The 72,089-nt window shown below is 44.3% G+C and overlaps 1 protein-coding gene across 1 annotated transcript; it reads left to right on the top strand.

Moving 5' to 3' along the window:
• Nucleotides 1-53,248: 53,248 nt before the first annotated feature.
• Nucleotides 53,249-69,918, top strand: ACP6 (acid phosphatase 6, lysophosphatidic). Its single transcript, XM_036273264.1, is given in 13 exon segments — nucleotides 53,249-53,285; nucleotides 53,699-53,984; nucleotides 53,986-54,039; nucleotides 57,978-57,988; nucleotides 59,874-60,005; nucleotides 63,334-63,357; nucleotides 63,360-63,417; nucleotides 63,843-63,972; nucleotides 64,983-65,035; nucleotides 67,075-67,221; nucleotides 69,028-69,131; nucleotides 69,134-69,183; nucleotides 69,775-69,918. Coding segments are annotated over 13 exon segments (1,230 nt in total).
• Nucleotides 69,919-72,089: the final 2,171 nt, after the last annotated feature.

Below are 72,089 nucleotides of genomic sequence, written 5' to 3'. Positions count from 1 at the left end.
CTCAAAGGGGTGAAAGATGGAGTAGCATCCACACACACACAAAAAGAAAAGAAAACAGGATTTAGGAAGCAAGAAACATGTAAATACAAAAAAAAGCCCACCATGTATATCTTTTTTAAAATATAGTATTAAGATAAAAAATGGTCCAAATTATAGATTGGTCAGAGCTGATGAGAGAATTGGTGAATTGGGAAATAGATAAAATCTCTTAGAATTTCAGCACAATGAATTAAAAGATAGAAAAACTGAAAGGAAATTAAAAGACACGAAGTGCTCCAATATAGTCTAATAGGAGTTAAAGAAGAGAAAAAAAGAAATAAGAAAGATACATAATTGAAGATAAAATGGTGTGGATATTTGTAGAACTGAAGAAAAAAATGAGTATTCAACTCCATAAAACTCATGTTAAATGTGATAAATTTTCAAACACAACATAATAAATAAACTGCAAAACATAAAAATAATAAAAAATTCTAAAAGTTATGAAAGAGATATATTAACGACAAAAGAACTACAGCAGACTTCTCATCAGCAATAACAGAAATCCTTTGGCATAATGTAGAAGGAAGAATGCAAAGATTTAGGAGATAGGAATGTTAGAGTATAATTTTCATGTGGAACCTCATTCATTTACCGCCTAATATTTTTCTCTAAGAGGGCTCAAAGACACTCTTTTTACCACACTATTGAGAAATGCATACCTTTTGAAGAAAAAAATGGCACAGCTCTGGAGGACTGATGTAATTTCTACAGCAAGATGGAGAAGAGTGTCTTTTTATTATGGTGTTCTTTTCTTATTGTTCCAGAAATAAAATCACTTTCATATGAACAGTTGCATACTAGGTGCCAGGGTATGTTTTGATTTACTCTGTTAAAAATACCATGTTTGACCTGGCTGGTGTGGCTCAGTGGTTAAGCATCGACTCATGCACCAAGAGGTCGACAGTTCGATTCCCAGTCAGGGCACATACCCAGGTTGTGGGCCCGTTCCCTGATAAGGGGCATGTAGGAGGCAGCGACCAATTGATGTTCTCTGTCATCGGTGTCTCTCTCTCTCTCCCTCTCCCTCTTCCTTCCTCTCTCTTTAAAATCAATCAATAAAAATACCATGTTTGAAATATAAGCTTTAAATGTAGTCTTCACCTGATTCAGTTTATGATATTCTTCTACCATGCTCCAAGACCTGTGTCTTCTAAATAAGTCAGACAAAATAAATGGGAATATAATGGGGATCGTTCTCTTGGCCTCTTCAAGGCTTTGATGGTGGTTCTAATCTCTGTGACTTCATAAATGGGACATTGCTTTGGTTCACCATTTAGTAGGGCAACTCCAAGAATCCCTCTCTCCCTACCATGATAGCCCTCACTTTACAGGTCAGAGAAACATGAAATTGCTAGTTTTTGAGTATCATTATTCCCAATATACATTCACGGTCTTGGAAAGACATCATAAGGTGTGTTTGTGGACCTACTGGGACTACTGTGATATAGACTTAGCCCCAATTCCACGTATTTCCTTCTTACTTGGTTAGGCAGGAAATCTAAGGTAAAACCACCAACCTTGATACCTTGATTTTTTTTTTTACTTTTTTTTTTTTTTTTGATTTTTTTTATCCTCACCCGAGGATATTTTTCCATTTTTTGTACAGATAGAGTGGGAGGGAGAGAGAGGAAGGGAGAGAGAGAGAGAAACATCGACGTGAAGGGCCACATCGAGTGGCTGCCACCCGCACGACCAACCAGGGCCGGGGACAAACTGCAACCGAAGTATGTGCCCTTAGCGGGAACCGAACCCGGGTCTCTCCGGACCGCAGACCGACGCTCTAACCGCTGAGCCAAACTGGCCAGGGCGATACCTTGATTTTTTTTAACAGGTCTCTGTAACATGGAAACCTCTTCAAAGGCCTCCATCTCAACTGGTGTGGCAGAGTGGTGTTCTGAGTCCTCAGGGTTTAAGCTCAGAGTCAGTGTTTAATACTGTCTGAAAAAGTGTGGGTATTTCCCTTCCTCCAGTGTGCAGTGACCTGGAAAATACCTGTAGGAAGACTCTTTGGGGGAAAGTTAGAAAGAAGACATAGTTGTGGCAATATGTCAGGTTTTTTTTGCCTCTAAGGTTTCAGCCTTTCTTTTCCTCAAAGAGCTCTAGAACTTTGAATTATTTCTGGTCTAGATTCTCTACTGTAATGTTAGGCTTATATTTGCCAGACCTAGGGTTGTTGTTGTTGTTGTTATACACGTCAAGAAGGAATTTACTGAGCTGCTTCTCTATGTTGTTCCTAAGGACCCATCATCAGCTTAACACTTACAATGATTCCTATGGGTCAAACTTGCTGATTATCACTCTGGGCCTTGATTTCCTTTATGGAAATCCTGCCTATCCTGCCTTTGATGGTTAAGTGCTGCTACTTTGCCTCTTCCACTTCTGGATCTCATCATCTCCTGTAAAATCGGGGAGCTCATTTCCATGGAAGCATCTCCCACTGCCAGTCCCAGCCTAAAAGAACCTGGCTTTCAGATGGATCTGCACAGTATGATGGCACCGACGTAAGTGGGCTGCTGTAGTGTTACAGCTCTACTTAAGGGGTGGTTCGGAAGGAATGCAGAGGAGAGATCCTCCGGTTGTACAGAGCTCTGAGGAATACTTGTCTGGGTGCGCTTTATCTAGAAGGATAAATGACCTGAGATCTGGCTCTAAACCAATTCATAGACAGTGACTAATGCTTTGGGAAACTATTCAGGAACTTGGAAGGAAGGAATAAAACTGAGGGATTTGTGACAAGATATTTGGGAGTGAGGTATATGAATGGACCAATCATAGTAGGTACAGGATGTGAAAGTAGATTTGTTCCCTGGGAATATTCTCCCAAAAGGACCTACACGGCAGGAAGCTCTCAAACAATCTATGAGGTATCAGCCTCTTTTCCAGTTACCCTGTATTTGATCAGTGAGGTTAAGAACACCACCGTGGTGGGAGAGGTTAAGAGTATAAGTGGGCTGTGACATGTACTTTCTTCACTGAGGCTGGCCTGGCTACCAGCACTGCTGAGCATCCAACTTCCCAGAAGCAGCAACTAACCTCAAACCCTCAGTATTTACTATGGCCTGGAAGTACCAGTCTACCACTTGCTTGGAAGGCTGACTCCCTTAGATCCCTTTATCATGGAGGGGGCAGCAGTTTGGTTCTCATTGGAACAGATATTACCCAGCTATGAATTTGCTGTCTCTGCTCACCATTCATGCTTCTGCCAGGAACATCACTTATGGGCTTAATGAATGTCTGATTCACTGTCATGAATCTTGCATGAAGTTTCTAGCATTATGGTTATGCAGTCTCTGTAACAAAAATGGTGATGGTTTAACACAATAGATATTCATTTCTTGATTATGTAATTTTCCAATGTGCATGTTTTCTATTGGTGAATGCAGCATTTTTTTAATGTAGTGTTTAGGGGCCATCTTCTGGCCTTGGAAGATTCATCCATGCCAATTTTCCTCCACAGTCTCATCTGAAGTGAGCATTGCTGAGTTGGACATCCTTGGAATGACACAGCGTTCAGTCTGCATCCAGCTAGGGTGCATTTGGGAGCCTGAGAGCTATTCTATATCATAAAGTGAATTTTTTGCTTTTGATATTTTTAGTTTTGTTTTTAGGTCAGGATCATGATCTCGCTGACAGCACAGTTCTCTCAAAAAATAATAGACTTTTAAAATCTATTTGCTTCCAGTCAATTCCATGTGGCAGTAGCCATACCCAAGTCTTTCTAAGACTTAAGTCTCAATACTACCTTATTTCTTTGCTTCTTATCCTCATGCCTTTCTCAGCTTATTGGAGGCTATCAGGGGCCATCTGCAGTGATGGACTTGAGTGTGGAAATAGTAACTTGAAGTTCATCGTGTCACAGACTGAGTCCATCTATGTAACTATGAACCTGTGTTGCACAAATGCATTTTGCATCTTAACTCCCATTATTTGAGGCCCAAATTATTTGACTTTTCCAATTCTGCAAGGTCCCATATCTCTTTACCATCCTTATCACCTTAATTTCCACTTCATTAACAGATCACTAAACCCAAATCATCTCAGCGTCTGCTTGTGAGGAACTGAATCTAAGATCCTTGTTCATGTTTGTCTCCCTTTTAAGATGTAAATTCCACCACAGTGAAGACTTTGTCATGCATCCCAGTGCCTAAACCAGTGTCTGGCACATACTTTGAGGTGCTAAATAATGTCCATTGAGCGAAAGAATGGAATCGGCACAACTAAATATTTAGTGAAAATAAATTTAGCGCTCACCTTTAGAGATGTAAACACATTTCCTTTTGTTTGGCTATATTCAGTGATGTTTTACCATCCAGTCATGTTGTAGCACCTTTTTAGACTGGCAGCTTGGAAACCAGCCTGGTTAGCCTGTGCCCAGCTGTCACTGAATGAATGAACATGGTACGTGCTGCGGACTTGGGAGAGCAGAGAACACACAATGAGGGGAAATGAGGTAGAGCAGAGCTTGCCCAGTAGGTACAGTCGAGCTGGGCAGCTCCACTACTGGCACTAGCATGCAAGCTGCCACCACCCTCGATGCAAGCGGCCCCGCTTCCTCTGGCCAAGCGAGGAAAAGGCAGTCTTTCCTCAGACAGATGTGGGAAAGGAGGGAATATGGCGGTTCTAGGTGTTTCCCTCTGATAAGCTAAACTCTGGGGCTGATGCCCAGTCCCATTTAATCCACTGCTTTTTAAGCACTTTGTAGAGGGTAGAACCGGGGTGGGTGGCAGCGAATATTGGCTAAAAATAAACCCTGGAACAAACATTGTCCGTAGGGAGCAGGGTGCTTTGGGGAAGTGGAGTTTGACTTCTGAAAGCGAGTATCTCGTCGGGCCTTTGCAAGGGGAGACTGGGCACTCGGTGACAGCAATGAAATCGACTTTCCTGTCGCAGGTCCCACAAAGAAGGCTTTATGTCTTCCATCCCATCCCCCACCCCAATATCACCCCATACCATGCCCTATCATGACTCTCCCTTGTTGCTTCACCACCTCCTGCCCAATATAGACTCACAAAGGCACCACCTTCTGACTCAAGGATTATAGAGCTTCTCAAAATAAATTGGACTGAACAACTGCTGCCCCTAGAAACAGACTGAGTGGAAATTCCAAGGCCTCGGGACAAGGGTCACACTCCCTCACGCCAGAGCCCCTGCCTCTGGTCCCTGTAGGCCCCTGGCCAGGAAACAAATAGAAAGAGCAAATCTTTCCAACCCCGCACTCCATTTTTACATCAAAAAAGTCGGTCAGGTCTAGGTCAATGTGGTTAAAGCCCTTTTGTCATATGAAACTCTTCCATTACCATCTCCTATAAGCGCGTATATAGAACAGGCCAAACAGCAGCCGGACTGAATTGTGAGGCAGGGAGAGACTAACCCTACCCACTTTGCTCCGTCTCTGCCTCCCCCTCCTGTGGGCCTGGACGAGCCGTGAGAATCTGTTCCCTCACGGCCCAGGGAAGAACCGCGTACGGCCCAGAGATCCCAGCAGGAAGGGACATGCTGAGCAGAACCAGACCTGGAACTAAACTGTACGCGGAGCAGGTCTTCCTACCTCATGTCACTATTTCACCAAGGGAGCTGGGCCATACTGAACTGTCAGCTGTGTACGTGTGTGGGGGCCGCAGCCAGGGGATGTGAAGTGGCCTCAGCTGGGGGGAGAGAGGCCTTTGGAGCCAGGAACCAAGACAGGGCCAGAGGCCATGAGCCGGTTGTCTTGGTCCAAACAGAACTATAGTGTTTACAGTGTCAGCATTTGCAGAGGACAGTGGTGAGGAAGGAAATCATGAGAGATCCAGTTAATGGACAACTTTGAAGGTTGGTATGGGAAGACTGGATTTGATCCAATAGGTAACGGGGAGCCACTATAACTTTCTGAGCAGAGGACTATCCCATGAAAGAGCCCCAGAAGAATAGTGGCTGGGATCACATAAAATCAGCTCTAGGGAGGCACATGTCTGAACTATAAAAACCTTTTCTTAAAAAATTTTTTTCTTTATTGATATTAGAGAGAGAGGAAGGAAGAGGGAGAGGGAGATAGAAACATTGATGAGCGAGAACATCGACTGGCCGCCTCCTGCATGCCCCCCACTGGGGATTTGGCCCACAACCTGGGTATGTGTCCTGACCAGGAATCAAACCAGCAACCTCTTGGTGCATGGGTTGACGCTCAACCACTGAGCCGCACTGGCTGGGCTGAACTATAAAAACCTTTAATAAGCACTTCATGGTGTTGTCTCTTAAGTCTTTCCCTTCCCTTCCATCATCTCTGCCCTGTCTAAGTACAGATGCCCAAACATTGTGCCTAGGCTTCTGCTCAAGCTTCCTACTGGTGCCCACCATCCATCACCCAGTATGAATGCATCCTCCACACTGTGCTATAGAGAGCTTCCTGAAGCACAAACCTGGAATAACATGGCACCCCCTCCTTCAGCTCCTTCCATGGATCCTCACTGAATAAAGTTCAGCTCTAAAGTTTGACGTCCAAAGTCCTCCACAGTCACATTACGGCCTCCCTTCCCAGCTGTCTCTTCACTACCACTGCCTGAACCTGCCCTTCTCTGCTTCCCCGCACCCTCCCCACCTTTCCGGCTGACTTGCCCTCCCCCTCCCCCTGCTCTCTTTCCCTCTCCAGCTCCCTCACCTGCTCTGACAGCCTTCTGCTGAAGATCTGTTATTCTCTAAGGTCCAGTTCTAATTTCATGTCCCTTGAAAACCCTTTTAGGCTTCTCTGCTCCCAAGACACTGCATTTGTATATCTAGTGTATCTAATCCAGCACTTATCTGTCTGCCTAGTATCAGAGTTATTTATAATGTCTGTTTCTCTTGTTACATTGTCTGCTCTTAGAAAGGAAAAACAGAGTTAACAACATAAATAGTTGAATTTCTTGTATTGACTAGCAGAGTTTATACAATTTGGGGGCAATAGTTCTGTAGATATTTACAAGCTAAGAACAGCCAGCCATCCTGAGCCCAGGACAAACGCTCTGAACTTTCGAGACCCACCCACTTCCTAGCCCTTGTTCTACGGTAGGCCAGGTCAGCTCTTGATAAGGAGTGCCACCAAGTAGGCCAAGAATCTCCCACACCCCTCCCACTGTTGTGTCTAACAGGAGCCAGGTAGGTGACTTGGGGAAAGTCATGGGATCAATATCGAAAAACACTAGGAGTGCTTTGGTCCCCTGCTTCCACTCTGGATCTGTCGTCTGAGTCTGACATGCTACTTAGTCTGTGAAGGACTCAGGGGAACACAGGAACTCAGCAATGAGAAGAATGGTTATTTAAAAGAAACAGCAGTCATCCAAGATCATATACTCAGCAGGTCTGCATGTTGAGCTCTGGACCAGAGACTGGAAGACACTGCCCTAAAAAGATTACGAAGGATGGGTAAGTATAAGTCAGGACAGTCTGCAGCCTAGAGATAGGTTGTATTCCTGAACCACATTCGTTGAAACTTAACATGCTTGGTTTGGAAAAACTTATGAAGGGGAGAGTGAGGCTTCCAGGCTGTTCCACCGGAGCCAGTGTTGGTAAGAATGTAACTAGCTCTAGTTAACACTATATAACTCAAGCAGTCTTTAAAATCTGATTCCACCAACAGAGTCATTCTGCCTTCTAACGTGGAATGCCACCTCTGCCAAGCACGACCCCAGCACAGGCATGGGGGTCCTCTCCTTTGCACGGGGCCCCTGCAATGACAGGAGTTTTGAGTTCTTTGTGCCCTCAGCCGGCATAAATGGCAGGAAGGGAGAGTCTCTAAAGCTTCTAGTGTTTGTAAGTGGGTGTCTAAGTGCCCCCAGCAGCAAGAAAGAGAGGGGAGTTCAAATGTTTCCTTCAGAGATGGGAGTCCTTGGCTGCAATGACCATTTGTATGAAAAAGATGTTCAATGAGTGTGATTTGTAAGCTGAGAAGAGCCTATACACTTAATTAGATGAGTTGGAGAATATGAGAGCTGAAAGATTATTTAAGGTCAACTAATCCACCCCCCCACATTTTGTAGAGGAGGAAGTCAACACGAAAGAAGTCAATGGACTTGCCTGTTACACAGAGTGAATGACACGAGCAGGCTTTGGACCTAAACGTTCCACAGAGCAAGTCATTTCACCTGAGTTCTGTTGCTTCATCTGTTTATTGGGAATGACAATTTCTCCCCCACTCCCTTGTGGGGAGGTTCACATGGGACATGCTTAAGAAATCTTTATACATGCAAAACGCCATGCAATGGGAGTTACTTTTATTTCCTATACTCCCAACTGTTTCTTATTCCTCTCTTCAAACTTAGTGGTTCAATAAAGTGACACCAGAGCCAGAATGTGTGGTGGCAGGACACCCCAGAGGCAGCCCCCAAGTCCTGCTGGCCTACCAGCCTCAGAAACTATGTGGCCGTTAATACTGGTCTCTGCTTTGCCTTCCTTTTACCCCCAAAGCTGACATTTCTTTTTGGAGGGGCAACAGAAAATGTGTTCACTCTTCTTACCCAAGCAAGAGAGGCCCACTAAGCTTCAAAGAAGACCAGTGCTTACAAGGGACAACAGCAGAAACACCCTAGGTGCCCGTAAGCGTGACGGTAGGAGCCCCTTCGCGTCTCCCAGGAGGAGGCTCAAGAAAGCGAGAGCCCCCCGCAGAAGGCTTTCGTCACTGAGCTGCTTTCCTCCAGATGCCTTTGCCCCATTGAATCCACTGGCTCAGCCGTCTGCCACGTTCCACCCGCTCCCATTTGCAAAGACTCTTGCCGTAAGTTAAATAATACTTTGTCATTGCTCTGATAGGTCACTAGTTTGTTTTGTTTTTCTTCCAATGAATCTATGCCACTTTTAGAAGTGTCTCAACTGCTACCACAATTCAGTTATGGGGTTCCGTTAGCTGTGGGAACCCACATGTCTGGGTGCAGAGGGCTTGTCAGGAAGGCCTTGCCGAGTTCCGATTGGTTGGTTTTCCCTGTGGCCCAGTGGATCCGGACATCTCCGCACAGTCTGTTCACAAGATGGCAGGTGATGGTAACCTCTCTGACGGGCAAGTCACGGAGCTGGTGTGTCATCCCTTGTAAAGCCCAGAACAGCAGCCAATGGGAGCTGGCATCTACTGCTCAGTGAATCTGTTGGGTCCTGTGATAAACATGCTACTTGAAAGATCTCTTTAATCCTCACAACAACCCTGAGGTGGGTTGACTATTTTTACTCACATTTTACAAATGAGGAAACTGAGCCTTAGATAACTTTCCCAGGGTCCCACAGCCAGTATTAGAGGAAGTGGGACCTGGTGATGTTCATCTAGGTCGATGGATTTGGTATGTGAAATTCCCAAAGTGACTGAAAATAAAGGCAAGCTTAAACTGCATAGTTTATTAAAAGTGCCCTTGAGTGCATAAAATAGAAAAATAATCACCCTTAACAAGAGCTCGCTCTTGTTTCAGGCCAGGAGAGAGTTTACTGTGGTCTGGTCTGATGAGTCTGCAGTTCACAGAGGACCCTGCGTGCTGTATATAGTCACCAGGTTCTGGTGGTCATAGAGGTACCTCTGTAGGTACCCCAGAGGGCTGAGCTGAACCACTCTCCAAGGTCGTATTACTCTGAACAGAAAATGATGGGAGCGTTCCGGGGAGCATTCCAAGGAGTGCCATCTGCCCAAGTCACGCCTGCTTTATAGTCACGGGTGCCGATGCAGTCTCTAGGCACGAGCTGTGCGTGCTTTTGTGGGTCCAGTGCCCAAGCCAGCCCTGGACGCTGCAGTCAAGGCTGTTGTTGAAAACCTCCCTCCCTCCCTCTGTCACCTTTTGCTCCTCTGGCTTCTCACATCTAGGAGGCCACCACGAGGAATCTTTTATTGGCATGCTCAGTGAGTAGGGAACAGTTAGAATAGGGAAGTGGTGGGGGCCATGGCAGTCTCCTTGTCACCACACGCACAGCTGAGACTGGGTCCCATCTAGTCACACTCTAATACCAGCTGCCACAGCAACCACACCCTCAGCTCAGTTTCCAAGAGTCAGAAGTGGCTGTTCCCAATGACCCCTGGGGTGCTGACAGAGCTGAAAACTCAGAGCGAAAAGCGACTCGGTAGAAATCAGACAGAGTCAGAGCTTTAACACGATGCTTTTCCCAGCCTGCCCCTACCCCACCCCACCAGGTCTGCTTGTTTCTGTTCCTTCGTTCTAGATATTTCAGCTGTGCAGGGATACCGCCCATCCAGCACATTCAGTGATAAGGCTGTGATGGTCTTTAGGGCTCTGGGAAGGGTCTAAGTAAGCACGTGTTGCAGACACACACGGAAGCCCAGGAGGCCACAGGCTCAAGTTACACAGATCACGGGTGATCACATGGCTTCTGCTGAGCTTTGAGACTCATTAAATATTCATCTACAAAAACTCATTTCCTCTCCTTCAGCAGGGAATAGCATGACTATCTGGGAAGATTTCTGGAAAGAAGAATGTGGCAAATTATGGAACAGAGACACCTTTAGCTTCAAGGTGAAAGTGCATGCTCCCCTCTCCGGCCCTGACCATTCTCACCCAGCTCCCTTATACAGGGCGGTGGGATCTATAGATCAGGCTGAGGGTGTCTAAAGTAACTTTATCTCGAACCTTGGCAGGGATCCTCCAGGCCAAAAAGGGACAGAGGGCTGAGCCCATAGTTCTGGCTTCCTGTAATCTAGAGAGTTCCTCACTCTTCAGGGGATACAGAGACCACTGAACTTCACAGACCAGTGTCCATGATGAGAACAAGCCAGCCACCAGGGGGCCACTCAGAGCCCACCTGCCCCTCTTCCGGTGCATGTTCGGCCTTGCTGCTCTGCTCATTTCCTGATTTGTCAGTAAACAAGAACAAAGCAACTGTAGCTCAGAGTGTGTTGCTGTCCTGGCCAGGCCCCCAACCTAGACCAGCTGTATGTAATAAATATAAAGGCAGACGGAAAGGATACACATGGACGGAAAGGATACACATTGAAAACAAAGGATCGGGGACCAGAAGGTAGGGGAGAGGGAAAGAAAGGGGATGAAAGGGGGAAAAATAGAATAATAGTTTAAAAGATTCTCAGATAGCCCTGGCTGGTTTGGCTCAGCAGTTAGAGCATCAGCCCACGGACCAGAGATATCTGGGTTTGGTTCCCACTAAGGGCATGTACCTTGGTTGCAGTTTGTCCTCAGCCCCAGTTGGGGTTGTGTGAGTGGCAACCAGTTGATGTGTCTCTCTCACATCGGTGTTTCTCTCTCTCTCTTCCTCCTTTTCTCTCCCTCCCACTCTGTCTGAAGATTGTCCTCTGGTGAGGATTAAAAAAATAAAAGGTCCTCAAATAATCCGAGTGTGATGGAGAAGCCATGAACTGAGGGGTGTGACCAATATAATTCACTACACCTGGGTCTAATAGAAAATAAATGAATAAGTAACAAAGGGGTATGGTTCAGAATTAAATTCTGAGAGAGTGCACTGGATTGAGACCAAAAGACCACTCATTCACAAAATAGATAGCCATTGGCTATTTTAGGAAAACTTACCTATATTTACAACCTGGCTCTGATCTCCTTTACTTATAAATATAAAAATCCCACCCCCCTCATGTAATTATAATAGTGTTGTATTGTACAGAAAAAGTTTAAATCATTTTGGAAAATTTTACATTTTTTCTGTCAAATGCATAAAGATAAGGTAAAAATGCCAAGATAGGAAGAAATAACCATGTATATGTCTGGTATATAGCAAGTGCTTTATAAATATTTAATACACAGTATGCAAATTTAGCAATGAATATTTTGTATATTCTATGTACTGTATATACATACTCTTATGCATGGTTTATGTACATTTACTTGCAATTATCTTTCTTAAACTGCTAAAATTTCCTTTTGTGACTTATGTAACTCATGAAATCTTCCCTCTTTGTACCTTTCTTGCTTTAATTGGCATTTGCTTTCACAAAATAACCTCAGAAAATTTATCTCCTAAGCCTCTGTTCTCCATTTATCTGCCACATTTTCTCCTGTTCTCTCTCTCTCTTGTTCACACACACACAAAGACACACACATGCACAAGTGCTCACACATCACATACCATAATTTTACCACCTAGTTCCTTTGTTTAACTTCCTACAGTCAGCTCAGCATATACCTTTTTATCAGAATTCAATAGTTATCCATAAAACATTTACACTGTTTTATTTATTCATTCACATATTTTATTATAATTCCAATTAATCTTGCTCTTTGGGTATACTTAACAAGCCCAATGATAAAAGTCTTAAGGGAGCAACATATGGTTATTAATTAACACATTAATAAATATGTTTGGGCCCTGGTGGTTTTGTCCAGTGATTAGAGCATCGGCCTGTGGACCAAAGGGTTGTGGGAAGCATTTGGGGAGATATGGAAAAGCAGCCACTGGTGACCTGAATTCAGTCATACCTCCCACAAACTGAAGTGGCCATTCTTCCTGAGAGGCGCTGCCCCCTCCTAGAAGCCACAGCTCAGGTAAAGGAAAATACTCTGCCCTAAGGGATACAGCTCCACCCACCCTCAGGAACCCTGCCTACCACACCCTGCATCTCAATCCTTACAGAGGAGACAGCAGTAGGGGGCCCTGTGCTATTGTCAAACTGGCCTTAGAGTACAGGCCCCTCCCTCACACAACCAAGTTCTATGGAGACAGACACAAACTATGGGTAGATAGCTTGAAGCTCCAAACAAGTTGCTAAGAGCCAAAGGAGGACAGTTTCTGACTGTGGCTAGCACCTAAATAGAGCAGGATCCAAAGAGAGCTCCCAGGAGGCACTAAAACTCTGAGACGAATGCTACATCACTCTTTCGTTTTTGTTTTTGAGACAAACACCACCACTCTTTTTGGTTTTTTTGCATCATCTTCTTTATCTTTCTTCTTTATTGATTTGATATTATTTTATTCTCTCTGTTTTATTTCATATCTTTAATTTTTCTCTTCCCTTTCCTTACTCTATTTCTTCTTTTTCCTGCTAATTGTCTTTCTTCCTTTTCTAATTTTTTGTCTTTCTGCTTTCTCCTCTACTTTTCTTTTCATAATTTTTTCTTTCTCTTTTCTTTTATACTATTTTCTTCCCCTATGCTCTGTTTTTATTTTATTTCTTTCAACTCTTCCCTTTCATAATACTCCCCTACCTTTTTTCCCTCATATTTTTTTCTTCTATTATCTTATTCTCTTCTCTTGTTCCTAATTCTCTCTTCTTTTTGTGGTTGTTTTTGTTGTTGTTGTTGTTGGAGTCTTTTGTATGTTTTTGTTTTGTTGTGTTTAGTTTTGTTCTGTCAACACAACATGGTCTGGAGTGAGCCTCACAGTCAGCCATCCTGAGAGGAGATCCCATCCATGAATAGGACAACATTCAAGACCCAATTACAACAGGAGAGGGCAAATAAATCACAAAAGGGTCATTACTAGAGCACCCAGCTAAGACTGCACCACTGGGTCCCACAAAACACTTACTACATAAGGCCACCCTACAAAGACTGGGGGGCATAGCAGTTTTATCTAATACAAAGAAACAAATGCAGGGGGTTAGCAAAAGTGGGGAGACAAAGAACCCCAAAATGAAAAAAAAAAAAAGAAGAAACTGGAGAAAAAGAGCTAAATGAAATGGAGGAGAGCAATTTATCAGATATAGAGTCCAAAGTAATGGTTATAAGGATGCTCAAGGAACTTAGTGAGAATTTCCTTAGTGAAACTTAGTGGAAAATACAACAGCATAAAATAAGAAATAGTGAACATAAATAAGAATCAGTCAGAAATGAAGAATAACATATGTGATATCAAGACTACACTGGAAAGAATCAAAAGTCGATTGAATGAGACAGAAGATCAAATCAGTGATTTGGAAGACAAGGTAGAAAAAAGCACCCAATTAGAGCAGCAAAAAGAAAAAAGAATTAAAAAGCAAGAAGAAAGTTTAAAGGAATTTTGGGACAATATGAAACATAATGATATCCACATCATAGGGGTACCAGAAGAAAAAGAAAGTGAGCAAGGGTTAGGGAACCTGTTTAAAAAAATAATGACAGAAAATTCCCCTAACTTGGTGAAGGAAAAGTCATACAGGTTCAGGAAGCACAAAGAGTTCTAATCAAGATAAACCCAAAGAGACCCACACCAAGACACATCATAATCAAAATGATAAACATTAAAGACAAACAAAGAATTTTTTTTTCTTTATTGATTTTAGAGAGAGGGGAAAGAATAGGGAAAGGGAGATAGAAACATTGATGAGCGAGAACATTGGCCGCCTCCTGCCCACCCCCCACTGGGGTTTGGGCCCACAACCTGGGCATGTGCCCAACCAGGAATAGAACCAGTGACTCCTTGGTGTATCAGTCAATGCTCAACCACTGAGCCACACCAGCTGGGCCAAAGAAAGAATCTTAAAGGCAGCAAGAGAGACAGAAAGTTATCTACAAGGGAGTACTCATTAGAAAGTCAGCTGATTTCTCAACAGAAACACTTCAGGCCAGAAGGGAGTGGAATAAAATATACCAAGTAATGAAAAGCAAGGATCTGAACCCGAGACTACTCTATCCAACAAGGCTATCATTTAAAATTGAAGATAAAATAAAAAGCTTCCCAGACAAAAAAAAAAAAAGCTAAAGAAATACATTACCACCAAACCAGCATTGCAGGAAATGTCAAAGGGAGTGCTTTAAAAAGAAGAAATTGAGAGAGAGGGGAACATAGTTATAAAGAATAAAAGTGACAGTAAATAAGTACCTATTAATAATAACCTTAAATGTAAATGGACTAAATATTTCAATCAAAAGACATAGGGTAGCTGAATAGATAGGAAAACATATATATGTTGTCTACAAGAGACCCACCTCAGAACAAAAGACTCACACAAACTGAAAGTGAAGGGATGGGAAAAAATATTCCATGCAAATGGAACTGAAGAAAAGGCTGGGTTAGCAATACTCATATCTGACAAAATAGACTTCAAAATAAAGGCCACAACAAGAAACAAAGAAGGTCATTACATAATACTAAAGAGTTCAATCCAACAAGAAGATATAACCTTTGTTAACATATGTGCCCAATACAGGAACACCTAAGTATGTAAAAAACTCTTGATGGACTTTAGAGGAGATATTGATAGCAATATAGTAATAGTAGGGGACTTTAACACTCCACTGACATCACTGGATAGACCTTCCAGACAAAAAACCAAAAAGGAAACAGAGGCCTTAAATGACACACTAGATCAGCTGGGTCTAATTGATATTTACAGAACATTCCATCCAAAAGCAGCGGAGTAAACATTCTTTTCAAATGCACATGGGTCATTCTCAAAGATAGGCCATATGTTAGGACACAAAATAAGCCTTAGTAAATTCAAGAAAATTGAAATCATATCAAGCATCTTCTCAGACCACAATGGTATTAACTAGAAATAAACTACAATAAAAACACTCAAAAACATTTTAACATATGGAGACTAAATAGCTTGCTATTAAACAATAAAGAGGTTACCAATGAGATTAAGGCAGAAATCAAAAACTACCTGGAAACAAACTATAATGAACACACGACAACCCAAAATCTATGGGACACATGAAAAGCAGTTTTGAGAGGGAGGTTCATAGCACTACAGGCCTGCCTCAAAAAATAAGAAAAATCTCTAATAAACTATATACCTTACAACTTAAAGAATTAAAAAGAAACAACAAGAAAATCCTAGAGTAAATAAAGGGAAGGAAATAATAAAGATCAGAATGGAAATAAAAGATCAATGAAACCAAGGGCTGGTTACTTGAAAAGATAAACAAGATTCATCAACTTTTAGCTAGACTTACCAAGAAACAAAGAGAGAGAACCCAAATTAATAAAATCAGAAATGAAAGAGGCAAAGTAACAACTGACATCATAGAAGTACAAAGGATTGTAAGAAAATATTTTGAACATCTATTTGCCAACAAACTGGACAACCTGAGTGAAATGGAAAAATTCCTAGAAAAGTACAATCCACCAAAACTAAATCAGGAAGAGTTAGAAAACTTGAACAGACAATAACAACTGATGGAATTGAAGGAGTAATAAAAAATCTTCGAGCAAACAAAAGCCCTGGATATGATGGCTTCACAGCTGAGTTTTAACAAACTTTTAAAGAAGAATGAACACCAATCCTCTCAAACTATTCAAAAAAATTCAAGAAGAAGGAAGACTTCCAGGCTCTTCTTATGAGGCCAGCATTATCCAAATTCCAAAACCAGATAAAGACACTGCAAAGAAAGAAAACCTCAGGCCAATATTGCTGATGAACATAGATGCTAAAATCCTCAACAGATTTCAGAGGGAAGGTGGGAAGGAGGACAGAAAGAAATTAATCAAAGAATTTACATGAATATATGCATAGCCCACGGACACAGACAATAGGTGAAGGCCTGGGGTGGGGTGGGAGATGGGTGGAGTAGGGCAAGGTGGGGAAATGGGGGACATCTGTAATACTGTCAACAATAAAATAAATTCTAAAAAAAAGCAATTTGGTAAATTATATTTTCTTCCCTACCTAATCCCTCCACAGTTTGAAAAGTCAAGTATTATTTTCATGGCAGTATGTTTATTTGTATGAATTCAATAAAAATCTGGTTACTTTATAATAAAACATCTAAAACCAGTTTCCAATTGTGGTTTTATATATTTATTTTAAAATATGTTTTTGTTAATTTTTTAGAGTGAGATGAAGGGGGAGAGAGAGAGAAACATCCATCACCTGACTCCTGCACGCCCCCTATTGGGGATTGAGTCTGCAATCTGGGCATGTGCCCTGACTGGGAATTGAACGGGGACCTCTCAGTCCATGGATGATGCTCAATCCACTGAGCCACACCAAAACTTTGACTGGAATGTCATGTATGAGAGACATATACCTGAACTCTGGATGTTACCAGAAAGCCTTAAGAATGAAAATTGACTTTAAAGCCAATAAGAGCCCCTTGGAGAAATGGCTTGGTCACATGATTCATGACAGTCTTTCCAGGTAAGGAACAAAGGTTGCTTTCCTTAGAGATGATAATGAAAGAACCTCAAGACACTTGGGAACCTCAAGAATTTAAAGAATTTACCTAAGTCTAGAGGTATTGCAGGCAATCTTGTTGGTAGCTTCTTTGCCCTGTGGGGCTAATTAAAGCTCAGTCGTGAGATTCCAGCAAAGCAGATTTAAACAGCCTATATAATCAATTGCTATTCTTATTGTGTTTATGCAAATAACCAAGCCAAACTGAAATGAAACTTAATGCAGTAAATAAATTGGTCTTAACTTGGTTCTTTAATAAAGATGAGGGTGATTTTAGAGGAAAGAAACTGTGTTTCAAAAGACTATAATACACAGTTGTGAGTATTAGATTCTAATTCAATTAATTGTCTTCACATGTTTATTTTTCACCTATAAACTAAACTGGATCCTGAATTTTTCTAATGTGCTTAAATATTTGTCTACAACCCTCCAAATGAATGTTTCATTTTTGTCCCATCTTTTGACTTGGAATTAGTGAGAACTAAAGTATGTTTTCCTTCCACCGGACCATTTGTCATAATTCTTGTCATTCTAGCTTTTGCCCCAATAATGCTGAAATTTGTAACACAGTTTGTCTCCACCAGACAACAAGCCCTACTGAGGAAATACCCTCCCCCCACCTTAGACACCATCACAACCTCCTTCTGTGTCCAGGCCTCATCATCCCTCTGACAGAGAGCAAGGATTTCTTGGCTCTGAAGGAAAACTTTGCCTCTCTTCAGCAGGAAGCAACTACAGAAGCGACCCTGTGCCCCTTTTCTCTGAAAGAATTCAGAACCAAGATGCTTGACGGGGGAATGTGTTAGGCAGTTACACAGACATGAACAGAGCAAGGATGATAGGCCAGGTACAGAAGGTCACCAGGGTGGAAAGCCCCAGGTACCTAGCAAAGGACAATTATAGGGTGGGGCCTTACTCCCAAGGTGACCTTTCCTTTCCTAGCATGTCGCTGGTCATGCAGTTTGGATCCCCTGACCTTTCTTCCCTAGAGATAACATTTAGACCTCAGTTGTATTTTAGCTCCAGGCCCAGAAAAGCAGCAAAACCAGAAGAGCAATGTTACTGCTGACCTCAGGACCAACTGCATTGGATAATGACCCCCTATCCTGGCACCAACCAATCCATCAGTGGAGACTTAGACCCTGAAAGGAAACACCTGGAAAGCTGCTGAATATTCTACTGAGATTTTCCCCTGGGACCTCCCTTAAACTTCCACCCTTAAAACCCTTAGGACAGAAGACCCAGTGTGCCCTTCCTCCCAGGAGCATGCCCACACCTTTCCCTTCCCTCTCTTCCTCCCCCCAGGGTCATCACCTTTACCTTCTTCACTCCCAAGCTCCACGGGCCCTTCTTTTACCTCTATAACTTGTTTCCTCAGCCAATTTTTTTTACAAATTATTTCTTTTACCTCTGTGATTTTCCAAATAAATGTTCTCTTATAGTTTTAGTATGGGCTCTGAATCCTTTTCTAGCCAGAACTCAAGTACTGAGGTTGCTGAACCCAGGTCCTATCTGACCCCACTGGTCTAACACTTGGTGCCATTCCTGCCACCCACACAGAAGGACCTTCCCCAATCATTTCACATAGGTGCCACCTAATTATTTGTCCCCTGCCTAGTAACCTAATGGTGGTTCCTAGCAATCTGGGCCAGAGGTGGGGAGCCTACAAAAGGTAAGGAAGCCGTGATAACAGCAGAAGCCAATTATCACGAGCGCCTAACCTCGTGTGTCTTTATAGTTTCAGTACAAGTAGCACCAACTTTCTACAAACTCATTTTGAGATCTTTGAATTGACTGAAGAGAAGAAGAAGACATTTGTTTGTTTCAAGTCTTGGGTTTGGGGAAACATTCCAGTTCAGTACTTTTTTCTTTTCGCTAGTTTTCTCTGTTGGATACCCGTGCATGCTGTTATTCTTCATTGCTCCATTTCCCTTTTCTTCACTTACATACTTTTCCTGACTGATCTCTTCTGTTATCATGGCTTCAGCTTCTGACTTGACCCTCAAATTCCTATCTACTGGCAGTTCTGCCCCCTCTTTGTATTAAATGCCTTTTGGACATCTTCACCTGGATAACACATGGTCAATGAGACTTCATAACTTTTAGGAAGCCTTTGTCAATACTTTCCTCCAAGGCCTACCCGATACCTACCATCCCAGATATATTCTCATAGCACTCTATGCCTATAATTTATTATTTCTGATAATAGTTGTGATGTTTCAACTTGAATGGGCCATGATATGTCCAGATAGTTGGTCAAACATTATTCTGAGTTTTTCTGTGAGGGTATTTTTGGATGCGATTAATATTTAAATTGATAGACTGAGGAAAGTAGATTGCCCTCTATCCAGTCAGTCGAAGTTCTGACTAGAACAAAAGGCTGATGCTTCCCTGAATAGAGAATTTTCCTGCCTGATGGCCTTTAAACTGGGACGGCTGCTCTGGCTGGTTCTGTGACAGCCTGCTGGCTTTGGGACTTGAACTAGGACCTCAACTCTGCAGATTTTAGACTTGCCAGCCTCCATGGTCATGTGAGCCAATTCCTTATAATAACTTTTATATAGCCTATTGATTCTGTTTCTTTGGAGAACCCTGCCCAATACAAAAGTAATAGTTATTGATTGCCTTGTGTTAATGTGTGCTATAAACACAAACACATCCAACCACACTTAACCTTCTCTACAAACATCCGTGGTGTTATCTCTATTTTATTGGATAAGAAATCAGGCTTTAAGAGGGACAGCAAGGTGTCCAAGGTCTAGCACTATGATGTTCTAATAGGACTCATCAATTTGCTGGTTACCTGTGTGTCATCTTCACTGAACTAAAGGTTTCCTTTCCTCTCTCTGCATCATTCACATTCATTATATCAAAAAAGGAATAGTTTACCTTTTCCTCTAGGTTGCTTATGATAGATATTCCAGTCGTCTAAGGAAGGGAAGCTTGGGAAAGTAGAGAGCAGGAGAGGTCCTAGATTTTGATATGCTGTGAAGTGTTACTACAGAACTCAGGAGAAGTGATGGGAACTTCCTGTCACTAACATTCGCAGTACAATGCCTAGTGCCTGCTCACCGTGTTAATGTCTTCCTCGCCAAGATTTTCAAGTCTGCCCATTAATTAACTCTTTCATTTTAACCCAGAGACGATATAACTTCAGTTTTATGATGAAAGTCAGTGGAAAATAGAGTGCACCTTATTTATTCATTCATTTATTCATTCATATCTATTTAGTAGCTACCATTTGTCAAGTATTGGGCTACACATGAGGTTGACAAATATTTTTAAGTCATAGATACAGGTAGATCTTATTGAATGAAAAGTATATGTCCCTCTCTGTTACCAGGCATACTTTATTTTCAGAAATAGAAAGGATATGAGAAGTGCTATACAAATGCAAGGTAGATTTTAGGAAATTTGAAATCGTTGAAGATTTTTGAGCAGTATTTGAAGTCTGGCAGCATTCTGCAGAATGAATAAGAGAAAAAGAGAGGCAGGGACATAAATTAAGAAGCAATTGCAATAAGTTGGATAGTCTTGTAATTAGGCACAAGTTAATAATTCTGCCCTCAGGTTCTGAAAGCAGCAATTAAAAAGGGGTGGGGTGGGTGAAAAATAGTACAAAGGAGGAATAACACATGTGGTGAGTAGCAAGTGTTAAGGGAAGAAAGAAAACGTGACTAGGGGTTTGGTATGGGTGACTAGAAGAAGGTATCTTTGGAGGAGGGAATGGTTTGGAGGGAAAAGTCCTGTATCCGATATGCTGAGAGTTTGGGAACATGGTCTCTGGAGGGGCTGACGGAGGGGAAGTGGGTAAGGTGGAACAGAGGATTATGCAAACCATTTCTTGTGCAAACACCCCCTTAGTTAATTCACAGGATACCGCATCATTTAAAGTGATGTATTTGGAAGTATATTTATTAACATGAAATGAATTTTGCATGTTATGTGGAAAAAGCCAGAGAGGAGAGAAGTCTAGAAGGACTTACTCCAAATGTTAACAAGGGCTGTCCCTGGGTAGTATGATTATGAGTGATTTTTTCCCTTCCTTATGAATGGCATTTTTAAACTTTTAGTACAAGTATGCTATTTTGCCCTCACCTGAGACGGTCCCCAGGTCAGGACTGAATGTGAGTTGCTGCTCCCTTCAGTCAGTGTGGCTCACAGTCTCCTGGGTCACTGTCCCGAAGCTTCCCAAGTCTCTTCTTGGAGAAGGACCCTCCCACCCTGCCGACGGGCAGCCAGCAAAACCAGTGGCCGTAGCCCAGCCACCCTCAGCAATTTCAGTCCCCTCCCCAGATGGCCAAGCTCCCAGTCCCTAACGTGTGGCTGGGAGGAGAGCAGGGACATCTAGAGGGCTGTCAGGGGATACGATCTAACCTCAGCCCTACTCTAAGAGGCTTTCTTCTCTGTGAAGAAGTCAGGCTAAGACGCCCTGTGGGGAGAATTGGTGAGGGGAGGGGAGACCCTGCCGGAACACAGGGAACTCAGAACCTGCTTCGTCTGAATGAGCCGTGAGACCTCTGAGTGGCCTCAGGAGGCTCTGCCCTATCTGTCTTATCTCCATTTCCCAACAGTTTGAGTGTGGAAACTTTCCCCTGCCTTTCCTGATGCAATCGAATGAGTTTGGGACGGACACCCAAGGGTGGGAATTTGCATTCTGGCTCTTCCACCTACGAATCGTGTGTGTGCCAGATATTGTCACTCTGAATGTATTACCTCATTTAATCCTCACACCAACCCTAAGAGGCTGGTGACTATTACCTTACTGTCTCTCCTTTTATCCTGCACTTTTGTTACCCTACAATGCTCCCCATCTTAGCCAAGCCTCTGCCCAAACCATCTCTACTTTCTCTCCTCATGTGCTTCCCAGGCCCCTGAAATCCTCTTCACCCCCAATTGCATCAACGGAGTCCCCCAATGATCTTCATGCCACCAACTCCTGTGTCTTCCTCCTTTTACACGATCTCTGTGCATTTTATTTTATTTATTTTCTTTATTGATGTTAGAGAGAGAAAGGGAGAGGGAGAGAGAGAGAAACATCGGTGAGCCCTGGCCAGTTTGGCTCGGAGGTTAGAGCGTCGGCCTGTGGACCAGAGAGGCCTGAGTTCAGTTCCCACTAAGGGCACGTACCTCGGTTGCAGTTTGTCCTTGGCCCCGGTTGGGGTCCCACTCAATGTGTCTCTCTCATGTCAGTGTTTCTCTCTTTCTCTCCCGCTCTATGTCAAGATAAATGCCAAAAAAGAAATATCCTCAGGTGAGGATAAAAAAAGAGGCATCAATGAGAGAGAACATCGATTGGCTGCCTCCTCCATGCTCTCCGCTGGGGATTTGGCCCACAACCTGGGCATATGTCCTGACCAGGAATCGAACTGGTCACCTCTGGGTGCATGGGGTTGATGCTCAACCACTGAGCCACACTGGCTGGGCATCTCTGTGCATTTTATTAAGATCCACTTAGTATAAGTCAAATAGTCTGCGGATTTCCCCCTAAATACCAGGAGTCGTTTCCAAGTCTCCTTAGGTGACGTTTAGGATGGCTGATGAAGAAAGGGGTGGGGGTAGTGTTTGACTCATGCTTGAGAATTGTTCTACAATTTTTTTTTAAATCTCGGATTCCTTCTGTGACTTTCTTTTAAACATAAAGCTTCTCTTTATTTAAGTAAAAAACAAAACCAAAACCAAACCTTATTGTACTAACAATTGTGCATTACCAAAGCCCTCAAATTAAATTGCAAGAGAACTGAGAAAATAGGACTATGAAGATATTTGAGTTATTACTGAAGTTGGGTGAGGAGGAAAAGAAGACTGTCAGCTTTCTCTTGCCCGTACCCACTTCTCTGTCTTTCTCTCTCTTTCAGTCTGCCTGTCTCTCTCAATCATACTTTTGCAGGGGAAATAGCTTTGATCCTGCAATGCTTTAACTGACTGCCACATGGACCTTCAGATGGAGTTAGGGTTTGTCCTCTTTTTTCTCTGCCTCTTGTCATCCTGCAACTTCATTCTCTAGGAATAGCAGCTCACCCCACACACTGAACCTTAAGTGTGGACTTAACCATATTTCTTAGCTCCCCAAACATGACTAACACTTGTCTGAATGGGTAATAAATGTCCTTGAGACAAGGGACACACAGCAGAAAGAGTAGCTGACAAATGCCATTACATCCCCATGCCCAGAATCCAGGCCCCACTTCCGCCAGACCCATGTCCTTCCTTTCTTCAGTGCAGAGCTCACCTCATTTCCCTGCCTCTGTAGACGGCACATCCACGTCTTCTAGCCTTACAGGGTATTCTGTGGTGTCTGTTTAGGACAAAAATGGCTTGTTTTGTACTTAATAAATCCATGTGGCACACCAACCACCTAGGCCATGTCCTCTCCAGTTTGTTCTCTAGTGTGCAGCAAAGAAACAAACAGGCTTATGGATCACACCTGCCATAACATGGTCTCCTGGTCATAGGAGTGCAAATGTTTGAGCGAAAACCCTACCCATGCCTTTCAGGCACACGCAGTTTCAGAACAAAACGGCTCAACTGCAAGTGTAGAAGAAAATGTCCTCATCCTACAGGTAACAGATCAAACTCCAGGTAATCGATCCAAATAGCGTAGTTAACGAGTGTGGAGCAGGCTTCCACGAGGACAATGGATACTTACCTTACATCTACCCGACCGAAACAGTCACGAAAAAGACCTTTTACAGAAGAGGAGGGCCCTGGCCAGTTTGGCTCAGCGGTTAGAGCGTCAGCCTGCGGTCCACAGGGACCCAGGTTCAGTTCCCGCTAAGGGCATGTACCTTGGTTGCAGTTTGTCCCCGGCCCTGGTTGGTCGTGTGGGTGGCAGCCACTCGATGTGTCCCTTTCACGTCGATGTTTCTCTCTCTCTCTCTGTTCCTCTCTCTCCCTCCCACTCTACCTGAACAAAAAATGGAAAAATGTCCTCGGGTGAGGATAAAAAAAAAAAAACAAGAGGAGGGTATTCCCAAGCACTCCAGCCTCCCCACCCAAGGGTGCAGAAGCTGCCTCCTGTTAACATCACCCTTCACGTGCCATCCTATGACCCCTTTATGGCTCTTTCGTTGTGTCTATCCCTAATTTTGGTTTTAACATTCTTTAAGTCTGCAAACGATCTTACACAAACTGTGAATGAATATATAAAAATGTCCAAGCGTACGCGTAACCTAAACCATTTTTGGCATAAGTAATACAGTGGTGCTTGTGATATGTTGTCATTTATGCTTTTTCAATGTACACGTGGTCATTTCAGTCAAAGGCGGTGTCTCTATATATAGTAAGTTGAATAAAAAAATATGTAATCGTTTTTTTAACCTTCGGAGCAGCGACTGGCTGAGTAATGGACTAATCCCCGAAAAAGTGAGTCACTCCAGTTATCCTAAAGACTAAAATAACTATGTGAGTTCAGTTGACGTGAGTCAGCCGTCTATAAGTTAGACACCCCTGGGGTACCGAACAAATGGGCCCTCAGAAGCTGACAACCAGATTCCATGTGCTTGATAAGCTTCCAAAGGGCAGCATGGCCGCCATTCAGCCTCTCCCCCTTTGACATCTCTCTAACAATAGCAGCACTCAGGTGCCAGTTCAGGACACTTTTTACTAAATAACAGTAAAGACCATTTCATTAAATATACTTTGACTGAATAGAATTGTCAACTCAGAGCACCCTAAGATTTATCTTAAGCTCTTCGCTTACTGCTGTTGTTGTTGGCTGTCATTTATTCAGTTGCTACTAAGTGCCAATCTCTGCGATAAGCTATTTGTGGATATTATCTCAAGTCTTTAAGAAAAGTCTTGTGAGGTAGGCATTGTTTTCCTATTTTACGGATGATAACATGTCAGTTCAGAAAGTGTAAATAGAAGTGTGTGGCTAAACAGATCCAAATGCAAATCTATCTAGCTGTAAAGCTTTCTTTTTATTTGTGTTCTGGTATTCCCTGACGACTGACCAGAGAACAAATATTGATTCCTTCTGTACAAGTCAGAGTGCAATAAAGAGAGAAATTGAAACCGGACACAATGGGTCTGAGGCCACCTGTCACTACTTGAGCCAAATTAAGCAGAGACAGGGTTGAATCATATATGAGTATTTATTCCAACAATGCTGGCAGTGTGGGAGAGCAACAGGTCATCCTGGAAATTCTACTCTACACTTCCCATCAGTCGGTTGCTTGTATAAGGATAAGTAAGAAGGGGGCTGCGTGCAAGGGGGGAGGGGGGCAGGGTAAGGGCCCATCTGTCTGTGGTCCATGTGTTTCCCTCCAGGATCTTAAAGTCTGATAACAAGGCAGTTAATGTTCTATGATGTTAAAACAGCTCCACCTATTCCTGGGACTGGAGAATGGTCAGCATTCCTGAAACAAACTCCTGAGGGGGGCCAGGGTCCAGGCACAGCAACTGAGTCAAAGTATGTCCTGTCCTTTGTTCTCAAAATGTATTTTCTTTTCTGAGTAATGGACCCATCCGGGCTTTGAGGCATCTTATCTTCTTACAGCCGTGTTTTCCTTCTTGCAGCACATCCTCCAGTGCCCCAGGTCTGCATGAACCGCTTCTCTATGGTTAGTAAGGTGAATAATCATTAACAACCGGGGTCCTATTCCTATTCTGTGCCCGTCCCCACTACCATTCCCCACTGGTAGTATTATTGTCTCATATCTATGAGATTCGTTTTATATAGAAAGTGTCTTGCTGTTGAACTGTATTATTCCTGGCCTAGTATATTTTTTCTTATGAATTTTGGCTGAGTCCTTTCAGGGAAAGGGGGTGTGGGGTCTCTTCTGTAACTGCTTCCTGCATACGAGGGTGGCGTTCTGGGGTTCTCCCTGTCTGACAAAAGGGGAAAGGAGTTTTAAGTGAAGCCGATAGACCATCCATGTTTCACTGACTTAATTATAATTCCAAGCCACTGAGTCTTATTTTCAGGACACAGTGGTGCAAGTGGCTTCTATGGTGAGGCCTATATGTGTGAATAAGTAATTAGGTAAACAAGAACATAGGCATACATTTGATGAAAAAGAAGAAGACAAAATATAAAGGTTAATGCATACAGTAAATCATAAACCAGTTGAGAAAATTTCCAGATGTAAGGCTTCCACTGGAATGAAATCACACAGTGACAATCTGATAGATTGTGTCTGCAGTTAGAACTTCTCCCGTGATGTCATCAGGTGCCGGGGCATATGTGGTATACACAGACACAGCCTTAAAACAAACCTTTGAAAACAGTTCATGGCATTCGAGTTCAATACTCACAATTGGGTATCGTGGTTTTCACTGAGACATAATTGTTTCCCTAAGAGTACCTTCCTGTTAAAGAGACTGTATTAAGTCTAGTTCCAGTTTGGCTTAATTATTTGAATAAATACAACAAGAGTTAGCAAGTCATTAAATTGATCACATGGGCTTTCTCAGATTTACTTTGCTGGAATGGTATTCGTTCATAAGGAATCTTTAGATTCAGCTGTAGTGAGCAGTCAACAGTCAGCCCCTCAGGGTGGAGAAGCCAAAGCCACAGTTGCCATCAGGCATACCTGCTGATTGGGCCAGGTCCTCAAGTCCTTGAGGTTCCCAAAGATAGCTTAAGGTTCCTCTTTTTTTCTTTTCCATCTTTCAGAAAAGCAAGCTTCGCTTTCCAGAAAGATTGGCAGGAACCATGTGACCAAGGAAGGTATTAGGCCTCTTCTGCAAGTGGCTTCTGCTCCGCTTTGATCAGCTTTGAGAGTCTGTCTCAATTCCTCAAGGCTTTTCTGGTGCCTTCCAGAATCCAGGCATGTCTCTCAGACATGGCATTCCAGTCTTAGTCAATAAAACCACATCGTTTGGCACTGTCTTATTGAATTTACGTAAAGAAATGCATTGCCATAACTCACTCGTTAAGAATTACCAAATTCTGGAGGGATCAGGTAGGAAGAAAAATATAAATGCTTCCATATTGCTTTAAGAAAAGAAACAAGTTTCCTGTGCCTGGAAAACAAAAAGATTAGAAATCAGCAATACTTTCAAAAAATTACAAAAACTATAATTATTTTCAGTGCATTCAGTTCCATAATCAATGGTTATTTCTCCCGATTTTTCTTGCCAGTACTTCTATTAATCCTATACTCTGTAGAGTTCTAATAATTTTCATCCAGTTCAAGGAGATGATCTGAAAATTTATTCTCAGATATATGTAATTTAAAAATAACTCAGAGTCCTTTCTGCAAAACACAACATTCCAGAACAATAATCAGAGTTATAAATAAAAGTATATCAGAATTTGCCCGGCTGATGTGGCTCAGTGGTTGAGCATCGACCCATGAACCAAGAGGTCACTGGTTCGATTCCTGGTCAGGGCGCATGCCCAGGTTGTGGGCCTGATCCACAGTGGGGGGCATGGAGGAGGTGACCAATTGATGTTCTCTCTCATCAATGTTTCTATCTCTCTCTCTCCTTCTCTCTCTAAAATCAATAAAGATTAAAAAATTTTTTCTAATATATCCCAGAGACTTTTTATAAAATTTCTAGAATGTCTATTTTAATAGTTATTATTTCCTTATTTGACGAAGCTTCCCAAGTACCTTAAGCATGAAATTTTCCCTCCATATGGAAAGAAAACAAATCTTTGAGGCATTCCAGAGCCTATTGGAATGACCTAAAGCCAATTCTACCAGTTTCTTAAAATTCAAATCCTGGGAAGGTTGTCAAACATATTTGACCAAAAGATCATATATTATTATTATTATTATAAAATAGTACTAAATTATTTGCATAGTCAAAGTAACCACAAAAGATATTAAACACCAACATAGGCAAAACTTCAGTTTTTATGATTAAAAAGATGGGTTTTTAAGCAATCAAGTGCCTGATTAACACAACATAGCATATAACCATTTCAATAATGTATAGAACCTGTGCTTCCTAGGATAATACAGGAAAAACCTTTTTCCCTTTTAACAGGCTAGGAAAGGACCAAACAAATTCTGTATTAGTTTATTCTAGATTCATTTATCTAATTAAATCTATTATTCAGTTTACCTGTGTTTCTTTTTGCTCCTTCCCTTCACATATCTTTTTTTTTTTTAACTTGCAGAGACCCTCTGCAATTTCCCTTGTCCTTTTCAGTTTTTTTCTTAGCTCATTTAGAAATAACCAACTTTAGAACCATCTATTTTCAATTCTATATTTTAATTTCTTTCCAACTTAATTAGAATTCTAAACTCTTAGAAACCTTGATCTTTTTAGTGACAAGTAAGTAAACAACATTCCTCAGATTGGCAAATATATTCCACAACCTCCAGAAACAGCCCCCCTCTTTTATTAGTCAATATATTCACACTTTTTAAAAGACGTATTTCAACTAAAATATAAGACATATTCATTAACAGATTCAAATCCATTCACTAGCTTCAGAATTTTCTCTCACACCAACTGGTACAGCAAAACGACCCTCACAAGGTCTAAATGCCACAAGGTCCAAAGAGCAGAGACAGAGGATTCCCTGTGTTCATAAAACAGTGAAGAGCAAACCAAATCCCCCCCGAAAATAAGAAAGAACGCAAAGGTCATCTATAAGCAAAGCTATATTACAAAGACTCTCAAGAGAGCCCTCAAACAGAACAGACCTGTTTTCTTTTACAAGCTAAGCATTTCGGACGGCTGATGCCTTAAGAGGGAGAGCGGGGTGGTCCCTGAGATAAAGAACTCTCTGCAGCTGCTGGGAAGTTCCTGCAATCCTTGCCACAGGATCAGCCCGCCACAAGCAGCTGGGGCCCCTGACTAAGTGGGATATGCCCCCACCTTTAAACAAATTAAACCAAGAGACACGAAACAACAATCAACAGAGACACTCTTATGTACAATATTTACAGATGCAAACAAGCCACAGAGAAGAGCTGCACACCATGCCTCTTATCTGACCAGCCATAGAAACCTCAGAATGCCCTGAGTTAAGCAGAGCAATGTCTCAAACCAGAGATAATCAGGCTGAGGGTTCAGACACTAGGCAAGGACTGTGGAAGGTCTTTTGCAACCCAGAGTTGATCACGCTCAACCCAGATGGCAAGCAGCAAATACTTCCTGTATTCGTACATAGAATCACTTGATTCAACTGAAGTGAAACGAGGGGGATTGCCAGAACTGAAAATGGGATGCAATCAGAAAACTTTCTGGCAGCACTGCAAGTAAGATAGAGAATCCCAAATTTCAGCCCTGGGAGCCCCCAGTCCAGGCAGCCAGTGGAATTTCTGGTACTTACCCAAGAAAAAATCCAGCTTGCCATCCAAGAGGAGGAGTCATCAAAATTGAAACCAGATACAATAGGTCTGAGGTTGCCAGTCACTATTTGAGTCAAATTAAGCAGAGACAGGGTTGAATCATATATGAGATTTATTCCAATAATGCTGTGGTATGGAGAAAGCAGTCGGTCATTCTCAAAATTCTGCTCTAACGCTTCTCATATCAGCTGGTTATATATGGATAAGTAAGAAAGGGGCTGCGTGCAAGGAGGGGAAGGGTGGCAGGGTCAGGGCTGCAGGGTCTGTGGTCTATGTATCTCCTCCCAGGCTCTTGAAGTTCGATAATAAGGTAGTTAATTTTCTATGATGTTAAAACAGTTGCACCTGTTCCTGGGACTGGAGAATGGTCAGCATTCCTGAAACAAACTGGTGGTGGGGAATGGGGGAGTCAGGGTCCGAGCACAGCAACCAAGTTGAAGTGTGTCTCGTCCTTTTTTTGTTCTCAAAACGTATTTTCTTTTCTGAGTAATGGACCCATCTGTGCTTTGAGGCATCTTATCTTCTTACAGCCGTGTTTTCCTTCTTGCAGCACATCCTCCAGCTTCCCAGGGTCTGCATGAACCTCTTCTCTATGGTTAGTAAGGTGAATAATCATTAACAGCTGGAGTCCTAGTCCTAGTATGTGCCCTTCCCCCCATCAATTTCACATAGTAATTTGAGGAGAGAGAATTTAATATAAAGAATTATTATCTGTAATGGAGATTGGAATAATAAAGAATCATCTAATAAAAAATAAAGAAGAATTCTCACAACTCAGTGATAGAAAGACAAACTACTCATTTTTTTTAATGGGCAAAGGATTAGACTAGATATTTCAGCACAAAAGGTATGTGACTGGTTAATAAGAACATGAAAAGAATATGAAAATTTACATTTAGGCAAATGTAAATACATACCACAGTGAGATACCACTTCACACCCACTAGAATATTTATAATAAAAAAAGATAGACAAGCTCTGGCTGGTTTGGCTCAGCAGTTAGAGCGTTGGCCCACAGACCAAAGGGTCACGGGTTCAATTCCTGGCCCCAGTTGGCGTCATGCGGGAGGCAGTCAATCCATGTGTCTCTTTCACATTGATGTTTCTCTCTCTCTCTCTTTCTCCCTCCCTCCTTCCTTTCCTCTCTAAAAATCAATGGAAAAATATCCTCAGGTGAGAATTAACAACAGCAACAAAAAAGATAGACAATATCGAGTGTTGGCAAGAATGTGGAGAAACTGATGAGGAACTCAAGAAGTTAACATTTTTTAGCTTTAGTTGTAGTTGTATACTTACTAGGCTTGGTAATTTCAGAACTGGAACCCTCATACACTGTTGGTGAGAGTGTTAAGTGGAAAACAGTACGTCAATTTCTTAAAAAGTGAAACAAAATCTTACTGTATAACCCAGTGATTCACTCCTAGGTATTTACACAAGAGAAATAAAAACATGTCTACACAAAGACATGGACATGAATGTTCAGAGCAGCATTCTTCATAAGAGCCCCCAAAATTGAAATAACATACATGCCGATCAACTTGTGAAGGAATAAAGAAATAAAGTACTGAGCCCTGGCCGGTTTGGCTCAGCGGTTAGAGCGTTGGCCTGCGGTCCGGAGAGACCCGGGTGCAGTTCCCACTGAGGGCACGTACATCGGTTGCAGTTTGTCCCCGGCCCTGGTTGGTTGTGCGGGTGGCAACCACTCGATGTGTCCCTTTCACATCAATGTTTCTCTCTCTCTCTCTGTTCCTCTCTCTCCCTCCCACTCTACCTGAACAAAAAATGGGAAAATGTCCTCGGGTGAGGATGATAAAAAAAAAGAAAGAAAGTACTGAAAAATGCTCAACATGGATGAACTTTAAAAATATGCTAAGTAAAAGCCCTGACCAATTTGGCTCAGCAGTTAGAGTGTCGGCCTGCAGACCCAAGGGTCATGGATTCAATTCCTGGTCAAGGGCGCGTAACTGGGTTTCAGATTTGATCCCCAGCCCCTGGGCTGTGCAGGAGGCAACCAATCAATGTGGACACATCAACACCTCTCTCTCTCTCTCTTTCCCTCCCTCCCTCCTTCTATTGTATCTAAAAAAAAAATTTTTTTTAAATCAATGGAAAAATATCCTTGGGTGAGGATTAACAAAAATAAAAATAAAAAACAAAACATAAAAATATGCTAAGTGAAAGAAAAGACAAAAGCTCATATATTGTATGGTTCCATTTATATGAAATGTCCAGAATAGACACATCCATAGAGACAGAAAGCAGATTAGTGGTTGCCTGGGGGTGAATATGAGGATTGACTGAAAGGACGAAGGATTTCTATGGGGTGATAAAAATGTTGATAATATTATCATTGTGATGATGGTTGTACTGCTCAATAAATGTACTAAAAATGATTGAACTATACACTTAAAATGGGTAATATAATTTTTTAAAAGAAGAATAACTCTAAAGAATAAGAATGTAGAAAGAGCAGGGAGAAGAAGCAGCCACTCCCTCTAGGGCTCAGACAGAGCACCTTAGGATGAGCATTTTCCACATCACCAATTCCACCGCCCCCCACACACACTCTCCTCCAGCCACCTCCTTGTCTTGGACGTCAAAAATATCTGAAGCAATCAGACACGAATTCCAACTTCCCATTTCTTTACCTGCAACCTCCTTCCCCTCCTTTCTCCAGACCCTTTCCCAGTCTTGAGCTGGTCATGTGCTCTTCATTCCACCTTGCACTTCCTGGGCCCTGCTGCACATTCACGATCCTTCTCCTTAAAGTTCAGCCTCTCCTTCTCCGCTGCCCTCTGCAACAGACCAAAATGCGCATGCCTCTTCCACTTGAAGACAACGAAAAACACCCTCTTCAGTTCTGCAGCTCCTCTAACTACTTCTTGATCTCTTCTTTCCTCTTAACTTCTCAAAAGAATGGTTGGCAAATAACACATTTCTACTCTTCTTGCATTAACGTATCAATTCACAGCAATGTCTTCTGCCTCCATCCCTCCGATATGCTACACACTGAAAACAAAACAATGAGCTCCTTCCAATTTCCCAAATAGATTTTTTTTCACACTTATGTGACCTCTGACCACTCCCTTCTGGAAGCTCTCTTCTACCTGGGCTTCTGAGACCCGTTTCTCCTGATACTTGCCATGCTACTGAGATCACCTCTTCTCATTCTCCTGCTGACTCTCCTTCTGCCTGGTACTCCCCAGCATTCTGATATTGGCCCTACTCCCTTCTCAGACCACACCCCTCCCTCAGCCTCTCTTCACTCTCATGCTTTCATCAACCACCTCAGGGCTGATGGCTCTGCAAACTCTATCTCCAGCTCAGGCCTTGCCACCAAGGCTGGGAGTCAGGGATCCAACTGCTTTCTGCATACCTCCAACTGGGTGGTCTCCCCAGCCTGCTCCTCCTCTGGGGCTCTCTATCTCAGTAAATACCACCACTATCTACCTGGTTACTCAGCTATAAACCTTGGCGCCAACCTAGTCTTCTTTTTCTCCCTCACTCCCTATAACCAAATTACCAAATTGTATTGCTTTTATAATACAGTTAAAAAATCTCTTTATAAATGATCCCTCCTTTCCATTCTCAGTGCTACTGCCTGGCTAAAAAGTAGTATCACTTGTAGTGTGTTTTTGTTTTTAACCCCAGATGTGAATTATCAACACTGGGCAAGAAGACGCTGAAGCTGAAGCCCCATCAGTTATAGTGATGTGGAGCCTGGTATGGGACCCTTTGTTCTGGGCCAGGGTTTGCCATAGCAGAGGCATCATAAGCTCAGTCCGGAGGACCCAGGCAGGTCACCCTCACCAGTAAAGCTGGGGGTGTGTGTGGACAGGAGAGCAATCGGGACTGAGGTGAACTGGAAAACACATGCTTTGTCTGAGGGCAGCGATGCTTCTCGGCTCCAGTCCATTGCAGTGTGGAAATGCAGGCCTCGAGTTGCCAAATATGCTAATTTTCCCCAAAAAAGCTAAAAATTCAGATCGTCTAAAATCTTTTTTTTTCTAATTATTGGAAATGAATTAAAATATTTCAAAACATCACATAGTCAAACACAGCATGTCTACAGGACTGATGTAACGTGGTGACTCCCACCACAGAAGGTTTCCTCTCGGAGGAGGAACATGGTAGAAGTGGTGTTTCAGGAAGATGTGTCTGGTAGCAGTGTGCATAGTCCCGACTGGAAGGAGAGGGTGTAGGCAGGGAAACCATCTGCAAGCCCAGATATGGAGGAAAATGGACCTGGGCTAGCGGGATGGCAGCAGGGAGAGCATGCCATAGACATCCCCCATGCCATAAATCAACTGAATTAGACTCAACCAGAGATGAGGTGTCTGTGGCATCATTTTGCAGAGGAACCCAGCGTGGTCTGAGTGCCTGCCTCCATTTCAAAGTCCATTCATGCGTTGACATTTGCCTACACTCCTCAGCCCCATCCCATCCTCTTGAGATGCCAGAGGGACCTTGGCACTATCCATATGGCACAGATGAGGAAGTCTGCCCACTAGTCCTAGGACTGCCACGGTCTCACTCCATTACCTTATGCAAATGCCAGGCACTTGAAGCCTGTTTCTCCATCTGGATACCCAAAGGAAAGCCTTCTGGACAACCTGACTTTCCTCTTAGAGGCAGTGGAAGGAGCAATGAAGAAACATTTGCAAAGCCCCTCCCCCCACTGTTTGCAGAGGGAAGGAGAGTTGCTATATAAATTATTAAAGAGAGAGACCCGAATCAAAGGGAGTCATGGAAACTTCATTAGTATGAGTGGTGTGTGAATATTCTGCGTGCTCGGTTTCTAATTTCCTTTGCTTATGTGAGTCTTTCTCCCTCATAAATCTTTGCATCTCAATGTTCTTTCTTCCTTTGTGCTCTGAATTGGGAGATCTCACAACCACTCCATGGTTAATCTACTCCTCCAAACATCGCCAGTTCCAAGTAGCATTGTGCATAATTATTGCTTCTGAAGGCAGGTGACACCCTTCTTCCTCCCGTCTCTGGAAGGCCTGCTGCCCTGAAGGATGGGTCCTGTTGGGAAGAGAAGAGAGGGGTGCTGAGGAGAGAGAGGAGGGCAGGAAATCCTCCCACTTCTCCTTTCCCATCTGGCCGAGGAAACACTCTTCAGCTATTCTCTAGAACAAACAAACCAAGCACCAAGAGCTCTTTGTGAATCCGACAGCTCCCTGATCACAGGAACAGGACTTTCAATCCCCCCAAGTGGCACTTGGCCCAGAATAAGAAACAAGTGCCCTCTGGTGGCAATCAGAAGTACCCTCTTTCTGAGAGGCAAATTCTCCGTCCTATCTGAATTGGGTACTCAGAAAGCCTTCTATGATGAAAAAAAAATCCAGTTGGTATCTTCATCACTAACAAGCAGAAAGGCTTCCTTTGGGTCCAGAGGAATCCAATGCACAAGCAAATGTGTGCCATTCTAATTAGGCCACATTTCTCTGGCAGCGGGACCAGCAGTATCTCTGAGTGGAGTGAGAGTTAGTGGTCACCAGGGGCTGGGGGAGGGAGGAATGGAGACTAACTGCTAATGAATATAGGGTTTCTTTTGGGGTAACGGACATGTTCTGAAATTACATAATGGTGATGGTAGCACATCATTGTGAATATACTAAAAATTACTTAAGTATATACTTTAAAAGAGTGAATTTTTGCCTGGCCAGTGTGGCTCAACAATTGAGCATCGACCCATGCACCAAGAGGTCACCAGTTCGATTCCTGGTCAGGGGCATGCAGGAGGCGGCCAATCAATGTTCTCTCTCATCGATGTTTCTATCTCTCTCTCCCTCTTCCTTCCTCTCTCTCTCAAATCAATAAAGAAAAAAAAAGTTTTTTTTATAGAGTGAGTTTTATATGTAAATTATAGATAATTTTTTTTAATGCAGGTGGTGCCAAGTTCATGAAGACTTCTCTGAGCCTCCTGGTGAGACTTAACTACTCTCTCTTGCGCACAACTTCTATCACACCTTTACTGTGGGCTAGTGTAACCTTGTGGTAATATTCCAGCTTCCTCTGATGATCATGATGGTCCTAGACAGGACTATGTCTTGTCTGAGCCCATATCCTCCACTACACACAGTGCGTGAAACTCAGCACAGCCCTGGCCGGTTTGGTTCAGTGGTTAGAGCGTCAGCCCACAGACCAGAGAGACCTGGGTTCGGTTCCCGCTAAGGGCACGTACCTCAGTTGCAGTTTGTCCCGGGCCCCAGTTGGGGTCATGTGGGTAGCAACCAGTCGATGTATCTCTCTCACGTGATGTTTGTCTCTCTCTCTCTCTCTTCCTCCCTCTCTTTCTCCTGCTCTATCTGAAGATAAATGCAAAAATGTCCTCAGGTGAGGATAAAAAAACAAAACAAAAACTCAGCACATATTCAATAGATACAGGTTGAACTGAAGAGATTGCCCACTTTTCAAGACTTTATAATACATGGCAATACTGAGCAATCCACATTTTAAATAATAATAAATACTATGTACATACCCTGTGTAAGGCTGCGGTGAATTAAAAATTAAGATGCATCGTCTTTACCTTTGAGAAACTTACACACTTTTTCTTAGTAAGGAGGGCTGAAGATAAGTGTATTTAAATAACTACAATGCAAGGCAGAAAATAAGTGCTGTGTGAATGGCATAATGAGCCACACCTAAGAGTTCAGTGAGGAAAAAATAACTACCTTGGGCATGATGGGGAAGACTGTGTGGAAGTAGAGGCATGAAAGTGAGCTTGAGGGCTGGTAACAAGATGCTGAAGAGAAAGCCGCCACTCGCTGAGGCACGTTTCAGAGCTCTGTGTTGGACCAAAATGCACACACTTTCAACGTAGGTCGTAGAAAGGGAGGGAGAAGAGGCAGGTGATGTTTAAATCGTCACCCACATTGATGGCATAAAGAGATGCTGAATTGGAAATAGGAAGCTTTTAATTATTTTTATTTTTTTAATTCTCACCCAAGGGTATTTTTCCATTTATCTTCAGATTGAGTGGGAGGGAGAGAGAGAGAAACATTGGCATGAGAGAGCCACATCGACTGGTTGCCTCCTGCATGACCCTCACCAGGGCTGAGGATGAACTGCAACCGAGGTACATGTCCTTGGCCGGAATTGAACCTGCGACTCATTGGTCCGAGGGCTGATGCTGTAACCACAGCCAAACCGACCAGGGCAATAAGAAGCTTTTAAAAAAGAATTTCTTTGGAGAGAAATATTGGGTGCAAAGAATCCTACCCTCCTCCAGAGGATAACTCTTCCTCACCTCAGACCAAAGCCAAAGGACAGGACTTTCACAGACCCATGTGCAGAGTTTCGTGTGTATCTCCTGCAGTTTGAGGGACCCAGGACTGCTGATCTGCTCACACCTGGGAAATCTCACCTAGAGGGCTGAGGTGGGGACGTAGCTGCACTCCCAGAGTTTGCCTGGGCAAATGGGGTTGCCCATGGACCAGATGAGGTCCCTGAGGACAAGGGAGTTGGCAGGGTGTTGCTCGGTCTCTGTTCAAAATGACCTCTGGCGGAGGTGAGGTGCCTCAGCAGAGGAGAGGCCGAGATAAACGCAGTGGATACTGACCGCTGCAGAAGCATTTTGGAAAGGGAGGGTCTCTGAGGAACCCATGAAAGACCCTCAAGGGAGCAATAGGCTTTCAAGTCTGGAAGGTCCAGAGAGCACCAGCTTGATCACCTACACAGTACCAATCGACTAAGAATTTTGCTACTGTAATTCCTCTCCCTAATCCCCCTTTTGCTGATTTCCTTCCCCTAGCCCCTAGGTTTGTAAAATGGAATACGAGGAGCATAGAGGAGGCAAGAGAGAAGCAGCCAAGGACCCTTCTCTTTTCCACCCTCACATTTCAGACGTTTAGCCGGTGGCCAGCCCAAGCTGGAGGAGAAGAGGAACTTCATCTTTAAATTCAGATTGAAGTTATAATTCTTCCCCAGGACTGCCATTTTAATTCCTGGTCGTCACTTTCTCTTGAAGTCGCTTAGAAAATGACTGAGTGCTTTTATTACCTCTGAGAAATAATCTTCGTCTTTCCTAGGGGTAAGGGAGAAATAGCCCTTGGTGCAGATTTAAAGAAATAGTGGGAGTCAAAATGAATTTGCTTGAAGACCCCATTCTACCAGGGGTGCTTGTTCGATGTAAACATTACAGATCAGAATAGGAGGGGCCTGGGTCAAAGGGACAAGGTAACCAGACCCAAGCTCTATTTGGAAAAGGAAGCAGATAAACGCGTCTCTGCCGGGGGTGGTGTTAGGGGGAGGGAGGTTGGAAAGTAGACGGAAGACTGATTAGAACCTCCAGGGCCAAACCAAATGGTCGTTTAAATACTAGAGTACATTTTCAGTATATTTTGGTATTTATTTTACATAATATATTTTAAGTACTAGAGATCAATAAAATAAAGTACTTAATACATTTCAAATACAAAAATTCATAAGTAAAATGTAAATATACTGAAATAGATATGAAACATTCTAATATGAAAATAAAATACTGCTTAAAGCACTACATAAAAATGAAATAAAATTACAATCTTTTTATTAATGATCTTAGTGTATCAATGATGTCATCAGTGATCTGTGAAAAACCTTCCAGTTCCTGAAAACTTCTGAATCTATGCTAGTTAAGGGAACGATAAAGCAATAGAAGAGATAGTTTTAAGTTGTACTTAAATCTCTTTCTCTAGCCAATTATTTTTAAACAATCCTATCTCTTGGTTGATAACTTGAAGGAGATATTTTTTTCTGGAGTGGGGGGACAGTGTTTTGTTTCTTCACAGAAACCATTTTTTTCATGTATAACAAGCTATATTGTTTTTTGCTTCAAAGAAAGTATTTCTCATTTGTCTTTATCTTCCTATCTCAACTCATATAAATGGAGGGTCTAATGCAGACACCGTATTAATACCAATAGTGTTCAGTTCATATTCCATTTGTTGGAAAGTCTTTATAACAGAGAAGAATTGCTCTGGCATTAGGAGCTTGCTTTGGTGGTGCTGATTTTCTACTTTCTCTTGAAGATTATGGCAGTATAGAAGAAGGCTTTCTTAAATAAGCCCACCTATATTTGATTCAAAATTTTAATGAAGCACGTCTCTGGTATGTCTCATGATATAAAATATTCAAATTTTTTAAACTCCAAAATAACAATATCACACCAGCAGAAATACTAGTATTCTGGGGTTTTAAAATAGCATGGAATACTAGAGTAGTAGACCATTGAGCACTGATACTGTAAATAATTTTTTGTGGACAAGTGGGAGCCAATAAAAAGGTTTAAACAAAGAAATGACAAAGATATATACGCATAGACATAGACATACTCTGCTAGAGTTGTAGAGGCTGTTAAGCCCACGTCCCTCTGCCAAAAGGTCAGCAACTTCAGCAGGAGTCACATTGGATATGAAGTAACGAGAGAAGAAATGATGGGAGAAGGGCATGGAAGATACCTGTTGTTTTCCCCTCGTGCACTTCATTTGTTTCTTTCTTTCTTTCTTTTTTTTTAAGTAAAACCAGTTCTCTGAATCTCCTTTGAAGAATTGCCTGCACCCTCGTAGCTCGTGTGGTTTAGGTGGGATTTGGTTTGGGTGGGTTTGACTTCCCCTTCCGTTCCAGGGATGGTAGGAAGTGATTTGTTCAGGAATTAAGCACTGTCTCAAATTTGTCAAGTGATTCTGAGACCCAGGATTTCTGTTTTTATAAGGTGGTGGTGGTGGGGGGGGGGGTTCTTTGTTTCCAGGTAGATTGAGGAGTGAGAGTTTAAAACTGTCCCAGCCAGCATGTGACCAGGGCAGGCTAGGAGCCACCAGATAAAGTTTGAGGCTGACGGCAACAGAGTGAGAGGTAGAGATGGAGCCTGCGGAAGAAACCAGAAGACAATGGTACTATCTGAGCTCCCACCAGGTAAGCCTGAGGCAATTCTGAAGTTTTATTTTTTATTGAATTTATTGGGGTGACATATTGATGAATAAAAGTATACAGGTTTCAGGTGTACAATTCTATAGGGCATCATCTGTATGTTGTATTGTGTGTTCACCACCCCAAGTCCAGTCTCCTTCCATCACCATTTATCCCCCTTTAACCCTCTGCTGACTCCCCCACACCTCTTCCCTCATTATGGTAATCACCATAACCTTGTCTGTGTCCATGAGCTTTTTTGTTTGTCTTTTGCTTAATCCCTTCACCTTATTCACCTAGGCCTCACACCTCTCCCCTGCCCCCCAAGGCTGTCAGACTGTTCTCTGCATCACTGAGTCTGTTTCTATTTTGTTTGTTAGTTTATTTTGGTCCTTAGATTCCAAATATAAGTGAAATCATATGGTACTTGTCTTTCTCTAACTGGGTTATTTCATTTAGCATAATACTCTCCAGCTCCATTCATGCTGTCGCAAAGGGTAAAATTTTCTTCTTTTTATGACTGAGTAGTAATCCATTGTGTGTAAATGTACCACAGCTTTTTTATCCACTCGTCTACTGATGGGCACTTGGGCTACTTCCAATCTGGGTTACTGTAAATAACGCTATAATGAACATAGGTGTGATATTCTTTCAAATCAGTGTTTCAGGTTTCTTCGGATATATTCCCAGAAGTGGAATTGCTGGGTCATAAGGTAGTTCCACTTTTAATTATTTTGAGGTAATTCTGTACTGTTTTCCACAGTGGCTGCACCAATCTGCATTCCAACAGTGCACAAGGGTTCTCTTTTCTCCACATCCTCAGCAACACTGCTGTGCAAGATTTATTGATGATAGCCATTCTGACAGGTGTGAGGTGGTATCTCATTGTGGTTTTAATTTGCATTTCTCTGATGATTAGTGACATTGAGCATCTTTTCATGTATCTGTTGTCCATCTGTATATTCTCTTTGGAGCAGAGTCTATTCAAGTTCTTTGCCCATTTTTCAATTGGATTGTTTGTTTGTTTGTTGGAGTTTATAAGTTCTTTATAAATTTTAGATATTAACCCCTTATCAGATGTGTCATTGGTGAATATGTTCTCCCATTCAGTGGGTTGTCTTTTCATTTTGTTGATAGTTTCCTTTGCTGTGAAAAAACCTGCTAGTTTGATGTAGTCCCATTTATTTTTTGTTTTGTTTTGTTTTGTTTCCCTTGCCGGAAAGGATAGAGCAGAAAAAATATTGCTACCAGAAATGTCTGAGATTTTATTGCCTCTGTTTTCTTCTAGGATTTATATGGTTTTGAGCCTAACATTTAAATCTTTAATCTATTTTGAATTTATTCTTGTGTATGGTGTAAGAAGATGGTCTGGCTTATTTATTTATTTATTGTTTGCACATATCTGTCCAATTTTCCCAACACCATTTATTGAATAGACTATCTTTACCTTACTGTATGTTCTTACCTCCTTTGTCAAATAGCCATTGGCCATAAAGATTTGGGTTTATTTCTGAGCACTCTGTTCTGTTCCATTGATTTATATGTTTCTTTGTATGTCAGTACCATGCTGTTTTAATTACTAGGCCTTGTATAGTTTGATATTAGGTAGCATAATTCCTTCAATTTTGTTCTTCTTTTCTTTTTTTATGTTTTTTGTTTTTGTTCTTTTAGAGAAAAAGGAAGGGAAACATAGAAACATCAATGTGGGAGAGAAACATTGATTGGCTGCCTCCTGCATGTCCCCTACTGGGGATTGAGCCTGCAACCCAGGCATGTGCTCTGACCGGGAATCAAACTGGGACCTCTCAGTCCATGGGACACCGCTCAATCCACTGAACCACACTGGCCGGGCATAGTTTGTTCTTTCTCAATTCCTGAGGCTATTTGGGGTGTCTGGTGGTTCCACATACATTTTGGGAATATTTGTTCTAGTTCTGTGAAATATGTCATTAGTCTCTTCATAAGAATTGTGTTGAATTTATAGATTGCTTTGGGTAGTATGAACATTTTAATGATGTTAATTCTTCCTAACCATCAACACTGTATATGCCTCCACTTACTGGTATCTTCTCCAGTTTCTTTTTGAGTGTCTTATAACTTTCCAAGTACAGGTCTTTTACATCTTTGGTTAAATTTATTCCTAGGTATTTTATTCTTTTGATGCTATTGTAAATGGGATTTTTTCTTAGTTTCCCTTTTTGATAGTTCATTATCGATGCATAAAAAATGCAACTGATTTCTGAATATTAATTTTGAATCCTGCTACTTTACTAAATTCATTTACAAGTTTTAGTAGTTTTTTTTGGTGGACTATTTAGGGTTCTTTCTATATCATATCATGTCATCTGCAAATAGTAACAGTTTTGTTTCTTGCTTTCCAATTTGGGTGCCTTTTATTTCTTCTTCTTGTCTGACTGCTGTGGCTAGGACTTCCAGTTCTATGTTGAATAAGAGTGGTGAAAGCAAACATCCCTGTTTTGTTCCTTATCTTAAGGGAAATTCTTATAGCTGTCGCCCACTGATTATGAAATTGGCTGTGGGTTTGTCATATATGGCCTGTATTACACTGAGGTATCTACCTTCTATTCTCAATTTGCTGAGAGTTTTTATCCTAAATAAGTGCTGGATTTCATCAAATGCTTTTTCTGCATCTATTAATATAATCATGTGTATTTTTATCCTTCGTTTTGTTTATGTGGTATATTACATTTATTGATTTGTTGATATTGTACCAGCCTTGTGCATCCCCAAAATAAACCCCACTTGATCATGGTGTATGATCTTTTTAATGTATTGCTAGATCCAGTTTGCTAATATTTTGTTGAGGATTTTAGCATCTATGTTCATCAGGGATATTGGCCTATAATTTTCTTTCTTTGTAGTATCTTTATCTGGTTTTGAAATTAGGATGTTAGCCTTGTAAAACGAACTTGGGAGTCTTCTCTCCTCTTGAATTTTCTAAAATAGTTTGAGAAGGATAGGTGTTAATTATTCTTTTAATGTTTGGTAGAATTCTCCTGTGAAGCCATCCAGTATAGGACTTTAGTTTGTTGGTATTTTTTTTTTATTATCCTCACCCGAGGACATTTTCCCATTCTTTGTTCAGGTAGAGTGGGAGGGAGAGAGAGAGAAACATCGATGTGAAAGGGACACATCGAGTGGTCGCCACCTGCACAACCAACCAGGGCCGGGGACAAACTGCAACCGAGGTACGTGCCCTTAGCGGGAACCGAACCCAGGTCTCTCCGGACCTCAGGCCGATGCTCTAACCCCTGAGCCAAACTGGCCAGGGCTGTTTGTTGGTATTTTTATTTTTATTTATTTATTTATTTTCAAATCTTTATTTTTGGATGTAAAATGTATTACAGATGTTCCACATTTTTCCCCCATTGACCCCCTCCTCTCCACTCCCGCCCCCCTCCCACCTTTTCCCACACTATTGTCTGTGTCCATTGGTTATGCATATAAGTTCTTTGGTTTATTTCTTCCCCCCCGCCCCCAACCCCTTTCCCTTTGAGGTTTGTCAGTCTAGCAATGAATTTGTGCTTCTTAATCCCTTCACCTTTTTCACCCATTCCCCCAACCCCCTTCCCAACTGGCAACCAACAAAATGTTCTCTGTATCTATGAGAATGTTTCTGTTCTTCCTGTTCATTTTGTTTGTAGATTCCATGGTTGATAGATATGTATTCATTGCCATTTTGTTTGTTCATACATTTTATCTTTTTCTTCAAAAAGACCCTTCATCATTTCATATAATAACGGTTTGGTAGTGATGAACTCCTTTAACTTTTTCTTGTCTGGGAAAGTTTTTATATGTCCATCAATTCTAAATGACAGCTTTGCAGGATAGAGTAATTTTGGTTGTAGGTTCTTGGTTTTCATCACTCTGAATATTTCTTGCCACTCCGTTCTGGCCTGCAAAGTTTCTTTTGAGAAATCAGCTGACAGCCTAATGGGTACTCCCTTGTAGGTAACTAGCTTCCTTTCTCTTGCTGCTTTTAAGATTCTCTCTTTGTCTTGAACCTTTTGCATTTTGATGATGATGTGTCTTGGTGTGGGCCTCTTGGGGTTCATCTTGTTTGGGACTCTCTGTGCTTCCTGGACTTGTATGTCTGTTTCCTTCACCAAGTTAGGAAAGTTTTCTGCCATTATTGTTTCAAACAGGTTTTCGATTTCTTATTCTCTCTCTTCTCCTTCTGGCACCCCCAAGATGCGAATGTTGGCACGCTTGAAGTTGTCCCAGAGGCTCCTTACACTATCCTCATTTTTTTGGATTCTTTTTCTTTTTGCTGTTCTGATTGGGGATTTTTTGCTTCCTTATATTCCAAATCGATGGTTTGCTCCTTGGATTTACATACTCTATTATTGAAGCTGTGTAAATTATTCTTTATTTCAGTTAATGCCTCCTTTAATTCTAACTGTGTACCCATGATTTCTAATTGGTCCTTTTTAATGCTCTTGAGGCCCTCCCTAAGTTCACTGAGGTTCTCACTAAGTTCATTGAGCATCCTTATAAGCAGTATTTTGAACTCAGTATCTGTTAGGTTGCTTATCTCCCTTTCGCTTAGTTCTTTTATTGGGGTTTTGTTCTGTTCTTTCATTTGGGACCTGTTTCTTTGTCTCCTCATTTTGGCTGCCTCCCTGTGTTTGTTTCAGTGTATTACTTAATGAGAGGTATGGGGCTCACTGAGACCCGATGCTGCTCATTTGAAAGAATTTAGGAAAAACCTGAAGCAGGATCCAAGACAGGCCAATCCTATGGTTAAGCAAGTGGCAACAGCTTGGGTGGGCTTGAAAGTTGTGTGGGGTGGGGCGGGGCCTCAGAGAGTCAGCAGGGCGGGGCTACCAGTGTGAGCCAGGTTGCTGGAGTCCCAGATATGGTTTCTGTCTGCCGCCCCTGGGAAGGGCTCACCAAAGGAACAAAGGCCTCTTACAGCACGTTTGTCCCCGAGGAAGCCCCCTCTCCAGCCCTCACTCCAGTGCCAAACAGCTCAGTTCTTCCCTCTGGCACCCCTCGAGCTGCCTCCCCTCCGAGCTTAGAGGGAGAGAGTCCGTTAGTCCGTGCGCCTGCCCTTTAAGGAGCTGCCTGGGGCTCCAGCCGGGTCAGCTTCCCTGAGCCTCAGTTTCCGCTGGTTTTTCCAGCCAGAATTTATGGGGATTCTCCTCCTGGCACTGGAACCCTGAGCGGAGCACCTGGTGTGGGACGGAGACCCCTCAGTCCTCAGGAAGGACCTTCCCAGCCGCGGGAGCCTCCTGATTTTTATCCACCACGCTTGGGTGTGGGACCAGCCCATCTCGCCGCCGTGCGCCGCCCCTCGCGCCGCCGCGCCGCCCGTCCTACCAGTCTGGATGTAGCTGCTTTTTTTTTTTAATCCGCAGTTGTACGACTTCCATTCAGCTTGATTTCAGGCAGTTTTGAATGATGGTTGTTCTGTAGTTTAGTTGTAACTTTGATGTGGTTGTGGGAGGACGCGATACCGCGTTTACCTACGCTGCCATCTTGACCGGACTGTTTGTTGGTATTTTTTAAATTGCCACTTCCATTTCATTAGTTGTAATCTATCTATTCAGATTTTCTGATTCTTTCTGATTTGGTTTTAGAATATTGTATGTTTCTGGGAATTTATCCAGTTCATCCATATTGTCCAGTTAGTTGGCATATAGTTGTTCATATTTCTTACAATCCTTTATATTCCTGTGGTGTCAGTAGTTATTTCTTTTTCATTTCTGATTTGGGTCTTCTCTCTTTTTTTCTTGATGAGTCTGTTAAAAGTTTGTCCATCTCGTATATCTTTTCAAGGAACCCGCCTTTGGTTCCATTGATCCTTTTTACTGTGTTTATTTATACTCTATTTTGTTTCTCCTCTGATACTTATTATTTCCTTTCTTCTACTCACTTTAGGCTCTGTTTGTTGTTCTATTTCTAGTTCCTTTCAGTGTAAAGTCATATTTTTTTTTATTTGAGATTTTTCTTGTTGTTTGATGTAGGTCTGTAACACTATGAATTTCCTTTTTAGGACTGCTTTTGCAGTGACCCATAGATTTTGGGTGGTTGTGTTTTCATTTTCATTTGTTTCAAGGTATCTTTTATTTTTTATTTATTCCTTGATTGCATTGTAAATCCATTTATTGTTTAGTTACATGTTAATTAGCCTCCATGTCTATGTGTGTTTTTCAGGGTTTTTTTCTTGTGATTGATTGTAGGTAACTGTCTTTCTCTTGCTGCTTTTAGGATTCTCTCTTTGTTGTTAACCTTTGCCATTTTGTTTCTCTTGTTTGGGACTCTTGGTGCTTCCTGCATGTATGGGTCTTTTTCCTTCACCAGGTTAGGGAAGTTTTCAGTCATTATTTCTTCAATTAGGTTCTTGTTCCCTTGCTCTCACTCTTCTCCTTCTTGTACCCCTATGATGCAGATGATGTTACACTTCATATTGTCCAAAAGGTCCCTTAAATTATCCTAATTTTTAAAAATTCTTTTTTCTATTTGTTGCTCTGATTGGGTGTTCTTTTCTCTTATCTTCCAAATCACTGATTCAATCCTCTGCTTTATTCAACTTACTGTTTATTCCTTCTAGTGTATTTTTCATTTCAAATATTGTATTATTCATTTTTACTTTTTTGTGGTTTCTATATCCTTTTTCATGCTGTTGGGCATCCTTATAACAATCTTTTTTTAAACTCTATACCTGATAAATTGCTTGCCTCCATTTCATTTAGCTCTTTTTCTGGAGATTTCTCCTGTTCTTTCATTTGGGGCATGTTTGTCTCCTAGTTTAGGCTGCATCTTTGTGTTTGTTTCTATGGATTATGTAGATTTGCTATGGCTCCTAGTCTTGGTAGGGTAGCCTTATGTAGTAAATGTCCTATGGGATCCAGTGTTGCAGACTCCTTGAACACCTGAACGTGGTGCTCCAGCAATGTCTCTTGTGCAGGTTATATGGGCTTTTCTGTTGGAATTGAGTCGTGATTGCTATTGGTTCATTCATGTGTGGGGTCAACCCATAGGCTGGCTGACTGCAAGGATCAACCCCAACCACAGTGTACAGACTGCTGTGTAGGTGCTGAACATGCGAAGCAGAATTCTCTTCAGCAGTGTCTGGTGCCTGTCAAGATCTCCCTTCAGGCATGCCACTTGTGAAACCAAAGAGATTCTGCTCTGATATTGTCTGAAGCCAGCCACTGGGTGTGTTAGTATTGGGACCCTTTGAGAGGAACTCTTGTGCAGACTAATGTCAGACACTGCCTATGAGTGGCCCTGGGCAATCTCTTTGGAACTACAAAGTGATCCACAATTTGTAGCTTCCTCTGTTGGGCCTGCGTGTGTGTGGAAAGGACCAAGTTGTGCACCAAAGCTGGCTTTTACTAGCACTGGGCCCAGGGGCAAGTCAGCAAAAGTCCCAAGGCACCCCAAGATCCACCTCCACCCACATTTGCCTGTTGGCTGCCTATTAGGTTCAGTCACTGAAAGAGCCTCTAGAGGTACTCAAGTTGCATGAGATAGGTTCTCAGCGAGTCATGAGGTAGGGGTAAGTGTTGTTCACCAGATCAATACAGGTTCAAACTTAGTGCCTGAGGCCATTCAATAAATATCCCAGGGTTTACCAAGTCTAGCTGCCACCCACTGGGTGCTCGCACACCTTTGTGGTGGGGTGGAGTCTCAGGAAGTCATCAGGGTGAGGCCAGCAGAGTTTATCAACCCCAAACAAAACAAGATTTGGTGGTGTGAAGGGAAGCTCTGCAATGGATGGACACGTGAGAAAAAAATGACCCCCATCCTAGGTTCTGCTGGGAGCCCGAGATCAGCAGGGTAGGAACACTGGGAGTTGGGAGGGTGGCGTTAGTGGATCACTCCTGAGGGGAAGGTGCAGGTCAGGCTTGGGAGAAGGTGAGGGTAGTGGTCCCCACTCCAGAGACACCAACTAACTCTGTCCTGGTTTCTGCCCAGACCTCAGCAGGGCAGAGTCCTCAGGAGTCAGGAGGATGGGACCACCTGGAGCCCGGAGAATGGATCTAGCAGATCTCCCATGAGGGTGAGGCATCCACCAGGTTCATGGGAAAGTGAGGGAATAACCCTCACTGCAAACCCACACAACTCAGTCACTGAGTCTGCATGTACCTCTACACCCTGGCCCAGGCAGCTGACTCCTCAGCAGGGTGGTATCTCCTCAGGGTAGGGTGACAGGGAGTCCAGAGAGTGGGGCTATTGCATTCCCCCAGGCTGATGCCCTAAGGAGATGAGTACTGCACCCAAGACAGATGGCATCTGTGATATGGGAGAATGGCACACCACAGGGATCCTGGCAGCTGTCCCTTCAGCTCTCTTCCCAGAGCTACAAGCCCCAGTCCTCCTCACACGACTCGAGTCCTCTCTGCCATCCCTCTGCCAGAGCCCAAGTTGAGTGGCTGGGAAAGAGATTTTGTGTGTTGTCCCTTTAAGATGGCGCCTGTGTCTCTAGCGGACTCTTGTCTCTCCATGTTGGAGAGAATCCCCACTGATTTTCACAGCCAGATGTTATATGGGTGCCTCTTGCTGGCTCTGGTGCCCTAAGCTGGGGAGCCCAGCGTGGGGTTGAAACCTCACACTTCTCAGGGGGAACCTTTGCATCTGAGATGTCCCTTCGGAACCTCAGCCACCACCCGTGGGAGTGGGGCCGGCCTTTTTGGGTCTGTGCCCTTCCTGCCAGTCTCAATGTGGCTCCTTCTCTAAATCCTTGGTTATAAGTCTTCTGTTCAGCTAGCCTTCAGTTGGTCATTCGGGTTGATTGCTCTATATCCTAGCTGTAATTCCAGTTTGGTCCTGGCCGGTTAGTGTAACATCACCTACTCCACCACCTTCTTAGATCCCTTTAGATATATTTTCACTGAACTATTATAGACAAACACAGGCCTTCCTTGGCCCTTGCTTTCCTGGGCTCTCGCCATGAAACAGGAGCCACCTTTTGACCACAGTTCTGAAGTTCTCAACAATGTGGGCTAAGAGATTCTTTTTTTCTTTTTTCCTGTTGAACTAAGTTGTCTGCCACTTGCAACAGAAAAAGTTCTAAATGATATTCAAGAGAAAAAAACCCAATTAGGAAGCCATCAACCAGGACTGGGTTAGGAAGAAAGAGACTTATTGGTGAGAAGTCATGAAGGAAAAACCAAGTTTCAATTTCACATGTTAGATGGATGTCATACATGCTAAATATCATGTAAGTTACTATCCCCCCCCCCCCATGGAACTTTAGCAGTGTAATATTTATTGCTCATAGGCTCAGATGTTAGACAGACTACCCAGGCTCTGCACTTAGAATCTGGGCATCTTTGGGCAAGTTACTTCTTTGTTCTCTAACCTCAGTTTCTTTCCCTGTGAAATGGTGATAGGACCTACTATTTGAGTTACTCTTAAGAGTAAATGCCACACTGCATGTAAAAGGTTTAGCATAATGCCAGGTATATGATAAGCACTCAACATTAAGTAAAAACAATATTATTATTGTTGTTGTTTTTTCTCTTTTTCAAACTTGCTGGAGACATCACTGGGGAGGATAATTTGTTGGAGGTGAAACTACCAATGTTACCTGCCTTGATGTATATCTTTACCTCCTTCTTTTCCATCTTAGTGGAAGAGATGACTCTGAATGAAAGGATCAACCCCAACCACAGTGTACAGACTGCTGTCTGTAGCTGCTCTTGATTGAAGAGGTCACACTTCTCTTGTCCAAGGCTGATCCTTTCACCTTTCTTCTTCATCACACTTTCCCCAGCTCCTTAGGGATTCTGCCCTATCAGTCATTCCTTTTTGTCTTCGTTGTTTTCTCTCTACTGACAATTTTCTCCCCTTTTGTAAAAAATTCTCCCATACGAAAATAACCCCCTCCTTGACTTTCTATCAGTAGTTCTCAAAGTGTGATCTTAAGAGCTCCTACATGAGAATCACCACGAGTGTTTGTTTAAAATGCAGAGTACTGGTTGGACTCTACCCAGATCTAGTAAGACATATTGGTGTTCTGGAACCTACATGCTAACAAACTTCCCAAGCGATTCTAATGCTCCGTGAAGTTGGAGAAAGTCCTTTGTTACCTATTCATCACCCTCTCTCTTGTGTATTCTGTGGTTTTTTTCACTTTCCCATGTTCCTCAAATCTTCAAAAGCACCAAGCCCTGCATCCCCACACTGATTTTTCAGAAACCATTAAGGAAAAAACCTCTAAATCCTGCACTATAAATACAACTCCACTCATACCTATTCTTTCTTTTTTCTTTCCTGTCAGCATGGAAAATATGTACTTTCTTCTTCCGAGGCTAATTATGACAACTAAATTCACTTCTCATCTTTCCTACCCTCTTAAGCACTTCACTTGATTTAGTATCCTGTGTCTTATATTTTCACCCTCTCCCTATATACAGCTTTCTTCCTATCATCAACATTTAAACATATATACAGCCCTGGCTGGGTGGCTCAGTTGGCTGGAGTGTTTTGCCATACACCAAAAGGTTGTAGGTTTGATTCCTGTCAGGGTACATACCTAGGTAGTGGGTTCGATCCCCGGACGGGGCCCTATGGGAGGAAACCAATCAATGTTTCTCTCTCCTCTCTCTCTCTCTCTCTCTCTCTTTCTCTCTCATCAACCCCTTCCTCTCTCTCTAAAAGTCAATAATAAAAACATATCTTCAGGTGAGGATTTAAAAAACAAAACTTATATGCAAACTTCTCCTATCTTCATGCCCTGGCCAGTTTTGCTCAGTGGTTAGAGCATCGGCTCACAGACCGAAGGATCTTTTGTTCGATTTGCAGTCAAGAGCACACGACTAGGTTGCAGGTTCAATCCTCAGACCTAGTCGGGGTCATGCAGGAGACAGCCAATTAATGTGTCTCTCTTGCATCGGTGTTTCTCTCTCTCTCTCTCTCTCCCTCCCTCCCTTCTTCCCTTCCACTCTAACTAAAAATCAATGGAAAAATATCTTCAGGTAAGGATTAACAAAAAGAAAGAAAGAAAGAAAGAAAGAAAGAAAGAAAGAAAGAAAGAAAGAAAGAAAGAAAGAAAGAAAGAAAGAAAGAAAGAAAGGAAAAATGACAAATCTCTTAACTTCAGGAACCAAACATCCCCAGCTACTGTACTTGTTCATCTCCTCTTGTCAGCTAAACTTCCACTCCTATTTAATTCCCACGCCACTATTTCACTGAAACTGATCTCACTAGTAACCAAAGATTACTTTGTTGTCAAATTCAATGACACCTGGTCCGTACATTGCTTGACCCTCTCAGGTCCATCTGACACAGCTGTCCATTCTCTTCTTAGAACCGTTCTTTTCTTGCTTCCTTGATACCTGTCTTTTCTTTCTACCTCTCTGCCACATCTTCTCAGCCTTCTCTTTCTCTGCCCTTCCCTTAAATGGTGGGGTTCCTCAGAGTCCTGTCCTAGTTCCCCTCTTTTGTTCTTCCCACACTACCCACTCATCCTGGGCATCTTACCCACTCCCATTGTTTCCAATAATAACTATGGGCAGAGGAGTCCTGTGTAGTCCAAATTTTTTCTGAGCTCCAGATCCACATAATCCATTGTCTAGGGGGCATGTTTACTCAGATGCCTCACAGGTACCTCATAATGTACAAATTCAAAATTAACTTGCTAACTTCCGCTCAACCTTCTCCCAGGTAAAGGGCATCCTCTGCCCGCTGCCCAAGCAGGAACTCAGGAGTCATCCTTGATTCCTCCCTGCTTCTTGGTCTCTATTGGTCTCCTGAAGGTTTCACACTTGGAAGGCTGCAACAGCCTCCTAACTGACTTCTCTCCAGTTTTGCTCCCTTCCAATCCAGGGTGATATCGTGGAAGAAAAGATCAGTTATACTGGCCATTCGGTTATAAATATTTGCTGGAGTTAAGGTTAAAATTAGGCTCCAAGCTTCCAGTCAACCAAGGCAAAAAGGAAATAAAAATCACTTCGTATTTTTAAGTGCTTGTTCTAATGCTAACACGTTAGTGTAAAACACATTTCTCAGGAGGATATTTATGTAGGGAGCAACAAGTGATGTAATGGACAATGTCCTCAACAACATTCCAATAATATAGCTTATAATTTCATTCAGCAAGTGTTTATGGACTACTTACTGTGGGCCTGGCACTGTGCTTACTGCTGGAGATAAAACAGTGAATGTGGTTGTTTCTGATTTAATCTCATGGTTAAAACAGAGTTTTGGCATAGTATTAAAAGACAATTTGGACATTAAAAAATTGACTCAAAATTATTTTAGATTTTATTAAAATCTGCTCAAATTAACCAAAAAAAAAAGACAATTTGGTGGGAGGAGGGCTTATTATTTCTCAAGCCAGCCCCACCTATACCACCAGGGTCACAATAAGTGTTCAGGTTTCCCCATTCCCCAACCCTGGAGCCATCCCCAGTGCATAATTTCAAGATTTCTAGCCTCTTTTAAGCTGCAGATTACTATCAATACCAGCACTGCCATACCTCACACATCAGATATGTGTAGGATTCCCAAATGGTCCTCTCACGTGTGCTGACAAACAGTGCTTTCAGCCTGGCTGGTGTGGCTCAGTGGTTGAGCATCAACCCATGCACCAAGAGGTCGCTGGTTCGATTCCTGGTCAGGGCACATGCCCAGGTAGTGGGCCCGATCCCCAGTGAGGGGTATGTAGGAGGCGGCCAGTCGATGTTCTCTCTCATCAATGTTTCCATCTCTCTCTCCCTCTCCCTTTTTCTCTCTCTAAAATCAATAAAGAAAAAAAATTAAAACTAAAACAGTGCTTTCAACTTCCACATGGAATCTGTCATTTTCCAACCTAACCTGCCCTGGCTTCCTGCAGAGATCTGCTGAGATGTCCCCAGCACTGCCACACACACCGCAATCCCACCCCATCACACAGGTGTGCCCCAGCAGGATAAACATCTGCTATTGCTCATACAGGTCAAAGGTGCTGCTCATGGTGCCTGACAAGTCTGACCCAGGCTGCCAGAATGGAGGGTGTGCAGGAGGGTGGCCTGTCCATTATGCAGAAGGCACTGGCACCCAGAAGCCAATATGCCATTGCCTTGAAGGTGCTCTGATGTGCTAAAATTCTCAGAAATGCTAAAGCTGCTCAAAGACCAGGACCCTTCTGCGCTATATAGCTGTACCACATTTTCACCGAAGTGTTGAGGACAGTTCTCTTCAACCCAAATGTAACAAAATGAGGTTACATTTCATTACACAGGTTCTAAAGCAGTGTTGCCTGGGCTCCTGGTGCCTTAGGAGGGCTATAGAAAAACCACTTTCAGTTTCTGATCACATCAGGGCAACAATAAGACTCTGAAAAGTGAGTCCATGGACTAGGCCAGGGGAAAAACTGTGACAATGTGCAGTGTTTCAAAATGACCCTTCTCCTCCAGCAGGACACTAAGAAACTTTTGACTTGGTGAACAAGTTTAAACTCGCATCAGAAGCCACACTCCATAAGTCTGTTACCTTCATATATGGTCCAGTTTGATCCAAAAATAGAATTCAGAATGATGAAAGAACTGGTTAGATGTTATATATTCAGACTCTCCTCTCAAAATGACTTTTGCCTTCAGCTAGACACATGGTCTGATTGTATCCTGTTGCTAGGGTCTGGAACACAGACCTGGGATAGCTGTATATTCAAGAAAACCAGACCTGCAGGTGGTTAAGGTTGGCTTTCTTCTTTGTAACTTAAGATACTTAATCACTGGGGCACCTGCAGACAGACCTGGATTTTTCCACGAGAAAATATTCTCATGTAAGTAAACACATCAGCGAGCTCAAAGTTCTGCGTGTTTTGCGATGATTTAAGCCTCTTAAACATGGGGCAGAGGGGGGCGGGCAGTAAATGAAGATTAAATATAAAGGCCTCGTGCTGCACTTCGCAAATAGTAACTCATCGCGTAGGTGTCTCGGCTTTCAGCTTCAGCAACCCCTGCTTCCAGGACCTCAATGACATTGACTACATGCGCTAGACCCACAATACTGCGCTCCAAACCTGATCCTATCGCTGTCCTCACGCTACCTCCTCTATCGGGCCTGGCAAACTAGCGGATTCGCTCCCATGGCATTGGCCACGCAGTCCCGGAGACTTGTGCCAGGCGGGAAGTAGGGGGAGGGGCGGGAGCGAGGCCCACCGCCGGACACGTGCGGCTCAGCGAAGTCCCCGCCGCGCAGGTGTCAGCTCGGGACGGGGACGGCGTCACCTCGGGACTTGCTCTCCCGCGCTCCTCCGCACGGCGTCCTTGTAGAAAGGTGGTATCCAGTCGTCCGTTAGTGGGGTCGCTGCCGCCGAGGACCTTAGGGCTGGCTCCTTTCCCTTCCAGGGTGCTGGAGGCCCAACTTGGAATCCAAGTTGAAGGTCCCGAGAGGGCGAAAGATGGAGAACAGAGGGCCCCCATCCTCCAGTCTGCAGCTGGGGCAGCCAACCCCGACCCGGGTTAAAACTCCCGGGGAGTCTTCTCTGCTCCCACCTCTGTTTCTTACCCCACGCTCCCACCGGGGGTCCCTTCAGGCTCGGAGTCGCAGCGGTCCCCGCTTGGGGGGCTGGATGTGCGCGTCGGCTGGTTCCCCGGAACTTGGAGGCGGCCGCTGCGACCCGGAGCCCGCGGGGGGCGTGTGCTCGCCAACTGCAGCCTCCCCCCGGAGGGCAGCCGAGGGCTCCCCCATGATCACCGATGGCTTGGGGTGCGCACGTGGGCGAACTTGATCCACCAGCGGCGGGTGGCCCTGGCCGAGCTGCGAGGGGCGGACGGCGAGCCTCCGGTCGACCGGAGCCCGTTGGCGTGGACATGGTGCACGGGTGTTTCGACGCGGGGCACGGGGTCCTGTCAAGCCGCTGCCGCCGGAGGAGCGGTGACAGGTGGGTCCCGGCGCGGGCTGCGGGGCCAGGGCTGTGTGGCGGGCCCGGTGCCTCCTCGGAACACACGCCTTTGGGATTTCATCCCCACGGAGCAGGGTTCGGGCTTGATGCAGACCACGTGAAAACTGCAGTCGCCAGTTCGGCCCCTGGCTCTTGAGCAGAGCTGCTGGTCTGGGGCCCGCGCCCCTCAACCCGCTCGGACGCGTGGGGCGGCGGAACTTCCCGTTGCGCCCCCGCGGCTGTGCCCACGCGCGGCTAGTAGCACTGCGCCGCTTCTGGTGCCCACATCGCCGGGGATGCTGTTAACACGCAGATTCGCATTCACAGGGGAGGTATAGAGCCTGGGATTCTGCGTTTCTCACAACAGTTGGGTGGCCTCGAGTACACGGGTGTAGCGCATTTCTGGGCGACCGTTCTGAACGCTGTCGAAGAGTTGCAGCAGCCCTTGTGACAGGAACCGCCCTGTCTGGGATCAGAGAAGATAACAGAAGTCAGTGATTTGGGAACAGATTTTACAACAGCTTTCTCTCAGGGTTTGCTGGGGCCCGTTTGAGATTTCCCTGAACACCTTTTGGTAACAAGTGCTGTGTCTTGGGGCTTTTCTTTTCTATTTTGGGTTCAAGGTAGGAAAAGAGTTAAAAATTGACCAGGTTTGTGGTTATAATGTCTTTAAGTATACCTGATTTGGTCAGGGAAAATTATGATTAAAGTACACATCATTAGTTTTTTGTTGTTGTTGTTTTGTTTTAATAATCACCTTTTCTGGATTTTTTTCTTGGGGAGAGCCAGTGAAGGTCTCGGACCTCTCATGGCAGGTGGGCCCGTGACTGGTGAGCTGGGTTTCTAGTAAAAATGAATATGTCACCAGAAACCCTCAGGCTTACCTGCGGAGTGCTTTTGCATCGTCAGTCCTCCAGGCTAATGTTGGAGCAGGTTCAACAGGATGTCCAAGCCTGATGGCTTACTCTTCACGGTTGCCTTCCAGAAACCCTCAGGGCTGTGTCCTCACATTATACAACTGAAAACCCAGTTTTTAAAGCTGCACAGATTAAATCAAACTTTTAAAGCACTTCCCACATAAACAAAATTTGGTGACACTTAATTCTACTACCGGATTTCTAGTTAGCCTTTCTATATGGCTATACCACTTTCTGGTACTGTTATTTCTTTTCTTCCACCCTCCCCCCCCCTTTTTTCTTTATTGATTTTAGAGAGAGAGAGGAAGGGAGAGGGAGAGAGATAGAAACATCGATGAGAGTGAACACCAACTGGCCATCTCCCCCCCACTAAGGATTTGGCCCACAACCTGGGCATGTGCCTTGACTGGGACTCAAACCTGTTACCTCTTGGTGCATGGATCGACGCTCAACCACTGAGTCACACCGGTTGGGACAAGGATATTTTTTTCATTGATTTTTAGAGAGAGTTGTAGTTAGAGAGAAGGAGAGAGAGAGAGAGAGAGAGAGAGAGAGAGAGAGAGAGAGAACATTGATGTGAGAGAGGCACATCCATTGGTTGCCTCCTGCACTCGCCCTGACTGGAACCAGGGATTGAACCTGCAACCCAGGTGCGTGCCCTTGACTGAGAACCAAACTCATGACCCTTTGGTGTGTGGACCGACACTCTAACCACTAAACCACACCAGTTAGGGCAGTTCCTCAGTTTTTGTAAAATAAAATTCAACCTACTCAGCTCCACTGTTTATTAAGGCTTTTGGTTCCATATTTACTTGATAATGTAAATGAGCTGGGATGCATAATGCGAGCCTTATCGTTGCCTAATACGTACCCAAAGCTCAGCTGAGGGAAGGGATTTCAGGAAGCATTGCATGAAGGATGTGCTGGTCAGGTTAGTCATTCCTCTGGAGCAGTGGTTCTTAACCTCAGCAGGACACTGGACTCAACTGGGGAGCTTAAAATACGGACGGCTGGGTTGTCTCCCAGAGATTCTTATTTAATTGGCCTAGAGCACCTGAACATGGTAAAAGCTTCTCTGGTGAAGCTTTAGAAGGATCTGGACTGGACAGCATTAAACACTTGATTCTCCACCCCCTAGGAAATCTGATGTGATTAGCTCAGGATGGGGCTTAGGCATTGGTAACTTTAAAAAATGTTTCCAATGATGCCAGTGTATGGTCAAGGCTTAAGACCATTGCTTTATTCTAAAAATCGACACCTGGAAGGTTTTTGTTTGGTTTTATGTAGATTTTTCCTTTACTTGGAATATAGCATATTGATCCCAGAATAGTATTGTCTTCACAGAAATATGCTTTGGTGAAATGCTATCTTTCTGTGTTGAGGAAACAATGAGAAACAATCCCACAGAACTCATTACTGTGACTACTGAAAAGATGTTCATTCTACTACTCTATCCTCTTTATGAGGACCCTTGGGAGGAATTTATCTGTTAGCATTAGAAATGATGTGCTTCTCTTGAATAGTTGGCTTGCTTTTATCTTTAAGCTTCTCTAGCTGATCAAATTTCTCCTTTTACATAAAAGCTAGAAAGCTTAGTGTTGAGTTGTGGCCCACCTACAACAGATACGTGGATCTTCGTGGTGTGTGTCTTTGAGTGGATTGGACACTGCATCCACGTTTTTGGTCCCTATGCTTTTTGCTTTTGTCCTTTTTGCTTACTTTGAATTGGTTGTCTAAGGTTTTGCTATCATTTGCTTTAAATTAGTTTTTGAGAATAGGGTATAAATCATTAAGTAAAATTATAAAGCTAGTCTTTGCCACTAACACAGGAACAAGGATGAGAGTGTGTGTATGGGGTGGATATTACTATGGAACTGATGTGTTGCTCAATCTTGAAAATCTGAAAACATGCGCTCTAGACTTGACATGACATAGTCTTCCTGGAGCGATTCCCAGGAAACACCAAAGATCCTCTGTTGGCAACTGTGCCAAACAGGAGGAGATTTCTTAGGCCGAATGGGCCCTGTGGGCTTGGTGTCAGGACCTGTGCTCGACAGGGCCCTTAAGGATGGACAATTCAGTCTCAGCTGTAAAGGTTACAATGTGGTGAAGGAGAAAGACAAAACAGATTGCAATTATGGGAATATGCAGGGAGCACTTGGTGCACAAATGAGATATATCAATCTTAAAATGTCCAAAACTGGCCCGGCCTGTGTGGTTCAGTGGTTGAACATCAACCCATGCACCCAGAGGTCGCCAGTTCGATTCCCAGTCAGGGCACATGCCCAGGTTGTGGGCCCCATCCCCAGTAGGGGGCGTGCAGGAGGCGGCCAATCGATGTTCTCTCTCATCGATGTTTCTATCTCTCTCTCCCTCTCCCTTCCTCTCTCTCTAAACATCAATTTAAAAGGGGGTGGGGTGGGAATAAATAAATAAATGTTTTTTAAAAAATCCAAAACTGAACTCAGTTTGTCACCTACTCTCCTGTCTTGGTCTTGGTTTTAGTCAAGGAGTACCTCTATGACCCTTGTCACTGTAGACACTCAGGCTCCAAATCAAAGTCATTTTTTATTTATTCTCCTTTCTTTACCCACTAACATAACCCCCCAATAAATCTTTAACTACTCACTTGCCAAGTTGGACGCAAATGTCTTGCACCCACCCCTTCTATTCCTACTGCCTTATATGTGGCCGTAGGCTGTGGTGCAGGCATCTTGAACTGTGCTTTTCTGCATCTAGTCTTCCCATTTCACTTGTGGTCTAGACTGCTGGCTTTCAAAGTATTTTATGGAACCTGTGGGCTAGGGGGGTGCTGAGTGGCTGGGGTTCTGGTTTCTCACTCCTACTTCAATTAGAGAAATTCCAGTTTTTGCCTTTAAATATGCATTCTAAAGTTAAACTCTGCTCGGTATTTACTAATTAAGAAGTTTGAAAACCGATCCCAGGTAGAGGCAAATCAAACTACTTCTTTCCTGTGTACATTCTTCGCCATGGCTCAAGCTTTCTGTGTACAGGTGGGGCAAAGGTAGGTTTGCAGTTGTGAGGTCATGAAATACAGAGTTTATTCTAGTATCATTATTTATTAATTATTGTATTATTTTCCATATGAACAACTGTAAACCTACTCTGCCCCATCCTGTATTCTTGGAATTCTCGATACCACCCTCTGTTCTTACCCACGTTGTACTCTCAAGTCCAGATCTTGGCTTGTCTAAATCTTATTCATCTCAGATGCCATTCTTTCCATGGAACGTTTCCTGAATCCCAGCCCAGAAGAGAAGGCCTGTCTTGCCTTTGAACTGCTGTGGCCTTCATTTGGTTTCTTGTAGCACATGGCTTCTATTTTAGTACTGCTATCACTTACACTCATGGCCTGAAAACCTCAAAAGGCAGGGTCATGTTGTCACGGTCTTGGTATCTTCCCCAGGATCTGGCAGATTGCTGGCACTATTAATTGTACCTACTGCATGCCAGGCCCTTTGATGAGCATCCAAAATGCAGAGGTCAATAGATGACCCAGTCTCTGTCTGCAGGAAGCTGAATCTACTGCAAGTAGTCTGGTAAAGGAATTCTTCTCGTACAGGTTGGTAAAGGCCACCAAAGCAAGCCACCGAGGCTTCTGTGAGAGCAAGGGGCATAGTCATGGCTTCTGGGAATACTGAAGCTGTCCCATGGAATGAGCAGAAGTCTTTCCAGATGACAGATAAAAGATAATTCCAGATAGAAGGAACACGAGGCTGAAGAGCCAAACGGTGTGAGAACAGTGCAGTAGGAAACAGAGTTGTGTGGCTTGAGAGTAAATGTGTGGGGCAGGGTGAAGAGAGAGAGGGCCGGGGGCCACCGCGCACTGTGAGCCCCCGGAGGATTTTATGCAGGAAAAGTTACAGCATCAGAACTTTGAAAGAAGTTCCGATAGCAGGAAGAAGGTCTCTGCTCTGAACACCCAGTCTTCTGGTATCAGTTGCCAAGCACCAGCAGGGGAAGAGACTCAGGTGTAGGAGAGTCGGTGCAGATGGGACTGAGACCTGCCTTTGGGAAGAATGGAGAGCTTCCTGGGGACAGAGAGAACCTGGGGCTCCTAGTGGCACTCTCCTGGGATAGTGCTGGGAGGAGGCCAAGATAAATACAATCGTATGTGACGTAATAGGTTTTCAAATGTTAGTTTTAAAGCAAAACGAAGTTGTGGGAAATTGAGTTAAATGTTGCTCTTTTGATTGTAAGTGCTGTAAGAATTCAGGTAGACATTCACTGAAAGCTGGAGTAGTCACTGATGGAGAAGTAATACCCGAGTTATCATTGAACCTTGGACAGAGTTGGATGGGCACATAGGGACAGGAGTCCCTCTAAGCAAGCAAGGGAAGCAGGCTGAGAAGAGGCAGAGGAGCAGTGGGCCTGGCCCGGACTGGGAGGGGAGGAGAGAGGCCGAGGGGCAGTACAGCCGGGGACAGGGCTGGGCCAAAGTGCAGAAGTCCTAGAAGGCTAGTTGTTTATCTCTCGAAACATTAGGAAAAGCTACTGATAAGATTAAAGTGGTTTAGCAAGGTGGTTATGTATAGATGGATTATGGGGGTCCAGGGGAGGGATTCTGACACAGGCTTGTGTCGAAGGTCATAAGGTTTTATGCTCTACCACTGGAAGGACCACTGGAGTGACTTGTTTCTAGCCAGTGATCTACAGGGTTTGGTGCAGGGATGGTGGGTCAGTGGGGAGAGTCATAGATTTGTGTTTGGGGGCTTAGGAGAATTGTGGGAGCATTGAAAGAGACATAAATTGGGAAGAGGCTCTGGTATATGGGATTAGAAGAAAAGACTTTTGTTTTGAAAACTGAAGTCATCACATCTGACTCAGTGAGTGTAAGATTGTACGGGCAGTTGGAGCTGAGACCTATGGCTACCTGTGATGTTTTGAAGACCATGACTGTACAGTACAGATGAGGACCTCTACCTTTTTGTTTCTTTCCTGTGTTCATTCCACAGGTGTGTATCCGAATCTGGAGCCTATCCAGCGTTTGCCGGCTGGGCTTTTCCAGCGTGAGAAAGAAGGTTTGAATTTGGAGTCTAAAAGTCAGCCCTTGCCCCCAAGGAGCTTTTCTTCTTCATTCCAAAGCCCCTGTCTCTCTCTTCCTTGGTGCCCGCCGCCTTGGTCTCTCTTCTCCCGCACACGTGGCTCCCACGGTGCACCTGCTCTGGTGGGCCCGTCCTGTCTGAGCGGCTGCTGCCGGCCAGCCCACCCCCACAGCTGCAGACAGGTATCAGCAGCTCCATGGGCTCTGCCTCCTGACCCCGCCCTAAATCTCCTGCACCAACGGCATGAGGCCACCCTAGGCAGGTCTTGTGAACAACATTGGGGCTTTCTGCTTAGATGAGACACTGCTGAAAAGGAAGGCGGGCGGGAGGCACACCTAACTGGGACCTAAGCCTGCTGCCGCTGCTCTGGTCTTAGTGACAATCCACAGCACGACCTAGGGAGTATTACCCACATTCATGCAGCCTTTGCTAGCTGAGCAAGCATATCGAGTTTGGGTTTTGACCAGTTCAGCCGTGAATGGTCACAGCTAGTGGTTCCCAACCTTCTCACCACCGAGGACCACATTTATTTTCCCTCATGGTTCCCACGTATTGAGGGCCTTTGACTATAAATGAAGCTGCATTTTGTCACATACAGTTGATTCAAAATTACATTTAATTGTTGGTCTGAATTTCAGATCACCATGACCTTACTGATATTAAAATACTAAAATGGTGCCAGAAGGCAAAGGTTCGTGTTATTTTGTGTAGCTTCTTTAGCAGTGTCTCAAATAGATACAACATTTTCATCAGGCTTTTTACAAATATGTAGAAAATGATAGAAGCCTCCAGGCCAGCGGAGGCTGGCCTTGCTCCCAGCTGGGCTGCGGAGCGCTGCTGATTCTGGGTGAAGTTGCCTGCTGGCCTCAAACAGCATACAGCCCACAGTGCCTGGCTTCTGAAAGCTCTCCACTCGCTCAGCTTCCAAAAAGCAAATGTCCTCTTCTCAGAAAACCAAGAGGGTGACTGAAGTAGGAAAGATGTTTCTTGGAAGCAGATCTATCTGCAGGCAGGGCTCTGACTGAGGCTGCCCCAGGTTTTCAGCAAGGAAGGAAGTGGTGTCACCCTCAGCCTCTGGTGTGGCTGCTTGGGCGGTAGCTTCCTGCATGGGACCTAGATGTCGTGGGACTCCAGCTGGACCTCTGTCACAGAGACCTCCAGCCCTTGACCAGTGTCAAGGGACTTGAATAGACCAATGAACCCCGCAAGGTGTTAGGATGAATAGGAGTGGTGCAACTTTGAGATATTGTTTCAGGAGTAAACACTTAGAGAAGTTCAAGAGGGTCATGTGTACGTTATAGAGTCAGGCGTGGGAGAAGCTGGAGGTTGTTGGTCTGTACCACGTGGTTAGTCATTCATCAACATAAGCTGTAGGTACAATTTCCAGACACCAATATCAGACACCAGATAGGAATTATCATGTTATATTAAAGGTTTAAGGTATAATTATTATTAAAGGTTTAAGGTATAATTATTATTATTATAACATTTAAAGGACTTACGATGCACCAAACATTATTCTAAGAGCTTTGCATTTATGAATTTGCTGAATTCTTTTTTTATTTTATCTTTATTGTTGAAAGTAATACAGATGCCTCCCCTTTGACCCCTTCCTCCCCACTCCCCCCCCCCACACCTTCACCACACTATTGTCTGTGTGCATCACTTAATTCTTGTAATAATTCTGTGAGGTAGGTAACATTATCACCAATTTACAGATAAGAGAACTATGGCACAGAGAGGCTAAATGATTTTCCCAGGGACACACAGCTGGTAAATGGTGGAGCTTGGATTTAAACCCTGGCAGTCTGGTTTTAGAATCCATACTCTTCACCTTCATGCTTCTCAAGATCGTGCTTCTCAAGATCCTCTCTGATCATTTGGCCAATGAAGTGTGTCTGGATTCTGATATTGTAGTCAAGTTACCATAGGCTACTTTCAAAGTCCTGGGGGTTTGACTAGCAATAATTTGGGAGTAATAGCTCTTTGTGGCTCAGATTCACCTGATCACCCCACAGATTGACCTCAGAGAATTCCAAAGAGCTGCTGATGGAGCTGAGTCTTTTACCATCAGAGAAGGTCAGACTGAGCTGTGTAGACAGGGGAATTGCCACAGGCCATTGCCATCTCTGGCGCAGAGCAAAGCATGAGAGGGATTGGAGGCCTCCACTGAGCGTCAGTGGGAAGGAACAAAAGTGCTTGTGAGCTCCGAGCAGTAGGGAGCTGCTGCAAAGCTTGTAGTCCATCTCTGGCTCCTGCAGTTCAGCTGGAAGGCTGGCTTTCATTTGGGGCAGAGCATGGGGTCTGAGAGGATGTGTGGCCTTGTGGTCCCCTTGCTCAGGTTGCTGGGTGATAAGTCACTATGCTGGCCTCTAGGATTAACTTTGGGAAGCAAGAAAGTCACCTAGTTCTGACAAAGTCAGGGACAGCCCATGGATCAGAAAGCCCAAGTGCTGCCCTGGCCAGTGTGGCTCGGCTGGTTGGAGCATCATCCCATACACCAGGGGGTGGCAGGTTCGATTTCCGGTCAGGACACATACCCAGGTTGCAGGTTCAACCCCTAGCTTGAGCACCTGTGAGAGGCAACCAATTGATGTTTCACTTTCTCTCCCACATCAATGTTTCTCCCTCTCTTACCTCTTCCCTCTCTAAAAAAACTAATAAAAATAAAAATTAAATTAAGAAAACGCCCTGGCTGGTGTGGCTCAGTTGGCTGGGCGTTGTCCTGTGCACTGAGAGGTCACCAGGCTGCTGGTTCGGTTCCAGTCGGGACACATGCCCGGGCTGCAGGTTCCATTACCGGTAGGGGGCGTGCAGGAGGCAGCCCATTGATGTTCCCCTCTCACATCAATGTTTCTCTCTCGCTCCCTTCCTCACTCTCTAAAATTCAATTTTAAAAAATCTTAAAAGAAAATTTCATACACAAACTTGTTGAAAAAGAAGAAGAAAGAAAGAAAAGAAAGCCCAAGCTTTGGTAGTGCCTTGAGGTCAGATTTTTGGAATGGATCAGGGAAGTGCCCGCCTGATCCAGGTTTGTACCTGCTCTGGCTTATGCGGCCCAGTAGGATGGGCTGTGCCAGAGGAACAAGGCTGCTCCCTGCTTTCTCCATTGCACAGACCGCAGGACAGCTCCTGCCGGCAGGGCCAGGGCGTGTTGAAGAAATTCCCTGTCCTTAGGAGTAACCTTGCTGATCTGCCCCCTGGAGCAGCTCCATCTGTGTGGACAAAGAGAAGAAGAGGGAGGAGATGCTGGGAAGAACCAACTGGGGCTTCTTCCTGCCTGTGCTTCCCACCTTACGTCCAGGACCCGTCATCATTCACACCGATGAAGCTCTGAAGTCTTGGACCCCAACCACCAGAACTGCCGGAGCCCATGGGAAAGAACCAGGTAACGGCCCCGGGTTCTTGCTCACCACAGGGAGACAGACAGCCTTTTACCGCATCTGTTGGCAGGACTTGCCTGAACTGAGGGCCTGTACTAAGAGGACAAAATATGTGTTCAACAGAAGAAACAGAATGCTGTGTTCAAGCAGACCTAGGCCATACTCGCGTTGTTTGGGGTATAATAAAAGAAAATGCTAGAGTGGGATTTGGAAAATCCTAGCTTTTATTCTAGCCCTGGTACTAGAAAAGTTAGCAAGTGTTAACTTTTACAAGTCATTTTTTACCTCAATAGAGCCTTAGTTTACTCATCTGTAAAATGGGAATCATGGGTTGTTGAGGATTAAGTGAGATTCCCAATGATGAATCAGATATACTTTGTAAACTTTCCATCACTTACAATATAAGGGGATACTTTTTATTTATTGGCAGAGCCCGGAGGCGGCTGCCTCTGCAGCCAGGAATCTCTGAGGATTTGAAAAAGGTGAAGGAGGGAATGGGCATTGCCAGTAGTAATGGAGTGGACTTCCTCGTCCTCCTTGACGATGTGGCTGCTGAGCAGGTGGGGTGACTGTCCTTCCTGGGCCCTGGGGGTGGGGGAGCCTGACGTGGGCACCTGGATGGCCTGGCCCCTAAGTTGGAACTGGGTGGAGAGAAGTGGGTGGAGGCCTCCTGGTTTGGGGGCAGATTAGGGGGACTCCTCATTCAGGAGCACAGACATTTACCTCTAGAGCAGAGTTTCTTGACACGTGTGCCCTCGAATACCAGTGATGTGAGTGTGTGTATCATGGATGGTCAGAGGCAGGGCGGGCAGTGGGGAGGGAAGGGTTGTTGTCTAAAACTGTTGGAATCCCTGTCTGTTGAATCCGTTTTTGAAGAGTCTATATACCTGTCAGCCTATTAAACAATCTGAGAAGCCTGTAGTGAAGAAAGCTGGTTAATCTTTAAGTCTGTTTTCCCCAAACTTATTTAGCCATAGAATTTTTTTAAAATCTAATAAACATAGAAGAACACACAATGGGAAATGCTTCTCTGGATTCAAAAGTCAGACACCCAAAGGCCATAGAGCTTGGATCCTCCTTCCTTCTCTGGTGAAGATAGCAGTGTGCCCAGAAGACAGGAATACACCTGTGCTTCTACACCTGTGTAGAATAGGTTTATGGTTATAAGACAGGAGTTTATATGAAGTGTTCATATGCCATACTTTCTGGAAATCATTTCGGGGAAATGAAGGCCATGAATCACTTGCCTTGTATTTTATTCACCATTATTTTTTTCTTTTACAGTTTAAAAAAATACAAATGGTTTTCACTTCGGAGTAAATGGGGAGCCATCAGAAAGAGGTAAAACGGTTTTTTCCTGGGCCTTCAGGTCTCTAGGAATAGCTTCCACGGAGCCTTGAGGGGGAAGCTTCTCCCCTCGGGAGAAGGCTCTCCCCAGGCCCCTGGAGGCTCCATGGAAGCTGACCAGCCTGCAGGCTCAGTGAATGAGAAGTACTTCTTTCTGAAACCGCGCCCCAGGCTCTTTCTGGGGTACGGCCTCCTGAGCGGCCCACAGTGATGAGATCTGCAGGGAGCATTGACCAGAGCTGTGGGCACAGCCTTGTGTGTGCCAAGAGAAGACAGGTGAGGGGCCTCTTCAGCTGCTGGCATGAAGTCACACATGGTCAGGCCTCCCCGTGTGTGGGGAAGGGGTTCGTCAGACCACTCGCACCTGCCTGCTAGCCTCTCTATGTGTCATGGACCGAAACCTCCCCATTCTGCTGGCTTACCGAGGGGCTCAGCCCTGGCTGAGCTGGCGCTTGACCCAAGTGCTTCTGTTCACTGTCATAAAGAATCAGGAGCCACCACTTGACTGGGTTCCTCTTCATCACTGATGTATTTCTTTTGCTATGTCAATCAAAGGATTTGGGGTGGGGGAGCGGAAGCAAGAATAATTATTGCTCGCTTTATTCATCACCTCACAATTTACAAATAATTGTCGTGTTCTCGTTGTCATTATCCCTGATAGGGTCCAAGACCTGGCTTTCTAGGTGAAGAAACTGGGCCTGAGGGATGGCTGCCTGACCTCAGCTCAGTGAGCAGGGGCTGAGCCCGGACTCGGACCCAGATCTTCCGACTGTCCATCCTGCTCTCTCTGTATTACTGATAGTCGGGGCTCTGTTTTGAGACGGCCTGTTTCCTGGCTGTCAGAATGGACAGTGTCTCTCTTACCAAACTACAAAAACCACGTTTGTCTTGCCATCGGTTAGGAGCGTGCAGCTTGCACTCGGCGTAGGTGACTTGGTAGAGGAGATGGGAAACAGGGTCAGCCCTAGGAAGCTGGTGGGAGGGAAACACAGCTAACATGTCAAGAATTTGCCGTCTGTTGCGTAAGAATGAGAGCCTCTGACAGCTCTTCTCCCACTCAGAGTCAGTGTCCACTTGTACTCTCACAGAACATCCAGAGGCTCCGCCTCACCTTTCGGCTTGCTGCCACTTCCTGTCCTCGCCACCTTCCCGCATCTGTTCCTGAAGTGGCCCCAGCAGACTTACATTGTCACTGACTGTCCTCCCCTCCACTAATAGGCGTGCGCGCGGACACACACACACAGTAAATATTTTAGGCTTTGTGGCTTTTGCTTTATCTGTTACAAGTACTCATCTCTGCCCATATGTAGCATGAAAGCAGCCAAGGATGACAAGCCAACAAATGGGCACAGCTGTGTTTCACTAAAATTTTATTTCCAAAAACAGGCAGGTGGTTTGGATTTGACCGACAGCCATAGTTTGCTTTCTCCTAGTGTCGAGCATTTTAAATAAGACCTGATGTGTTCTCTTTCCATTCCAATTAGTCCTGGTTTCATAGGAGTGATGTTTCTCTGAGTGCGAATGGTTACAGCCTCACACTGCCACCCGGCTTGGCTTGGCTTGCACATGTTTTCTGGAAAGTGCTGGTACATAGTGTCGGTTGCCTGCTCCTCATCTGTTGTTTCCGTGCTCCTTGATTTGGACAGGTGGCCATTTATCCAGTCACCATGAACGAAGATCGGTCTAAGCCAGTCACAGCGATTCCATTCCCTTTGTCAGTGGTTGGGTTCTGGGAATTCCGGGAGAGGGTTTTTTTCTCTTTGATAAAAAGTGAGAGGCACCCAAACCAAGTCTTTTGGCTGCCTGCTGGACCTCACTTTACTGCTTTGTTTAGGATGAGCCTGAGAAGGGAAATGGGGGAAGTGGGGGAGCCCCCGCGCCAACCATGGGAGCATATTAGATGGAATCTGTCCATAGGAAAGTCCTCGTGGTCTAATCTCCAAAGAAGGCGGCTGGCCCATGGGAAGCGTAGTTTAGGATGTGGTTCCTTCAGATTGCTTTTCCAAGGGCCTCCTGGAATCCCTGGAAGTCATGACACCCTGTCCTTCCCAGCTTTGTTCTTTCATTCCTGGAGGCCTTGTTCTGTCTGACCTCCCGGGCTGCCCGACCCCCTCAGCCCCTCGCATCTGGCTGTGTTCGTACCAGGTCTCTTCGCTGTGCGCGGAGAACCCTCAGACTGGAGGCAGCACCGTCCTTCTCCTTCCAGCCTCACGGGTCTTTCTCTCGGTTCTGTCTGAGGGGGTCCTCGGGGGCAGACCCAGCCTGCGTCCCGGGGCGGAGTGACTGCTGGGTGCTGACATGTCTCCTTGCCACAGGGGAAGCCTTCAGATGGCAGCAGGACCCTGTCTCCACCTGCTGGAGAGCAGCCTGCTGAAGGGCGAGGGCCCGGCCACTCCACCCGGAGTAACAGGTGTCTGGCAGCTGAGGGCAGCGGGGGCCTCTGGCTGCAGGGAGGGACCCAGGTTTAGGGGGGCAAGAATCGGGCTGTCGGTGATGGAAGGTAGATGTTTCAGAGGCCGCTAGTCCCAAAGATGTTCACATTTTCACCTTTCTTCCTCCTCCACCCATCCTACCACGTTTTGAAATTTTAATTTAAGCTAAAAGAACCCTAAATTAATTTTTCTATTTTTTACTAATTGAACATGTAACAAACAGAATAGCTAATTATGCTATCACTGACTTGATATTATAATAGCTGTAAGATAATTGGTTAATTGATTGTGTAATTTTAATACCTTCATGGAGTATATAGAAGGGTATGATACCACTAGGCATTTTAAAATGTTAGAAGTGGGCCCAGCCAGTGTGGCTCAGTGGACTAAGCGTTCTCCCATGGACTGGGAGGTCCTGGTTTGATACCTGGTCTGGGTACATGCCGGGCTTGTGGGCTCGATCCCCAGTAGGGGGCGTGCAGGAGACAGCTGATTGATGTTTCTCTCTCACATTGATGTTTCTATCTCTCTCTCTCTCTAAAAAATAAATAAAAACATATTAAAAATAAATAAATGGCCCTGGCCGGTTTGGCTCAGCGGTTAGAGCATCGGCCCGCGGACCAGAGAGTCCCGGGTTCAGTTCCCACTAAGGGCATGTACCTCAGTTGCAGTTCGTCCCCATCCCCTTTTGGGGTTGTGTGGGTGGCAACCATTCAATGTGTCTCTCTTGCATCGATGTGTCTCTCTCTCTATTCCTCCCTCTGTCCCTCCCACTCTATCTGAAAGATAAATACAAAAAAAAAAAAAAAAATGTCCTCATTGAGGATAAAAAAAACTAATAATAATAGAGAAAGAAATGAAATGTTGGAGGTGGCTCGTGGAGCTCCATCACCCTTTTGCAGAGCCTGGAAGCCCCGGGAGGGAACGCAGGTTTGGAACATTGTATACCCCAGGCACTTGCTAAGCAAAGAGGTCTGCCGGTGAACAGCTTTACCGTCGTCTGGGAGCGTGTCGGCTTCTCAGGCCCCAGCCTGACCCACTGAATCATAATGTGCAGTTTTAAAAGATCCCAAGGGGAAAGACAGGAGACAGTGAGTTGAAACAGAAACATTCAGGAACTTGAGCCAAGATTTATAATAGCAAATTATGGGAATGCCCATCTCTGCCCATCACAGTACCCATGATGACAATACATTCCTTGCTGTCCTTTGTCACTTTGTCCCTTTGGCCTTATGTCTGTAGAATACTATAGAACCCAAAGCTAGTTCTCTAGTTTGGGGGCCAACAAATAAAATCCTTGATCTTTCCTAAGAAATAGATACAGGAGTCAGACAGATATGGATTAACATAGCCACTGGATTACTGATGAAAGCCACTTGGAGAATGTGTTGAGGGCCAAACAGGTTCATGAATGTTCTTTGAAGTGAACTTAATTCCCCCCAAATGCCAGCTTGCCCAACTAGGAGGAGCACCTACTCTGCTCAACTCATCACACAGCTGAGCAGGAAGAACATTTGCCATAGGCAGCCAGGTTCCAGAGAGAGGGGAGGAGGGCCCAAGGCGGACGTGCTCAGTTTCTTCTTTGAAACTCGCCAGGGAAGGCATGGGTGAGTGGGTGGGAGAGCCAGTGGTCAAGAGGAAGCCAAGAGAGCCCCTCCAGGGGGATCCTGCTTCATGAAAACATCTACTTCAAAGGCGTGTCTCCAGGCTCACCTGATTTCCAGGTGCTGCCTGGTTTCTGAGGCAAATGCCGTTCCTTACTGAAAGGGGGCAGGCAGTGTCCTGGCCTCCGGAGTCCCGAGGAAAGATCTGTGCAGAACTGTTTCCTCATTACAGAGAGCTGTGTGCTCATGATGTGACCCTCCTACCTTTCTTAATGGCCCTGGGGATTTTTGACCACAAGTGGCCATCATTGGCTGCTGAAGTGATCATGGGACTCGATAGCACCAGGAGTCTAAGGAGTGGCTACCATGGGAAATGGTAACCTCCAAGGTGGAGTTGGGTGGTGAGCAGGCACCCTTCCCCCAACCCCACCCAGCGGCTTTCAAGCACCATTGGTATAATCAGCTCTCTGAGTCACCTAGGGTGACTCCTGCTGCAGCCCAGGGATAAGGTAGAACTTGGCATATAGAGGCAGGCTGGAACTTGGGCCGTGTCCCAGTTCTGTTACAGACTCCTTCTAAGAACAGGACCACCCTCCTGTTCTTCTGAGTGTGTCTGCCAGGATGTAAAACCCCGACTGCGAAGCTTGTTTTGAAAATTAATGGTGGTGTCCTTGGGAGGTGATGTGTGCTGTTAGTGCGGCTGGTACCGGCTCTTCCGCAGGTTGCTGTCCAGGGCAGCGGCTAGAGCAGTCCCCAAGGGTTAGACCTTTGGCCCCTCCCAGCTCTGGGCCTGACTTGCCTGTGTCTTCCCAGTCAGTTCAACAAACAGTTCCTGAGGGACTTTTACAAGCAGGCAGAGTGCTGTTATTCCGGGAGCTGACTGAGGAGTGGGGTCTCTGGCTGTGTGCAGCAGACCTCTGGGCACAGCCGGAAAGAGAGGGACGGGGACCCGGCCCGCTGAGTCAAGTCTCCTCCACAGGAACAAGTGCTGAGTGGTTGCCCCGACCAGCTCTGTCCACTGGACAAGTTCTTGAACACCTTGTCAGTTCACACCTTGAACCCAGAAAAAATACACCTGCTCTGCTCTCAAGCACAGGTGGTGGAACTTGGAAATGGAGAGTGACTGATTATCCAAGCAGGTCGTGTTGATGTTTAAATAAAATGCCTTTACACAATGCCCCTGGCTTTGGAATTTCCCTTGATTCCCCTCTTTTCTCATCCCTACAGCTAACCCAGCATTAAATCCTTTTGTGTCTCTCTTCAAACTATATCCAGAACCGACCACTTCTCAAGACGTCCGTTGCTGCTGTCTTAGTCCCAGCATTCTCTCTCCCCTGGACTTACTGCAAAGTCCCATTTCTGCCCCTTTTCTCTCTCCCAGTTTATTCTCAACATAGGCCTTGCTTTTAAAACACAAGTCAGATCGTGTCACTCTTCTGCTGAAATTCTCCCCCGGCTTCCCATATCAAAGAGAGAGTCCTCATAGGGTCCTCGAGGCCCAGCAGCATCCTCTCCTCCCCTCCCCTGGACTCCAGCCACACTCGTCTGCTTACTGTCTTGTATCCATGTAACCAACCCTAAGTCCTGTCCTCACCTGCGGTCTTTGCATAAGCCCTTTCCTCTCCCTGGAATGTTCTCCTAGACATTTGTATGGTTGGCTCCCTCTCTTCACTCAGATCTCAAGTCAATGTCCTCTCATAGACCCTCCCATATTATCCTACATAAAATATTTCAGACCCTTCCTCTTGTTCTACCTCCAACCTCAGTTACATTCTGTCACCTCGTTATGAGCTGAATTATGCCTCCCCCCCAATTTATATATTGAAGTCCTAACCTCCAGTATTTCAGATGTAACTGAAGATGTGGCCTTTAAAGACGTAAGTAGCCCTGGCCGGTTTGGCTCAGCGGTTAGATCCTCGGCCTGCGGTCCGGAGAGACCCGGGTTCAGTTCCCGCTAAGGGCATGTACCTCGGTTGCGGTTTGTCCCCGGCCCTGGTTGGGCTGTGTGGGTGGCAGCCACTCGATGTGTCCCTTTCACGTCGATGTTTCTCTCTCTCTCTCTTCCTTCCACTCTATCTCAACAAAATATTTAAAAATGTTCTCCGGTGAGGATTAAAAAAAAAAAAGAGGTAAGTAAGGTAAAAAGAGGTCATACGGGTAGACCCCAATCTAATATGATTGGTGTCACGAGAAGAGGAGGTGAGGGCACCAACACAGAGGGAAGACCGTGGAAGACCCAGGGGGAAACGGCCATCTACAAGCCAAGGAGAAAGGCCTCGGAAGAAACCCAGCCCTGCTGACACCACGATCTTGGACTTCTGGCCTCCAGACCTGGAAGGAAATACATTTCCGTTGTTGAAGCCACCTGATCCGTAGCATTTGCTGTGGTAGCCCTAGCAAACCAGCACACCTTGTCCTCTCTTCCGCCACGGTTTTTATCAGTGCTTGACATTATACACCTGTGCATTTATTTGTTTCTCTCTCTAACTAGACTGTAAGTCCCATGAAGACAGACTGTACCTTGTTCACCGGTGTGTCCCAGCATCACCAGTAGCCCTGGTGCATGCAAGTGCTCAGCATTTGTTGAGTGAATGTCCCCTTGGCCACCACTCTCCCGGGGCCATAATCCTACTCCCAGGTTACCTAGTGGCTTCCTAATGGATTACACTCTTTCTTGCCTTCTGTTACCTTTTGAGAGCTGTTTCCTGCTTCCTTCTCCAGCCTCATTCCTCACGCCCCCTCACACAGCCCCGCTGACCAGACTTAACCTGTTTAAGAAAAATCTGGCTTCTCACACATTGTTCCATCCCCTGACCCACCTGAAACACTGCCTTTGCCCCTCTAATCCCTGCTCATCTTGACACCTCCCATGTTTCTGTTTATCTCTCCATTGAGGCTGTCTGTCTTGTCTACTATTGTGTTCTTAGGGCCAAGTACAAGACTTGGCACAAAGTGGACTTGAACAAACATTGGTTGAAAGGATTCTGAACTCTTCCTGCAAAGGTGGCTCTGTGCACGCCTCCCCACTCACCACCAGGGGGCAGCAAGGCTTCTGTTGGGTTCAAATTCTGACACTAGATACTTTTCTCTGTGACCCCTGAACAGGTGTTTCTAAGCCTGTATTTCCTCTCATGTAAAATGAAGAGAATTATACCTACAAATTAAGGTTGTTTTGAGAATCGAGTAAATGTGAGGGCTTTCAAATGTTCTTTTTTGCTCTTCTGGTATTTTTCCCCACCAGATTCTCAACTATGATGGGTTTCCTCAGCTCTTATGGAACTTTGGGGATGCTCT

The sequence above is a fragment of the Molossus molossus genome, unplaced genomic scaffold (assembly GCF_014108415.1).
Source record: "Molossus molossus isolate mMolMol1 unplaced genomic scaffold, mMolMol1.p scaffold_m16_p_20, whole genome shotgun sequence".
NCBI classification, from domain to species: domain Eukaryota; kingdom Metazoa; phylum Chordata; class Mammalia; order Chiroptera; family Molossidae; genus Molossus; species Molossus molossus.
Note: the sequence above shows the minus strand (reverse complement) of the source record. Positions and strands in the feature narration are given on the sequence as shown.